We start from the raw sequence: 65595 nt of genomic DNA, 5'->3' as shown, positions 1-65595 counted from the left end.
TTTCATTTTCATGGTCATTAAATTGCCAGAATTGTACCAGTTTGTTCCTCATTTGTGGGTATTTGTGTGTATTTGTGTGGGGTCCTTTTAAAACTCATCCTGAAAAAAATATTTAAAAAACAATTTCCTAAGTAAATGGAAATATGCTTCCAGAAAATGAGTACAATTTATGTTCTGTTCAAAAAATAGCTCATAAAAATTTGACACCCTTTTTTACTAGGTGCAAAACGAAGTGTCATCTTCAATGCCTGGACACATTAAAACTTGACACTTTTACTCTCTTAGAAGAAGCCTTGAAATCAATTCTGTTAGTTTGAAATTTACAAACATGCTAAATTAAACAAGAAATTAATAAATTAAGAGGCACAACACAAATGTTACTGTTTACAACATTCATATTAAAGATGAACTATGTTGAAATGCACTGATAACTATGTGTTAGTGAAAACATTTTGGAAGCATATATTATTTCCTTGTATTAAGAGTAGTTTTGAAAGTGTAAACCATATTTCATCATATTAATTAATGATTTTTGTACATTTTATTCAGTTTTTAAATGTTGAAACTGAGAACAAAAATTAAGCCGGGACACATAAAAACGACGCATAGTTTTTTAGTATCAAGAATATAAAATTTGACACGTAATTTGTGCCCGGGCTTATTTTATTTGACTTAAATTTGCGTAAGATGAATTTACCAGTATATATGCGATATTACTAATCTAATTTTATTTTTTTCAGGGTCTAGAAGCTATTCCAGATGAATAAATTAAATAATATCCATTACAAATTTAATAAATATGTAATTATCGTTATTCACAGGTTTGATATAAATTACAGATTTTACTGGTCAATTTTCAGAAAATAAATATTTCTGAAGTATGTGTGAGTTTTTTCCATAAATTCCATACTTCCATGAACAAAATTAAAAAAAGAAATTTGAGTAGACTTGTAAGATTAAAATAAAATTGCTGTTAAAAATTAAAAATGTTTTGATCAACTTTTTTCTATCACAACCCATTATTTAATTTTGAGTTCAAGCCCAGACCATTAGTTATTTTAATTTATGGTTAATCTTAAGTTCTTTATTCATTCAATTATTTTTTTAAAATTAGAATTTCATTAATTTTGCTTGAAGGAATGAATTTAAATAAGTTTTCTTCATCATTAAAAGAAATAGTTTTAACCGAATTGAATTGGATCCTAGTCTTTGGTAAACAAAGTTCTATGTAAAATTATTCCTCAGTTTTAGAAAAACCAACAAAATACTGTTCAGCTGAAAATGCTGGGGTTCAAGTTCATAAATGGCTGGCAGGGGTTTTCTCAACTTGTTCATGCATATGTATATAGATTGTTTGTCATAAACAGACAATGTTCAAATTTGTTTTTCATAAACAGATCAGGCACAATGATTTTTTTTTATTTTATGTAATCAGTTACACTAATAGTCCAGTTGTAAGTTTTTACAGGTTTAAGTAGAAGACTTAAAACAAAAAGTATAATTGTTTACATAGACTGAAGGTATTTATCATGTGTTGTCATGTTGTTGTAGCATAATGAATAAAGTATTTTCACAGAAAAAAATTCAAGAAAATTAATTGGAATACTTTGGGAAAAGTAATATATATTTTTTCATTTTAGAAACTTTTTTCCTGTTTGATAGCAATCTAATATAATTTCTCTCCATCTCTTTTCTTTTTAACATACAGGTTTCTTGTAAATGGTTTTTCATTTTTTTTTTGTAAGTCTGAGCATATCTTAAAACAGAAAAATGTAAAATGAAATTTTTCATAAAATAGTATACCTGCTAACAAAGCTGCTGATTTATTTTTCAAGTTGGTTTTAATTTTTAAAAACTTATTAAAGCATAGGTAGAATTAAATTGAGGCACAGTATCCTTGAAAATGCTGGTAGTTTTGATTGCTTATTTCATGACTTGGTTGGACAAGGCTGTTCTTTTTAATACGAAAAAACATGATTCTTTCTAAATTTCAGGGTCACCAAAATTTGGTTGTAAGAGATCAAACATTGAAATGCCTAATCCTCTTGAATTCTTGGTTTTTAAAGTTTATTTTTTTAATGTCTCTATGCAGTCAAATATCTGGTCAGAAGATTTACAGAAAGCTTAAAATTGAGACAGTATGTATTTTTGTACATTCCTTAAGCAAGACATCTAAAGCATGACTTGTACATTTACAGATCAGGTCATCATAAATCCTTTTTTAGTGATTAAATTGTGACTGGCATCGATTGCTAGTCAAATATTTAATCATTAGCAATATCATGCTGTGAAACTACACCCAATGTTAACGTTTTGGTCTACAGAAACTAGTTTATTATATGTTAGTCTATTGGCATGCTTTCTTATCTCACACTTTTCCCGTTTCTACCATGCTTCTCCCTAAGACATTACAAATGTTGACCATCTGGTTTTAAGGGGTGCAGTTTACCTTATTCTGATAAGTAAACCACTTGACCAACCCATGGTGAACTTATCACAAATCAGCTTTTCAAAGTATTATATATTTTATATATATATATAAAATTTGCAGTAAAACTGTAGATAGTCACATTTTCCTGACATCCATCAGCAAATTACTCCCCCAGTTTGTTTAACTGCAGAATATGAATGTAATAAATTATATTCAGCTTTCCTGATCTCAATGTTTGCAAAATAGTTTTAAAATTCACTAAAATTTTGACACATTTATCATATATTTAATCATTCCACACACATGAATATAGTTTAGAATAAATCTGCAACATAATCAAATGTTGGTAAACAGCTACACTGAAGAACTCTACACAATGATACATAATTTCAGTTATTAGCTCATAAATAGAAAACATGCTATGCTATATAAAATGCAGAACAAAATCAAAAATATTTAATGACAAAAAATACATTAGTATTACATATGAGCTAATAATAATCATACAGAATTAACATTTATGTAGAAAGAAGGCCAATGGATTAGGGTTATTTTCAAAAGAAATAAAATATGCAAGTACAAATACACCCTGGAAAATCCTAATTGAGTGCCCTGATTGTACTAATTAAGCAATAAATCTGTGCAATCTGATTGCACAGATTTAAGCAATACATACACACTACACAGAGCTGAGTAAAAAAATTTTGTAATCCTTAATAGAAACACAGGTATAAAAGATGTTAACCCCAATATTAATCTTTTTATGTATATTGTAGCCCATAAAAACCAACATTTCAATACACTGAAAAATAAGGAAATTACAACATATCAAAATTTGAAAAAAAATTTTAAAGAAAAAACTAGATCAAATGTTTAATTTGCATGATAAGCATTACTGATAACTTCATTGATAAGTGTTGTGCTGTTAAGATTTTGAAGTTTCTATTGAAGAAAAGGTTATAGTATTTTTGGAAGCGAGTTGTGTAGTGTCTACTAATTTAAAAATAATAATGTAAACACTTTAGTACTATAGTTTAATGAATTTACTTCTCTCAAAAAGATATTGAAGTACACAAAACAGCTAGTAGGAGCTGGAGATTTACCATAACACAGAAATCGATTGGTGCAACTATATGCGTGGGGTTTATGCCCACCGTATTAGAAACATTCCTTAGTAATATGAGGGAGGGTATCTCGACAGTTGAAATCGATGAGAGATTGTTCTCGCGTCGGAAATGTAATGTCGGCTGGGTCCTACCTCAGCAATGAGTTTTTGGTGCATTCTGCTGTGAAACCAGAGTGTTGGTTGCTGTGCAGTACAAGTGGAAAAATGGTACTAGCTGTTTTTATTTCATTAATACCAAACGGAAGCGCACGCTCAAACGATAGAAAGTACGTGGATGTTGGCCAAACAACGAAATAAAATTGACTCTGGCACCAGTAGAATATTCTTTGAATTGTGGTGACAGCATAACCAAGATCGCTATTTGTTTCAACAAATCCTGAGAGACCATTTACAATTATTGGCCTTCACAATGACAAGTGAGAGCAGTTTTTCATTGTTTTAAGTGCATAGTAATTTAAGGTTATAAAATGAATGCAATATCTGAAAAAACATATCTAACACTTAAGGAAAACAATCAACATTATGTTTAGCGAATTCTAGAAATTGTTACTACATACATGCCTAATTTAATATTGGCTGATGAACATTGTAGCAACTCAGATGTGAGCTGGCTTACAAATATGTATGTACGCACTGATACAAGCATCACTACTGCTGTGCAGTTGTCCCACCATAGCGGCACTGCGACTCACACTCTCAGGCCCCAATAAGAGCATGCACAAGAGTGAATTTTCAATTCATCGTCGACCACCACTTGAAAAAGACCAAGAAGAAAAAGTAATTCCCTGGCTGCCTGCGTGAGACCTCCCTGCGAATGCCAACATCCCCGCCGCAGCAGCAGGCCTGACTGGCCTGCTGAGGGAGCCGCTGGATGCGTTTGCTACCTTCCCGCTCCAGCTCGCCGGGCTTCAATTGCCCTGGCCGGCGGACTCAACAGCAGTAGCCGGCCCAGCATAGGATTGCTCGTGGAGAACCGCCTCGGCCGCGCCGGCGGATGACGACTGACGCTAACCCGACACTGCGGGGCTCTGGGGGACCACCACTGCCACGCTGTAGTGGGAACCCAACTGCCGCTGAGGGAAAGCCCGGTCTGACTCTAATGGACGAGCCGAAACTCTCAAACTTCGCCGGAGACCAGCTTCCGGACCCAACAGCTCTTCTCAGAGCTAACGCAAAAAACGGCCCTTTTCACGGCCACCACATTCGATGACAACGGTCCTTCTCAGGGCGACCATAAGGCTGGCAATTACAACGAGATATCGAAGCCAATCTACGACAAAGTTCAATAAAAAATGTGCTAAGAAGAAATGCTAAAAGTCTCTGCTCTATTTATTTCTTATGGGACACACTTCTAGGTAACATTTACAGGGGTACTTGAGTATTTTACATTTTCATAACTGGTAACTGACACCTTTTCTTTTTCCTGTTTAGCCTCCGGTAAGTACTTCAGAGGATGAATGAGAATGATATGTATGAGTGTAAATGAAGTGTACTTGTACAGTCTCAGTTCGACCATTCCTGAGATGTGTGGTTAATTGAAACCCAACCACCAAAGAACACCGTTATCCACGATCTAGTATTCAAATCCGTGTAAAAATAACTGGCTTTACTAGGAATTGAACGCTGGAACTCTCAATTTCCAAATCAGTTGATTTGGGAAGACGCGGTGGGTAACTGGTAATTGACCTAAGATAGTATTGTATGAAAGATCTACTCGTCGGTGACTTAGACTAATTATTTAAGGTTATGTTTCTGGTAATAACCTCCTATGGAGGTTACAGGTTAAATTGTGGGCTACTGTTGTAAATATAAGTTTAAATACATTATTTAAGAATGTCTATGCTTGCTGAAAAGCGTAAACGTGTTAAATATTCTTTAAACCCTAATGGGAACTTGTGGAACAATGGTAAGTAGCACAGATAGTCATTTTGTAAGACACGTGCTGATGTTTAATTAGTTTTATTGCAAGGTAATGTACTATTATGTTTAACGACATTCGACTTAGTGATTCATTTAGTAATGCTTAAAGAATTATGAATTTCTAAAAAAAAAATTCTAATTATCTAGGCGAGTCAGATTTTTTTGTAGTTTTTTAAATTTTAATTTAAATTTCATTATAAGTAGAGGTCAGGATCAAGAACTGCCTGTGGATTTATTGTTTAGTCCATAATTTGGTTTTTGAATTTTCTGCGTAGCTGTATATTTTATAATCTATTTGTTGCTTTCTGGATGTCATGATGGTGTAAAAATTGAGTAACTGTAATAGACTATAACATTATTGTATTTTTAAAAGTATGTAGTTTATGTAATGTCATGTCTGCATTAATTTTTTAGCTCTTTCAATTTTTTGATCAGCTGTTTATTTATTATTGTAATTTGCTGACCTTCATGGTTGGTGGTAGCATTTTAGCCATTTATTTTGAAGGTTATTAAATCAAATTATGATCAAGCTTGACATTTTTGCATACTAAATAAACTAATTTCTCCTCCCTATTAAAAAAAAGAAAAAAGTATTTGCCATATTGTTTCTACACAAAGTAATTGAGTAGTTTAGATTCAATTTGTTACATTATGAGTTTTGTTTAATTCTTTGAAGTGGTAAAATATTATTTATTATAAAAAAAATTTAGTTCAGTCATTAAACTATGGGAAGAGCTCAGTATGTGATGCATACTGAGATCCATAGATCTAAAACAATATATTTATTAAAATATGATCAAATTTTGAGTTTGGCAATTTTACATTAAATTTAGCAAATGTTTTCAGTCATTTGCATGTGTCTGTGTGCAGTTGAATGCGGAAGCATTTTCATTTTAGGCACAACCACTGTTTTGAAAAATTTCAAAGTTGAATTTCCCAAAAATGGTTTGTATAGTTTGATGAAATTTCATTATGTTTATTTTTATGTAAAATATCAACATTTTGCTCATATTTTTACCTTAATAATTTTAAAAAAAAATTTTAAGTTTAAATACAATATTGGATGCATTTAAAAAAATTTGTCACTGGGGCTTCATATAAATGCAGTATATAATATTACTGTATAACATTAAAGAAAAATTTGTCTATCAAAATTTGTTTAAAAGAACTGCATGATTTGATATTTACACTTATTTATTGTATATACTTACATGTATCGCAGAAGAGGTGTTCATAAGTGTTACTTATACTAGTTGAGGAATATTTGAATGAAATTTTTTGTTTAAAATAACAATTCTTAGAAAGTGTCAGTTTTGTTATCTAAATTTTAAGGCCACCCGTACGTAATTTTTACCAATAGTTTAAAAGTTTAAACTATGTAGTTTAATCACTAAAGTATTTGTTTAGAAACATGCTTATGTATTAGTTTAGAGTGTTATTAGGGGTAGTACAACACTTTTCTTTAATCCTTCTGCTTGTTCAGTTTCCCTATTTAAAATCCATCTGTTATTTCAATAGAGTATGTACATTATTCTATTCTTATTTATTACTTAACTTACAATTTTTACATATAGGTATGGTATTTCTAGTTTAATATTGTGAAAATTATTCCAGATGACAATAAATTTGGGCAGAAGTTACTGGAGAAGATGGGTTGGCAAAAAGGTCAAGGATTAGGAGCTAATAACCAGGGAATAACAGAACGTATAAAAGTTCCATATAAATTTGATTCAACTGGTAAGTAGAACAACACAAAAATGTAAGAATTTTCTCTTTGATTGCGAAACAAAGTATAGGATGTAAAAAAAATTGAGTTTTTTAAAGTGAATTAATATTTCTTAACTTTGACTTACAGTAATGCATTACAGTAAAATAAAAGAGTACAGTTTTCTCTACAAGTGTTCAGTGCGAGCACCTGTTGTCGGCAAAACTCATCCAATCAATAGGAGAATAATGTAAGCAATAGCTGTTTCAATTCTGAGCTTCAAATTTGATAGATCAGTAGGTAGTGGAGGTGCATACGCAAGATCCTTAATAAAACCCAAAGGAAAAAATCATATGGGATCAGGGGAGCAGAAAATGTTCAGACCCCTGAAAGTTCCCCCAAACACAATTTTTTTGGTCAGAAATTCCCCCAGACTAACGCGAGGGTTTATTACATTACACAAGATAAGTAAAATTATGTACAAAGTGATTGTGATTCATCAAGTTTTATTTGTTTGTTTAAAGGTTCACTGCCACTTTTTCATCACAGTCATGAAATTTCGTTTTTAAAGATACAAAATACTAGCTTGATCTTGGTTTTTCATTTGGATATTTTTACAAAATGATTTCCAAGTTTATCTCATTTTCTCCGCCAATTACAAAATGCACAGTCTTGATAACATAGTTATGTACATTTTGGGTCTAAGAGTCATCGCTCACCAGGAATGAGATTGCTGTTTACTTTGTAATTTCTATTTTTCTGGTAAATTTTTCTGTGAAATTTCCCTCGAATCATGTTGGCACATTCAGACATATTCTGCTCCCTTGCATTGGATTAGATCGTGAGGATCATGGAGGCCACTGTAAACAGGCTTGTCATCAGATCTATGCCAATTGATCCAGCATTTCACGAAGTCATTCAACATTCCCATACAGAATTGTGCCAGTGAAGAGGTGCACTGTCTTGTTGCCAAATAAAATTCTATGCTTCATTTTGCAGTGAAGAAAAGAGACATGTATGCAGTATATACAAACAAGTAAAACTACTGTTACTCATTTGTTTCTCTGAATAAGAATTGCTCATAAACTAGTCGTTGGTATATTACAAAGAAAACATTTAATTTTAGGAGTCCCTTTTGAAAATGTTAGTATTTATGGAATTTTCTGACTCCTAGATATGGATATTATATATATTCATTTTTCCACTAAGATGAAATGATGATCCTAAACACAAGATGATCAAGAAAGTTGTCATCTTTATGCTGCAATATTTCAATTGCAAAGTTAGCACATACTGTAGTTGGTAGGCTTTATAGCCTGTAACAGCTGTAATGGTATGAATGCATTTGGAAGCATTTTCTTAAAAGTATTCCGCACTGGCATTGCTAACAGATTTTTTAGGACTATGCAGGAAAGATACTCTGACACTTTCAACATTTTCTTCTGACATCCTTGGTTGTCCCATATTCTTCTCTTTACACAGATGTCCGGTTGTTTCAAATTGATCATGGCATTGACAAATGTTATCATCATTTGGAGGATCACAATTAAATTTTGTATGGAGTGCACATTGAACTACAACAACAGATTCACATTTAGGAATCTGTAAAACAGAGAGGGCTTTCTGTTGTTGCTACATACATGCTGAGCTTCATATCAGCAATCGCAATGCTAGCCGCTCAGTTGTCAGCGGGAGTACAGTATACATATGCGCCTGAACAAGTGCCACTCCCACCAAGGTACCTGACTGTGCAACTCTCTCCCACAGTGGCCTCACCACTAGCAAGTCCTTGTAGAAAAGTGAACGGCAGAACGAATTTTCAATTTGTCACCAACTACCGCCTGGAGAAGAAGAAGAAGTTCCCTGGCCAGCCCAACATGGGACCTCTCTGTAGATGCCAATATTCACACAGGAGCAACAGGCCTGGCCAGCCCCTAGAGGGAGCCACTAGGTGTGGATGCTACCTTCCCCAGTTTGCCAGGCCCACCTCAGCGGGCCAATCAACAGGACCAGCAGCAGGAGTGTGGGATCGCAAGGAGAACTGCCATGACTGTTCTGGCAGAAGATGACCGATGCTGACCTGACATATGGAACTCTGGGGCATCACTGCCTTACTGTAGTGGGGACCCAACTGCCACTTAGGGGAAGCTCAGTCTGATTCCATCGAACTAGCCACAACTTTCTGATTACAGCCGAGCCGACATCGCTGGAGACCAGCTTCTGGATTCCACAGCCCTTCTCAGAGCTACCTCACAAAACACACAATTTGCCGTTTTTAGGGCCATCACTCAAAAAACCTCAAGTAGCCATTTTCAGAGCTACCAAAAGTTTTTAAAGTGCCATGTGCCATTGAAGCCATTCAGCAACTCTAGGAGTTGCCAATGGGTTGTCTACAGCCAAGTGTGCAACTAAAACTTCTGTTTTTGCCCTTTTATTATAGCCTTAAATCAATGTGGTACACTTCAACCAAATGATATATCAAATTAATTCAATGATATTCTTTTTTTGTAAACCCAGTAAAATTTTATGATAAACAAACAATACACTGCAAGTTGTAAACAATATTAATAATTGTAAGTATGCTACAAATTGATTTTTTTCTGTTTATAAATAATATGAGGTTAGTATTGTTTAACGTAAGATGATATTTTATAAACTAGGCATTAGTGTGCTTAAAATTGATTCCAGTTGTTATTTTTTAATGTACGTATAGCTTTCCTTATTTCATTATAGTATTATATTTAACATTTGTTATAAATAGATAATAATATAATAGATAAGTTTACCTCTTGTTATGAAATGACACAAAAAAAATTTACTTGCCTGACCTGGTCAATATTAAACCTTCATTGTCCCACTGAGGTCTACAAAAATCCTAAAACCACAAGGGTATGTGACCGCAAGGGTTGAAATTGAATGAAAACATTTTGTCATTTTTAAACCAGAGAGGTATGTGCAAGTGTTATTGGAAAATGGTGAGTGAAATTCTTTATTACTGACACTTGTTAGTAATTTATTTTATATTAATTTTATAGTTTTAAAAGGGAGAGAACATGCAACAGTTTTTTAAACTGTTGCTGTATTCTCTTCCAAAATAACCAACCACCTTATTTATTATAGTATTTATTGATATTAGTACTTTTTGTTGAATCGAGTGTATTGTGAGCAGTCAAGAACTTCATTGTTGAGTACTTTGTTTTTGACATTAGTTTTTTTTGTTATAATTTTCTTTTTTGAAAGTGAAGATAAGTACTAAAAATTTGTTTGATTTTATGTTTATTTATGTTTCTCTAAAAAAAGTATATGATTTTTAAAATTTTTGCCTGTCCTTTAGATTTAAATTATCAACATTTAAGAATCCAATTTACTTTTACTTACAAGAGGTCATTCAGAAAGTTATCAGTGTTACAAAGAAAATATAAGTTTATCAGCAACTTTTTTACTTTTCATATAGTCACCTCGCAGATCAATATTTAGATAAACAACTTTCCAATAACTTTTTGATACCCTCAATAGAGTACAGTTTGCAAATGCAAAGTAAGTGGGTGTTTCAGCTTCTAACTTCATCATTTGAAGTAAATCTTTGTTCAGTGAGCCATTTCTTCAGGTTTGGGAAGAGTAAGTAATCTTGGGAAACAAATATAGCCTTTGTGGAAGCACTTTGAGGCATAGGTTGTGAAGTTTTGCAGCAACAGTCTGAGGCGTGTGAGGAGGTATATTAACATGGTGTTTTGGCACGATGTAGACATTTGACCTGAAAAGCACCATTCAATTGATCTAGTAATGATTTTGGTCGATTGTTAACAAATGCGGCACCCATTTTAATCATTGTTTAAAATGTAGTGGACATGGTCTGTTGAGATGTTTGCAATGTCAGCAACCTTGCATACTTAAGTTTGTGATCATTTATTATGACAATGTGGATTTTTGTGACAATTTTCTCTGTCATAGCAGTTTTGTGCATCCCAAGCATTCAAGTCAAGTTTACATTAAGCTGACTACTTTTTTACATTAGAAATGAAGGAAAAGAATCCTTTAAATTGGAATTAACTCTTTTTTTTAATTTTTGTAAAGGTTAAACCTTTTAAAACAAAGTACTTTATAACAGTTGGAACTTGAATTTTATACATTTTAATAAAAATATTTTTTTTTTATTGCCACAAGCAGCCAAGCGTATGTCTGAAATATCGCAACACACCAGCTAAAGATCAACTTGACAAATATCATAATCATTTGGTCTATGTGTGCCATTTCTGTATCAGGCTGATAACTTTCCTAATAACCCTAGTAATGTACCAAATACAGTATGACTTTCTGTTACACATGTTTGCATGGAAAGGATAAAGAATCATACTTGACAAATAAATGAATCATTTGGTCACTTGTTCTATCTCTCTGACTTTCTGATTGACTCAAGTAACTAAGCCACTAATTGTGACTTTCTGGGATGGAATGTAGTTCCAGTAACTTTACACAATTCATTGTTAATATTAATAATTTCTTGAGGGACACTTTTGAAGTCAAATATATGTTTCTTTCATATAACATCACTTTTATTCAAAATGACTGCTTGAGAAATGACAATTATATCAATTTTGTAATATATTTTTTGGACATTTATTACAATGACCAAGTTACTCTATTATTTTTTTGATCTTAAAAATGCTCTGTGAGAGTTATAGAATTCTTTTTTTAATCTTAGACAGTTTTCTGTTTCTGTAATTGTTATCTACACAATTTTCATTGTAACATGCTCAGGTAAATTTTATTGTTTGCTCAATATTTTTTCTTAGTCCTTTAACTTATTGACAAGTCTGTGATGAATTGTAAGGTATCCTTTTCTTGCATTTGGTGATGTGCATAACCTAGAAGGAAGTACTTCAATTTTTAATTTGATCCTTTTATAATTTTTAACTGAAGTATTTTAAGTTTTTATTAAATATTTTTATAAATTAAATAGCTGTATTTTAATGATCTACAGTGAATAATGATTTTAATTATAGAATTGGCATAAGACGATTTTTCCATCATAGTTTTGCAATCCCTCGATAGAAGGTGTCACAGTTTCCTTATTTAACCATTCCATATTTTGACATTTGAGTACAGCAGCATGTGATATCCATCAATCATCCATGACTTTCAACACGTGATTAATATAGATTTAAGACTTTGAGGATATATGTCTTAAGACTTTGGGGATTGGCATCCCCTACGGCCCTAGCCTCTGCAGCTTTTCTTCTACTACACCCAGATCTGCAGAACATTTTACACTATACACATACACTGCACCAGGAACACTACAAAAATTACAAAATATACCCACACAACAACATTCTACACTATTTATTTGCTCTTTCACTTACACTCAGTGACATTGACACCTTACAAAACGCACCCATAACCCAAGGTGGAAACTATCATGCTGATGGGTGGGTGGAAACTATCATGCTGATGGGTGAATGGCTCTATGTAGTGAGTCTCGAACAATGTCCTCTGGGCACCTGGGTAAATCCAGTTTTATTTAGCTCTAGCTTGAGTACGCATGTGCTTTGCTGGAGTGGTCAATTATATCGCCGGTACTTGTGGGACCAAAATTTCAAGACCACAAATTAATTCATGATGGTTGGTGGTCGACCTGAAAAACACCAATTTTTTTCTAGTGAAAAGGGCTCAGTCAGCTTTGTCTGATGAAGATAAAAGTCCTGCAGAAGAGAATTGTAAAGAATCAGAACTAAAATAAATAAAAAAAATTCATTTTGTTGTTGTTTGGAATAATCAGGAAGGTGGCCTTCATAAGGCCACCTTATGAAGACCTTACGGGTCACCGTATAAGGTGACCCTTCATAAGGTCTCACCTTTCCTGATCAATAAGGTAAGTAACTGGTTCAAGTGGTTCCCCCAAGAGAGAGATGGATCAATACTAATAGAGACTTTCAGTGATGAGCGAAGTGATCACTCATTTAACCAATATGGGCGGTATAAGTATAAGTGTGGTATGTCATAAAACCTTGAGTACTAGCCAATGAGTAATTTTTTGCCAGGATCTTCTTGAGATGCATGTTAACGAAATTGCTGAAGAGCTTCATTCCCAAGGTGTTATAGAGATGAAGAGAATAATGAAACATCAGAGTGGGATGGAGGAACCTACTCCCTCTCTTATTTTAACCTTACACCTTTCTACACCATTGGAGAAAATTAAAGTAGTATACCTGTTGGTTAGAGTATGACCATTCATCCCTAATCCATGGCGGTGTTTACCGTAAATTTCCCATCACAGGGTATGGTATTACAATAAAGCCCTCCTATCACAGTGTGACGATGGTGCATATGTACTTGATGAACTTACCTCTTTTACGTCTCTGACACTTGAGAATGCTAATAGATATATCCCACAAACATCAGGAAATGCAATTTGTCTTTCTGTTCCTTGGTGGAATGATGATAAACGCTATTAGCAATCCAAAACACTATTAGCAATTGATGACAGGCACTGTGCAAATTTAACAGCAGGCCTACAAATGAACATCTAGGAAGTCATGGAGGAAATATATGGACACAATTTCATGCACTACATTTGCATCTGCTGTGTGGAGAAAGATCTATACAGTCTGCATATCACCAAAACAATCCATTCTCGGGTTCATTCATGAAGCAAAAGTCCTTACATCACCTTCTGCAGTGGCAAGTAACTTGGCAGATTGATTCCATTCGGTGTCCCTCACCTCATCATAGTAATGAATTTCAGAGGTACAAATTACAGATGGAAGTACTATCATTAAATGTTGGTGATTCGGTCGGTGAATTAAATGCTCCATTTTCATTCAACGATTTGTCACATGCACTTAAAAACTCATGTGACACTTCCCCTGGACCTGACAACATTTGTCACAGTATGTGCTCACACCTTCCTAATTCAGTGCTACTATTTATTATGTATTTATAATAGTCTATTCTCCTCACAAGTTTTCCCTTTGGTCTGGTCAGAACTTACAACTGGTAAAGACAAAGCAAGCCTCTCAAGCTACTGCCCTATCTCCTTGACAAGCGTCTTATGCAAAATAATGGAGAGAATGGTGAACTGCAGGCTTACATAGTACTTGGCCTTTTATTTTCAGAACAGTGTGGTTTCCAATAAGGACAATCTTCCATTGACCATTTAGTGTCATTGGTAATAGCTATTGAAAATGCTTTTCTACTATGCCAGCTCCTCATCACTATCTTCTTTGATATCAGAAAGGCATTTGACATGGCCTACTGATGTGGTATTCTAAACACCCTCAAAGAATGGGGAGTCAAAGGCAACATGCTTGCTTTTATTAGAGGTTTCTTAAATGACCGGTTGGAGATTCTCTTTCGGGTAGCATCATCTTGGAGAATGGAGTACCTCAAGGTAGTGAATTAAGTGTGCCACCTTATTTTCCACAGCCATCAACAGCATTACTAAATGTGTGCAGCCACCTGTTTCATGTTCTTTATTTGCTAATGATTTTGCTATATAATGTCCTGTTCAACAGCCACAGCAGAGAGACTACTACAGAACACTACTTCTCGCCTTGAAGTTTGGTCCAAGGTTACTGGTTTCACCTTTTCACTGGAGAAAACAAAATGTGTAGTTTTTTTCTCATCTGTAGGATCCCTTTATTCTGGAAGTCTTTCTCAGCAGAGAGCTAATTGCTGTCTCTTCTGATGTCAGATTTTTAGGTTTATTTTTTTATAGCCGCCTTACATGGGTCACACATCAAAGAATTAAAAATAAAATGTTCCAATCTTTTAGATATGCTGCCAGTTTTTAGCATTACCAATTGGAGAGCTGATTGGTCATGTATGTCGCATTTTTACTACTCCTTAGTTCATTCCCATTTAAATTATGGTTGTGTTGCTTACTCTTCAGCACATATTATCTTGCTTAAAATTCTGAGTGCTGTACATCATGCTTTCCTTTGGTTTGCTACAGGTGCCTTTAGCCCTGTTATAAACATCCTTGTTGACTGCGGTGAGCCATCACTTTGGGATTGATGGGACCAGGTATTAGCATCTTATTTTACCCATCTTAAAGGACAGCCAAATCACCCAGCTTTTGATGCAATCTTTGGAAATCCTTATTTTCAAAGGTATGAAAACCATCTGGCACCTGTTGGTATTCATACCCGATATTTACTGTGCCTGATAAATGTTGATACACCTATTTTTTCAATTTATCCATGTTCATATCCTCCATGGCAAACCAACCTTATAAATTTTATGTTTGATCTCACAATAAACAATAAAGAATCACCACCACCTATTTTCTTTCTACAAATATTTCACCATATTCTCTCCAAGACTAACTTAGATGCAGTAGTATACACAGACTGATTGAAACAGAATGAACCTGTATGTTTGGTCTATCTGGTATTAAGAGTGTCTTTACTGCCGAACTATATACTATAAATAAGGCTATGTCATTAGCCCTAAATACCGTCATATATGTATTTATAGTGACTTATTATTGCTCTCCAAGCCTTATAAAATTTTTATTCCAGACATCCTATTGTCACTGAAATCTGCAATGCATTTGCCTAGTTGAACCATCGCAGCATACAAGTGAGTTTCTGCTGGATGCCTTGCCACGTGGGGATTCTGGGTAGTGAACGTGCAGATTCTGCTGCTGAAGATGCATGTAGTCAACCATCCTTCACTACCGGTGTTACTACATTTGTTTTTTATATTTAAAATTTTTTTTTTGGATGATAACGTGAAAATGTTTTTCGCCCACCCAAAAAAAAATAAAATAAATTTCTATAAATGCTAAATCAAACTGTTGCTAAGATATACTTGAAAAAGATGTATATTAGCTCTCACAGATGAACTGAAATTAACCAGATTTAAACTTTCCAAAGATGTAACTCTGCTAAATGAAATAAAGTCTTTATTTTTGTCAAACATGCTGGTGCTGGTAACTGCTTTCCTCAGATTTGTGGATTGTATTACATAATTTAAACAAATTGAAAATTGATTCATTTCAACAGATGCCTTGTCAATAACTTGAAAATTAACTTTTGTTCTCTTAATAGAATGTTCAGTACCAGCTAATGACAATTTGTATGCACACACTTGCAGTAATGCCAATATAATTTTTGTCATGAGTGTTCCTGGAAACTGATTTAATGACTATTGCAGTCATTAACAACCACTGACAGCCACTGTCACTGTTGCAGTGGTATTAAGAAGGCCTATGTGACATTTCCTATGTACCTTCAGAGTGTGTGTAATCATTATCATCAGTTATTACAGTTTTTTCTATTTTTTGTCTGCATGAACAATCTAAAATATCCTTAGCAACAAGCCTCATCATTTATTAGAGTGGAATTTGTTCTAACATTTCCATATTCAAAGTGTCACAAATTTTTCAAGTAGGAAATAAGTAAACAGTTTCTGTTGGTAAACTGATGATCAGATTGCATATTTCTTGCAGTTTGCTATTGCATAATTTGCCCAGCAAAGTGACAGTAAAACTTTTGTATTGCTGTGGATCATTACACCTATACAGATTCATGAAAGCATATCTAGGTATAATTTATTTTCTTGTCATGTATTTATAATTAATTCATCATAAAGGATAATTTTCATAAATAAAATGGCTTCCATATACGAGGGCTATTCAGAAAGTATGGAACGTTTCCACCTGACGCCGCCAGGCGCGTATATATTGGTGTGCTCGTGCACGGCACCTCTGTCAGCGTCCAGCCGTGACAACGGGAACAAATCCGCCCGCCCTGCCCATTTTTTTATATACAAACTAGCGGACCCGACAGACGTTGTCCTGACGTGGCATTGTTCTGTAATAAATGCACAACACATAAGTATAAGTAACTTATTTAAGTTAAAATTAGCAGGAATGTGGACGAAATTTCATTAATATGACTATTATCAGTTTGTGATTGTTGTATTATTGTAATGGGTTTATTGATTAATTATGTTTAGTATGGTTAATATTTATTTTCACTAAATGAGATATCTGACGAAAATCGAAACTTCGTAAAATTAATAATTAGTATAATTAATAAATTTTGGTACTTATGTATTAACGCCACCGCAGCTACAGGTTTATTTAAAAATAAAGTAGTCAATCGGATTTCTGTGGAAAATGGGCCGATATAGAGTTTAACATAGATTCAAAACAGTCTCTTTATTAATTTTAATAATGGTTATTTATTTTATAAATATAATTTAACCAAACTTAACCTTCGCTCGCTAACCTTGATTAATTAACAGGAGTGTTTTGATTATTTAAATAATAAATAATTGTAATAATTACTGAATTTATTAAATACTCAAAAAATTACGGTATTAATTAGTCAAGGTTAGCTAGCGTAGGTTAAGTTTGGTTAAATTATATTTATAAAATAACCATTATTAAAATTAATAAAGAGACTGTTTTGAATCTATGTTAAACTCTATATCGGCCCATTTTCCACCGAAATTCGACGTTACTTCTAATTTTCACTTAACCTCCTGCATTTTTTTATTTTTAATTTAATCATTTTGAAGTTTCATAACCATGTGATAGCTTAATTAATGAATTAATAGATGTCCTATTATTTTATATATGTATTCTAAAGCCATTGTTTCTGGAATGATACAAGTATTATTCTGTATGTAACATCTGAGGAAAGTACTATGTAACAAAACAGCTATCATTTTTTTAAATTAATTTTGTGAAAATCGAAAAAATTTTTTTAGTTTCTGTTTTGTTAAGTAGTATTTTTACTTTCCTGTCTAGGTAGCGCTACAGCAGAGTTACAGCTCTAGAAGGGAAAGTATTGTAATTGGTTCAATTTGGGCGTATGTGGTTTTCACCAAATCTTGATGTTTTGACACCTAAGGAATCTAAAAAAACCAGATGTAAATTATCTGGTTGTTAATGTTCATACGTATTGTGTTTGGCCTCTGAATCACCTTATATCTCCACAATTACTGGGCTGATTTTGACTAGACTTGGTCAGATTACTTTTATATATGGGGCATTAATAATATTAAATTTTCAGTCTAGGTGAGGCTGTAGAGCAAGGTCACCATCAGTATCTCAAGATTTTGCGTAATTAAGGTTATATTTTTCTTAGGCACAATTTGTTATCAGTTAAAAATTAACAATATTTACAAAAGTGCACCCCCCACAAAAAATGCTGTTGTAGTCATCTGCTGTATTGTGACATCACTGCTCAGCAGTAGAATTAAATTAATGAATAATATTTAAAGTGTAAAAAGTAACTCATTCTGGCTGGGTCTGGAACTTGATCGCGTGGTTGACTTGGTACCTGGTACGTTAAGCCTTGTGGCTACACCAGTCTGCCGACCATTCAAGTAAACTTTGTTCTATGTAAATTGTGAAATTATAAAATAGTTATTTTAGTTAGTGCTGACCTTCGCTGCTAGTATCTCCACACCTGTGTGAATTAAATATGGTATGCACGCGTGCTTTAGTTAAAATCATTGAATTAAACGAAAAAAAGTATTATATTTAAATAAAATTATAAATATTTTTAATTAAGTTGTGTATGTATCATTGTCATTATGACTTATCATTACAAATAGTTGGTATTTCTATGAATAACATTTTATTGAAAATTTTATAACTGGTTATTTGTTTATTGATTTGTAAATATTGATTCTTAATAATAATATTAATTTGTTTTCCAAGGATACTGATTCAAAAAGTATTGATTATTTTATTATCATAAATAATTGACACCATAAGTTGAATCAGATATAACATTGTAATCAAGTCAGTTGTAATCAGACATAAAGATTATCAGTTAATAAATTATGAAAAAGTCTATCAAATAAAAGGTTTTGGAGTCGGTAAAAATGTAAAGTATCTGTAATTATTTTATAACCTGCATCAAAACTTCTTTATCAGAAAAATGCTTTTAGGTAATATGAACCAGTATAGATAGTTTTGTATGTCTCATTGTGTAGCATTGTTCTTTTGCATTAGAAAAACACATATTCAAATAGTACACAGCAATTATGCTGCTTTTTACTGCATAAGTTGATGAGTAAGTTTTTTTTTGTTGAATATACAATAGTAGAATATGTAGGTGGGATCCATCAGGTGTGAGAAACTTTCACAAAGTATGCCTCATATTCTTTAATTAATTTTATTCAGTAAGCCTGCAAAAATCAAACCCTCCATATTAATTTTTTTTTTTAATTCTACTTTTGGATGCAGTTAGAATAAGTAGTTTGTGCCAAGACTGTCAGAAATTAAATTAATTTAATATTTTAAACTTATTTACTGTATTTTTAATGTTGCTAATTCCTTACTGGCTGTAATCAATTAGATTTTATCATTGTTCGAAAAGAGTTTAAAGAAATATAAAAACAAAATATAGAATATTCAAAAAGTGACGCAACCTTATGGGACAATGAGTAGGTTACAGTAGTTGTTGTAAGTGGCTTCCAGCATGTGGTTTACATAATTGAATATGATGTTGCATGCTCGACACATGTTGTAATGTTTGTTGAGAAATTGCAGTAACACATCGTTCGATTTCATTCTGCAAGTCAGGAATGGTGTAAGGATGAGTAGTTTTGTAAGCAGCATCTTAAGGTATCCTTAAGTTGGATAAATGAGGAAACCAAGGGGGCCAAAACCCCTCTTGACATCATTTGTCCATGAAAACACTGATCCAAGAAAGTCATAGTGTTGTCGTTCTGAAACCATTTGTACTCTAACTGGTCCACAGGTATAGTGTTTACAAATTGTTACATCATCTGCATGTAGCACATCATCTGCATGTCACATAGGTGAATCTTCAAGAAAAAATTCACCTATGTGACATTGCACACCAAATACCCACTTTTTGTCTGTGCATCGGAGACTTGTGCAGATGATGTGGATTTTTTGTACACCAAATGTGTAAATTCTACACATTCATGTAACAGAAAGCTACACGTTTTCCAGTATCTGCAGATAACAATTCATGAGCAACATGAATTCTATATGGATGCATCTTTAAACACTTACGCAATGCTGTGTGGTCACTACCAACAGAGAGGTCAGACTGGCTAAGTAGGCGTTGCACAGACTTCTTGTGACTATCAGAATATGCCGCTTGCACTTCAATCAACTTTTCTGGTGTTAGCACTTTCGGTCAATCCTCTTTTGGCTGCGTCAGCCACATTCCCTGTCTCTTAGAACTTGTCTTACAGCCACTTGATGAAGGACTTGTTTGGTGCATCCACACCATACTTATCTGTGAAGGCATTCTGGGTCTATCATATCTGGCACATCTATGTATTGGGAGACAATGAATATTCTTTGCTTCATTGTGTAACCCATTTTTCCTCAATTAAACCTGCAACAGAAGAAGGAAACATTCTTTCATATGGTTGCATTACATTTTTAACACTATATTGTGAGTATAAGTAGTACTTCAACTTAAAAAAAAAAGTTGTAATGGTTTATCCATATTTAAAAGATAGTTACAATCCATTCAATGAATGGTTTACTTTTTTCTACTGCTAATGCAGAATTTTGTAAGCCTACTGTTAGTTAAATAATTATATTCTAATAGAAATGTGTCTTCAAAGAGAGCTTTTTTATGAGTATAGTTATTTATAAATGTTAAGAAGAGAATATTTTGTTGTATTCTTTCTAGACCGAGGCCACTTTCTGGTGCATCTGTTTTTATACATTTTGAAGCAAGAACCTTCACTTTTTATTGGTTCCCCTTATTGAAAGATGAAATTTCAAATAACCACCTGTTTCAGCAGCTATGTTAAATATTATTAAAGTAATATTACTATTGTGCTTATTTTGTAATTTGTTTTGCCCTGTACTTGGTTTTTTTTTTGGAGGGGAGTTTAAAAAATTAAAATTAGTAGATTTCTTATAGTTGTTTGACTAACAGGTGACAAGAACTGCTTTATGGTAGTAGCTCTTGACATAATGTAGTTGCATTTATTTACCATCATAGCTAATGTGTTTTAAATGTTTGGTTCATATTGTCATGATTTTCAGTTTATGTTTGTTATAGGTCTGGGTTTTAAAGAAAAGGATGAGTTATCAAAACAGCAGAGTGATTTCCAAAGTTTATTGTCTCACCTTAATAGTAATGAAATGAAGGTCACTAGTGATGAGCCTTCAATGTCTTCCTTAGAAGAAAAATCAAAAAAATTAAAATCAAGAGTTCAGTAAGTATTAAAAAAAAAACTTTTAATTATGGCAACAGTTAATATTATTGGTAAAACTGATACTTTTAAACAACTAATGTTTGAAATAACAAAAATCATGTATAAAGTAATATTAAAATTAGAATGACAATGATAATGACAGTTTGGTGGTAATTGTTTAATTATCACTGTAAAAAAAAAATGTAAAAAGGCTATATGTATATATATATATATATATATATATATATATATATATAGTATAAAGTATTCTGAACACAGGGAATTTTTTGTTTATTTCTATGTTGTGGCTACACTGTTTGATTCACACATTTTTTAAGTTGTCTGTATAATGTGAGGTTATTGTTCTTTGGTTATTTAGTAATTTTCATGTTATAAATAGTGTTTTTTGAAAGTTTATTTTATTTTTTTTTATTACAAAATTGTATTTTTATATTTTTTGTTCTGTATGTCTTAAAAATATAATAACTCCCAGAAAGCGTTTGAGGATTGTTTCTCTTTCTGTGTGATACCAGTATGACACCATGAAAAATAGCTTCTGAGTGGGGAGATGTTGGAAACAACATCCAGTGTTGGTTTAAAACAATTTAAAGAACTGGTTCCTTTTCTTCTAAAAGGAAAGGCAAATATGGGTCTGAAATAAAAACCTACTCCAACACCGGGTTGGTTATTAGGGAGGAAAAGTAAATTTGATCCAAAATTATCTGATGTGAACTTAAATCAAGAATTAGCAACCAATGGCACAGTTTTATGTGTGACAACTGAGGTACCGACTTATTGCAGCTGTATGAAAAGCTCGTTCACCAGCTAAAAAGCAACTGAACACAAACAATGTGCAAAAAGGCTCTTGTGGGCCAAAGCACATGCTAACATGTTATGTTTCTATGAGTCACGAAAAGCATCAGATGAAAATACTACACTCACTCATATCAGTAATCACTCATATCATGTCACTCGCACATCTCACATCACTCACACTCAGATATCAGTTCATTTCATATCACACACACTCACTCATATCAGTAATCAGTTAAACATCTGCTGAAAAAAAATATTTGGGGTTGTTTCGCATTTGAAGGTCCTTGTTCATTACTTCCAGTAGATGGTATGTTGAAAAGTGTTGTTTATATCGAGATTCTAAAGGAAAGGGTTGTGACACAATTTTCTACAGGGCAACAGTGTTCCAACAAAATTTGGTCACTTGAATTGTACCACAAAAATTATTGACCTCATTAAAGCATTAATACCTCATTAAGCATTGAGTTGACCTCATTATATCAGTATGGTTTCATGATGAAGAAATAAAAAAAAATATGTAGTACACTTGTTGAATCGATACCAAATAATTGAAGTAAATAAAGGAAATATTAATTACTAGATATTCTCTAATTGTACAGATATGATTGTTTTTCTAAATAAAGTTACTGTTACAGTAGTAAATATATAAGACTGATACTTTTAAACAAAACAGCTAATGTTTGAAATAACAAATACTTAGAAAAATCTTGGATAAAGCAATATTAAAATTGAATGGAAATGACAGTTTGGTGTTAATTGTTTAACTATCATTAAAAAAATGTAAAAAGGATATATATAAATTTAAAATATATGTGTTAAAATGATATATATGTCAAAATTCTATTATAAAAACTGTTATTTTTTTAACTATTTAAAATATAAACATGCAACATATGTTTTATAAAGGTAAAAGTAAGTCATTGTTTTACAATGAACAAGATTCAAAGCTAAAATATTAATAATGTATTATATCAAATGAGTGATTAAATTAGTCCAATGGGCTAGATAAAGAAGCCAATGAAATGAGTATCACAAAATTCACAAAAGCTTATGGAATGACCATGATTGTAACAAGAAATGAATCTCAAGAATGGGGGAAACTTAGGTGTAAAATAACAATGGTAAGACCTGTAGTTCCAGATGTGGCTCAATGCACAACCTCAGACCATGGTGAAATAAACTAACTTGAAACATTGAAAGGGAAATACTAGCACCCAGAAAATAGTTGTAAATTACAAAAAAAAACCATGAACTTTACTGTAAGGTAATAAATCAGTTGCAGTTATGAAATGTCATCTACGGTACACTTGGATGATAACAGACTAACCAATGAAATCTTTGACGAAGGATATAGCAGAAAGAACAAGCGGTTCAAATAGGTCCAAGATTTAAAAGAAAGAGAGGAACACAGAAAGGGACACATTAAAGAACTCAAAACATTAAAGAACCAAATAACCAGTAAAGAACTCAAAACATGTGAAGGATTCCAGAAGAAAAGTGTAAGAATAGAATGGGCTCTACAGAGGCAAGAACATTCATGGAAAATGGAAAAGTACAGGGAACGAAAAAAAGAGGAATCCAATCAGTGAAACTAATTATTGTTGTCCTTCAAAAATTGTTGTAAATTAAACAAAAAAAATTATTTCATCTGTTTGCAATATCACAAAAAATCTAGGTACATAAGTTATTTGAAGAATTTCAATTTAGTGAAGATTGGTTGAGTCGTTCTTCAGTTATGATTAATTTTAAGTTGACAACAGATGTGTATTGGTGTATATTTCATATGCGCTTATGCAGTGAGTCATAGTGGCAAGTTGAGTTTAAACTTGATGCATGTGTGGTCTAATAAATACAATCTTAAATTATGTTATTTTTAACAAAAAATATATTTAACATTAAATAAATTATACTTTAGTTTTCTCATTTAATTTATGTTTTGCATATTTCTTGCACAAAAAATTATGCAAAATAGAATAGTAAGTTGGTCTTCTTGTGCAGAGCTACACAAGAATTTTTATTTTTTCAAGGAAACAGTGCTTTTTTATATTTTTTTACATATCAACAATGTGATTCAAAGTTTTTTCATAATATTATTATTCCAAATTACACATTCAATATTTTTTTATGATTTATTCATGTACAATATGATTTATGTGTCTGTTAACAAAAAGATAATTGTACTGTTACTGTGATGCACTGATAACTTGCAAAATTATAGCATTAAAAAAACGCAGATCATACTTTTATCAATATCAGAGATGAATATTACTTTGCTGATCAAGATATCTGTTATTTTAATTGACTTGTCTTTTTTTTCTGATATTGATATCTAAGAAACTAAATTAACTGGTGGAAAACCATTTGCTAGAAGTTGAGGGTTATTGTTAAAAATTAAGAAAATTTTCCACTCATTGTGAAAAATTTACATTATTACTAAAGATAAAAGTAAATGAAAACAGTAATTTTATTTTGAATAAGAGTAATAAGTAATATACCCTAACTAAGATGACTTAATTTATTGAGCCAAGTATATTATAGTATTTTTGTTATGTAATTTCCGTAATACAAACATTATATTTTCTGGTTAAGCCTCTTTCATCTTCATTAATCACATTCAAAAATAACTTTTATTAAAATGTCATTTGCTGGTAAACATAAATTATCTATCCGTGTACCCTTAATTCTTAAGATACCTTAATTTGTAGAGGTGTTCTGCATAAGCATTTTTTCTTGACAGAAATGGGGTCTTAGATTACATGTCCCAGTCTTTCTTATAACTGGCACATATACATAATATGTGTTGCAAGAGGCATTAGTCAAAGTTATTCTTTCTGAGGATTTTGATCATTATAAACCAGTCTCTGTGAAAAATGAGATTATTTGAAGGGCTGAGTAACAAATGTATTCAGTGTGTTTCACATGTTATGTATATTCTACTAGGTGTTAACGGAAGTGAGAAGCTGAATTAATCCTTACTTTTCCAAATAAAAGCTTGTGACTACATCCTTTTATTTTTGAGAATTACTATGTCATTTATGACAATGATTTGTCATAAATCATAAATTATTATTTTTAAATTATTATTATTTTTGTCATAAATCATAAATTATTATTGTAAGCAATCTGACAAGATTGTCAGATTGCTTACAATAATAATTAATGTTACCTAACTTTTATTTGTTTCTAAACATTTTAACCTTCTATTAAAACCAATAAAACTTTTAAATTTTTATTAGGCTATCAAAATATTTTCCTTTTATTTCTTGAATATGCTTTCTAACAGTTATTTTCTTTTGTGCTCATTTTATTTATTCTACCTTTGGAATATGTATTACATTTTAATAAAGAAACACAATCTGTAATCAAGTTATAATTAATAAGCAATAAAAGCCTTAATAACGTGTTTTTTAAGATCAATAAATTAAGTTAATTACCATATTTATTATAATGAAGTTGCAGCCAACAAGAAGAATGTATATTTTCATGATCATGATTTACATAAAATTATTTATTTCATTTGTTACAGTTACCAGAAATTTACTAGAGGGAAAGATATAAGTCGATATTCCAGTAAGGATCTGAGCAGTATTTTAGGTACAGTAGTTACAGTTAAGACTTCAGAAACAAATGGATCCAAAAATGAAAATAATAGTGGAAATCTTATTTGTGGGGGATTGATGACCAAGTATTTTAAAAAGAAACAGATAACTACTGAAACACAAAGCCGGCTGGATAAACAGTATAAAATCACTGATGTAGAAGGAATCTATGAAAATCATTTTGCTCGAGATTTTAATGGTAATAATCTAAATTCTATTAAAAAAAAAGGTAAAAGTGTTAAAAATAAAGAAACTTTAATTACTGAAACACATGATGTAAAAATTAATATTGATGTTAGTGAGATTGATATGTCTTTGGAAAATGTAAATGAAACCAATGAGTCGAACAGTTATGTAACGAATGATTTAGCTTTTTATAATTTATTAAGCAATTCTGCAAATTACAAAAAACAAAGAAAGAAGTTGAATAAACTAAAAGAAAATTCAGATGCGATAGAGAAATATCAGGTAATGTCCAATGATACAGTTATTAACGTAGGAAAATCATTTGAATCTGAAAGTGAAATGCAGAGTCTCTCAAAAAAAGATAACGGTTTAGGATATGATTCAAATTTAAATTTACAAGGTGAAAAATGTGATAGTATAATAATGGAAGAGGATAAATGTTATAGAATCCCGATTGAAATCATTAATTGCAAAAGTAAAAAACACAAGTCTAAAAAGAAAAAAAATAATGAACATAATATTGAAAGTGAAATTAATGAAAGTAACCAAAATTCTGAAGATTTTGTTGATCTTAAGGTGGATAATAGTTTTTTAGAGAAGAATACAAATTTAGAATCTTGTGAAAATGATTCTTATTCCAGAAAGAAAAAGAAATTGAAATACCTAGAAGAAGAAAGTTTTTCTGATCAACATTCAGTAGAATGTAAAAAGAAAAATGGTGAGAATATTAAATCAGAAATGTTGAATTCTGATCAAGAGAATACTTCTGAAAGCTTTGTGAAATTGTCAAGTAAGAAATCTAAAAAAAAGAAAAAATCTAAATTTCACAATATTGAAAACGAAGTTGAACATTCAATTAATTCTGAAAGTGAAAAAATAGAAAGCCTAACTACATTTGAAAAAGAAGAAAATAAATCATCGCAAAATAAAAAATCAAAGGTGAAGAAATGTGAAAGATTGTTAAAGAATATTTCTGTAGATGATGAACAGCATCATGGTAATGAAGAAAATAATAGTTATTGTTTGAATGAGGGAAGTGAAAATTATGATCACATGAATAAATTTTATTCTGGGAAAAGTAAAGAAAAATATCAGCAAATTGAAGGAAAGTTTCATAATAGATTACTTAAAAAAGAAAATGGTGAACATAGCGTTGAAAATCATTTTGGAAACAACAGCATTAAAAGTAATTGTAGTGATAAATCTAAAAAAAGAAAACATTCATTAATTGAAGATGTAATTGTTGGTGAAAATCAAGCAGTAGAGAGAAATGTAATTGGGTTACAATGCAAGCATGAAAAGAAAAAAAAAAAGAAGGATGTTAGTGATATAAATGAAAATTTAGGCTGTGGGAATGCATCTGATTATATACATTCTGAAAAAGAACAACGTGTAACTCTTAATGAAGAAAATTTTACAAACATAACAACACAAGAGGATTTGCAAAATAAACATGTCACAGAAGTTCAAGAAAAGAAAAATAATGCTTTAAAAGGTGATTGTTTTAATAGTAATGATGTATTTGAAAGAAAACTGATAAATAAGGAATTTAAAAAGAAAGCTGTGCCAGAATTTGATGCGTTTGTTGGTAGTAACTGGAAGTCTGTGGATGGTTATGGAATTGTAAACAATAAAGAAAATTCCTCACTTTGAACCTGAATTTTTTTAAATTTTAAACATACTTGTAAATATCATATCTACAAATAACTTATTTATATTTTTTTTCAGCATGTTTAGCATTTAAAACAAAATTGAAATTTGTTTTTTTTCTATGAAAGTTGCTTGTGTTTGAGAAATTTTCATTTTTGCTATATTCTTTCAAAGTTATTCAGAAACAAATTGGGAGGAGAAGTAGGTCAAATGTTTTTTACAAAAGAATTAAAGCACGTATGGGCAAAATTAAAACATATTCTTCACCAATTGTTTGTACATAAATACACCCATTTACACACATCCCTTTTGAGATGTTGAAAAATGTTGTTAGTTTAAATTTGTAATAATCTTATCATTTTAAAGAATGTAATTTTTTTAAAATTTGTGATTCATCAACTAAATTAAATTTCTAGAACTTATTGGAAGTGCTTCTTTTTAAATACTTTGAATGGAATTTTAATATGAACTACATAGTATTAGATAATTGACTAAGGTTTAGTTACAGTATATTTTCATCTAAAATTTTCAAGTTTTTGGTGGAGTCAACTTAGAATTTGATTACAGGCTATTTCATGATAGTAAGATTTTTGTATCAGTTTCTAAGTCTACTATTTAAAACAAATAAAAATTATATGTAATGTAAACTTTTTTTATAGGCACAATGTGCTTTTATTAATGCTGTGGTAGTGTGGTGGTACTCTCCTTTGCCAGCAAACCCTATAGTATGTTTTTGGGTTGGCTTAATTTTTTTTGTTTTACAAAAATTACAAATTACAAGAAGTATAGAAAATTTTACAAACATAACAACACAAGAGGATCTGCAAAATAAACATGTCACAGAAGTTTGAGAAAAGAAATATAATGCTTTAAAAGGTGATTGGTTTGTAATGATGATGTATTTTCAAAAATTATTATTATTATAATATTATATTATTATTATATATATATATACCCATATTTATATGGGTGTCCCATATAAAACGCAACCCAACCTTATATTGGTAGGTATTGAAATAATAAAAAGGCATATGTAAATGTAATTTTTATTATTACCATCCATTACCTTACATTTAGAGTAAATGTTGGAAGTGGCCGCCATCTTCTTGAATACAAGTTTCAATTCTTTTTACAGCGTTTCTTGCAACTTTTTTCAAAGTTTGTGGCTGGATATTTAATACAGCTTGTTCAATATTGACTTTAAATTGTTCAAGTGTTCGTGGTTTGTCGCTGTAGGCTAACCCCATAGAAAAAAATCCGCCACAGTCAAATCTGAAGATCTTGGTGGCCACAAGCCTCGACCGATAACACGATTACCAAAGAATTCCTCAACGAAATCAGAAGTTGAACCTGCGTAGTGCGATGTCACACCGACATGTTGTAGCCAGCAGTGTCTATCTTCTTCTTCCAAGAGTGCAATGAACTGAAATAAAATATCCTGATATCGTTCTGCATTAATAGTGTACTCTAAAAAAATAGGACCGATTATTTTCTTCCACGATATCACGCACCACACGCCCAACTTCTGCGGGTGTAATTGTTTTTCGTGATAAACGTGGGGATTTTCAGCACTCCAAATTCTACTGTTTTGGCTGTTTACGTAGCCATCCAAATGAAACCATGCTTCATTTGTGAAAAATAACGCATCCATAACATTAATTCCCTCACTCAGAAATCGACGGAACCATTGACAATATTATAGCTGTTTTTCTTTGTCGGGCTCAAGAAGTCGATGAACCGTTTGAATGCGATAAGGTCGTAATTGTAATTGTTTGGTCGCCCGATGAACAGTTGATTTAGACAAATTAATTTCAGCAGACACATCTGATCGATTTATTTGGCGAGGCGAGTAATCAGTCTTTGATTTCAGTGACTGTATCTGTATTCAACACTGACGCAGATCTTTTGTGTTCCTTGTTATTAACAGAACCAGTCTCTCTAAATTTTGCAACTAACCTTAATACTGATGTTTTGTTAGGATCTGGTTTATCTGGGTACTTATGGCGAAACAAATCTTGCACTGCAACCACTGATTTCGTACTGAAGTACGACTCAACAATGAAAACACGTTCATCTAGTGAAAACACCATCTTGTCTCTAGCAATACACTGAACGTTATGATTGCATTGTTGTTACTATCAGTAGTGTTCTACTGCATCGCCGCGATGTTCAGATGTTGGACGAGTCCATTTCAGTAATGAGTAGGGGACTAAGCTTGACTTTTGAAATTTCATGGATGAGTGATTGATGGGTTGCGTTTTATATGGGACACCTGTATATATATATATATATACAGGTGCTACCCAAATGTTCAGGGAATTTTACCATAAAAATAAAATAGCATACCATAACTCGTAATTTCCACTGTCTCCTTCAAAGTAATCCCCTTGGGCATTGATACAGTGATCCCAGTGTTTTTCCCATGATTCCATGCATCCCTGGAAGTCTGCAGGTGTAATTGTTTGAAGCACATTCTGGGTTTCTTCCTGAATCTCCTCAATTGTGTTAAGACGACGGCCTTTCAATTGAAATTTTATTTTCGGAAAGAGAAAAAAGTCACACGGGGCAAGGTCAGGCAAATAGGTAAGTAGGCAAATAGGGTGGGGAATCAAATGCAGGCGCGTTGTCATGGTGCAGAACCCAGCTGTTGTTACCCCACAGATCTGAACGTTTGCGCCTAATGCTTTCACGTAACTGCTTCAAAACTTCACAATAGAACATCCCATTGACAGTTTGACCAAAAGGAACAAATTCCTTATGGATAATGCCTTTGATGTCGAAAAAACAATCATTATGGACTTCATGTTGCTGCGAACTTGGCGTGCTTTTTTTGGTGAACTTAGCAACTTCCACTGCGACAACTGCTGCTTAGTTTCAGGGTCATACCGTACACCCATGTCTCATCACCGGTTATGATGTTGGAGTTGAAGTTAGGGTCATCTCTTGCTGAATTTTTCAATTTACTACAGACAGCTATGCGATGTTTCTGGTCACTGTTCAACAGTCTCGGTACGAATTTTGCAGCATTGCGTCTCATTTTCAAATTCTCCGACAAGATGCGTTGCACGGACCCATATGATATTTGCACGATTGCACAAACATCATGGATTGTTTGTCTACGATCTGCAACAATAGCCTCTCACACTTTTGCGATGTTTTCCGGTGTTGCGCTTGTTGATGGTCTTCCTGAACGCTCATCATCATCGACTGTCATTCGTCCATCTTTGAATCGTTTGTATCACAAAAAAGTTTTACTTTTACTTGTAGCATTGTTACCAAATGCTTCCACAAGCATGCGATGGGTTTCTGCACCAGTTTTTTTTAAGCATGAAGCAAAATTTAATGCAGGTTCTTTGCTCTTTAAAATCTGCCATTTAGAACTTCGCAGAAGGAGTAAAACACAACTGCACGAAAGTCAACAATGCAGTCTCTCACCGTCACAGCTGTTGGAACACTGATTCACAAAGAGTACTGTTAGCCACATCTAGCGGCAGCAGGTCGTACCAGCAATGGTTTGCGCGCGAAATTCAAATTCCCTGAAATTTTGGGTAGCACCTCGTATTTTATTATTATTAAAATAATAATAATTTTTTTTTGTTCATTGATATGTCCAATACCGTTAATGCCATGTATTTTGTGCTATCTCCTCCCTGTAATTATCGCATTCTGCAGTGGGTCTCAGGGTATGCATTCACTAGTATACCTTAAAACACTTGAGACCAGTCAGGAACTGGGATAACTTGTACTTCAGTTCTCCATGTCTGCAGCACAGCCATCTCTAAAAATCCAGGATCAATCTGCAGGTCCATTTGCCTTTCATCGACTGATCCCATCTCTCCTGCCACCTGTGAAGCAATGCCTTTGCACCCACCTTACTACTTAAAATATAATGTAAATTGATTTTGTTCAGTTGCCAAGGAAAGGTTTCTTTTAATATTACAATTCAAGACATGCTTCTTAACTATATTTTAACAGGGAAGTTTTTAAAAATCCTAACTTGACTTAAATTTATACATTTTTCATCTCCACCATATCCTGAAACGGTTTTCACAAAATAGTGCTATCATGTGTAAATTAAAAAAGTATAAAAATGTGATTAATTATACTTTATAAAACTTACTTTATAAGAGGTCTCAATCTTGACAAAAGGATATTAAAACAAATCTCTTGAAAGTACATCAATGAAAAATTGTTATATTAACATTCTCCAAATTAAAAATACTCTTGCATTTCCAATTTTGAGTTCAAATAATGTTCTTTATGAAACCAAAATAGCCTACATTTTTCCAAATGGATGTTCTGCCAGGTGGATCTTGGAGATAATGGATGGTGTGATCCATTAATATTGTTATTAGCATATCTATTGTTTCATTAAATACTTTATATATCAATTAATCAGAAAAGGATGCTGAGTGAATTCAGTGTTGCACTAGGCTTATTAAGTTTGGATAGTGGTGGTTAGATTATATGGTGCAAAGTCAGTATTTAAATTTTGATTAATGTTCTTGATTAACAATCAGTCACCTGTAGCTTGTGCCCAGAGCTGTTTGGGTATCGAACAGAAAGGGAATAACTACGTTGGATTTATCACATTCAGAAGCTGGTTCATGTGAAGAAATTAATTCATGAAGTAAATTATGTATACTTTTTCATATAAATGTGCATTTGCCTATAACAAATGCATATTTATTTTGTTTGGAATAAGAATATACTGTTGATGTAGGCATTCTATTTGGCACATGAAGTGGGGCTATAGGAATACACTTCCTATGTTCTGACTTGTCACATGGAAAATGAAATGCCTATACCAGTATGTGTCAATTATATTAACAATAAAATGTAATTCATATTTTGAAAAACAGATTACAGTCACGTGAAGTTAAAAGTTAAAAATACATCCTGATTTATTTATGTTACACTGCTGACAGATTTTATAAGAAGTAAATAGTAATGAAAACATTTCACAAATCAAAATCAATAAAATATGAGTATGTAAGATATGTTTACCTATAAAGTGAAGACCTGGACATGAAATGGTCCAATGGACTATGGAATGGACATTTTAGACTACATAATCATTATTTTCAGTTTAGTTACTTCGTTTAGGAGAATGAAAATACAACTTACAATAGCAATTACATATCATGTTATAGGTCCTGCGATAAATCTTGAAGTTTGGACTACAACGGCTAGTATGGTGCCTGTTATCCAAGCTGAAAACATTCGGTTTAATTTTCATGTGCAGAAACAAATTGCTTTCATGTAAATACAACTTATTATTTTATGTTATTGGATGATATTATGAGTATTGTGGATTACTTTTAAATAGTTTCTAATTCTGCTATTTATGCTTTATAAATGATTAAGTTTTTGCTATAAAAAGAAATTTTATAGTATATTTTTAAATGCTATACAAATGTAGGCCAGATATTCTCAGCAAATATTATAATTACGTCACTAGGCAAACACTAAATGATAAATTAATTAACATTGTAATAATCTGACATGTGTAAACATAGTTTATAATGTATTGTGATTTTATGTATCGTAAAAATATACACAAGCCAAATATTATAAGTTGGGAAATTAGCAACTTTCTTAGAATCATATCAAGGATTAATATTGCTACATAATTTTGCTGTTTTCAAATACAGCCATAGCTGTAATTAGAGCGTACAGAAGTGTCTGGCATTGAGTTTGTCGAGGATATCGGACTGTCTCCAAAGATGCCATATTAGTGATATCGGCTATCCCACCGATTGACCTTCTCGCTCGACAGCGGAAAGAGAGAGGTGGGGGAATGGAGAAGAAGCAAGCACAGGAACTGCTGATGAACAGATGGGAGGAAAATAGGAGCGGTGGTTGCTCCAAGCAACCACCAGAGCAAAGGTTTTTTAACCTTTGGGGAGCAACCAACGAGTGGAGAGAAACTGTGGGGTGCGAGCTAACCCAGTCCCTTACGGGACATGGGTGTTTCCGCCCGTGTCTTAAGAGGTTCAGACGGATGGTTTCAGACCTGTGTGTGTCTACTGTGGACAGGTTGACTCCGTTGAACGCACAGTCTTCAATTGCTACCACTGGGAGCAATCGCAGAATGTTATCAGACTCTGGAACATCTAGATCCTGATAACGTTATGGACTGCATGCTCAAGTCTAGGAGGAATTCGGGTGTGGTAGAGTCACAGACATCATCAAGGGTAAGCTGGCGGATGGATAATGGGTGACGGCCAGTCTCCGGGAGTAGGCAGCGGGGGTTCACTCAGACGTAGCCTGCCGATGACGCCCGGTGAACGTCAGATCCTGCTGCTCAGAAGCCGGCAGTACGTGTATCCCTCACCCGTCACATAGGAACCGTGTTCATGCCTCACGGCCAGGTCCAGTTCCTTTGGTAAGAGGGGGGAGGTTTTTTAGCGGGTGTACCCCGCATTGCCGTCAGAAAAAAATCTACGGAAAAAAATGAGGTGTAGTTTTGTAGAGACTCACGCCGATCATTCATCAGATTTGTGGTTAATTGAATCCCAATCACCAAAGAATACAGTTAACCATTAACATCCGTTAACATCTAGTATTAAAATTAGCTTATCTTATTAGGATTTAAACCTCAGAACCTTCGATTTCAAAAATCAGTTCAACTATGTGAAACACGGTCACCCAATCTGGTTATAGGAAAAATAAACAAAGGTCATTTCTAGAGACATGAATTGAAAGAATACTGACTAAATTCGGTTTAGATTGAATTTATATCATTCGTATTAAAACAACATGAGTTAATCATTTCCGTACATCAACGCTTAAACAAAGTATGTACATAATATAAAACTTGTCAAAATAGAAAAGAAATCATATTTTAGTCAGCTAGATACCCATAATGTTACGGTAAAATATTAACAGAGAAATTCCTTGTTTGTGTAACAAGAAAATAAACTAAGAATAATTAAAACGTCTAAATGGTAATTTAAAGCATATTTTCTCAATAATTTCGTTAAACTTTATTCATTTCCGTACATCAACGCTTAAACAAAGTATGTACATAATATAAAACTTGTCAAAATAGAAAAGAAATCATATTTTAGTCAGCTAGATACCCATAATGTTACGGTAAAATATTAACAGAGAAATTCCTTGTTTGTGTAACAAGAAAATAAACTAAGAATAATTAAAACGTCTAAATGGTAATTTAAAGCATATTTTCTCAATAATTTCGTTAAACTTTATTTCAATTAAATATTTGGTAATGGAATTACGAATGAAAAGTTCAATCAAAGTTTACTGTAAAAGAAAAATTCACTTGCATTCTACATGAAATGACATTTTTGTTAAATTACGAAAAGTAAACTAACCTAAAAATTGCAACAGAAATTGTTTTAACACTATAACACTTAAGATATGGACATTTTAATCATAAACTAAGTTTAAAACACTTCTGCTTTCTCAAGTTATTACAAAATGAAGGCTTTTTGGATAGCCTGCCTAGAAGTTTTTTTTGGAAATCTTAATAGGTCTTGAACACCAATTTTTATTCAAAAAAATAAACGCATGTTCCATGATATTGATGATGTTGTGGGATGTACAATTGAGAACCAGATTATGAAAGCCACAATACTCGTAATTTCCCCCAAAAAATGTTCATAGAATACAATAGAATAAGTAAATTTCAAAAACTTTTAATAAAAGTGAGGAACGGACCTCTGCTTAAAATTAAAAAAAAATAGTAAAAAAAATGTATATATATGTACACCTCGTACATACATAACAAATTGTTGAAAAATATGTGTTCAACACTCATATATTTTGTGTTCCCCTGAATCAATATAGAATAAGCTAAAAATAAATGACGTAGTACGAAAAAGAATGCGGAATTTCTTGCCAAATAGACGGAAACTTAACCCGGAATTTCATAAAATTGAACAAAATAAACATTTATTTTAAAATGAACGGACTTTTTTATTTTGATCCAATTTACAGTAACTGTCTTTAAACAGAATATGAAAATTCTCAAAAATTCGATGAAATGACAGTTACTTCAGTTTTATTAATACCGAGGTGTCATGTAAACATCCGCGTTATTATCATAATAGTAATTCGGGTAGCTTAGCCCAAGCTTAAAAAAAAAACAACTTGTTTATCTGTTATTACAACATAAAAAGGTTGGGCAAACAGTAACGTGAAATAGCAAAGAAACAAATAAAAGTCCATTACTTCAATAAAAATTTAGAAATAATCTTTGTATATTTTAAAAAGAAAAAATTACAGAGAAACTTTCTTTTTTAAAATTATTTCCTACAACTAGTCAGCGTTTGAAATATTCTGTTTGTACCAAAAGATTGTCAAAACCATTCCTAAGCTAGTTCCAACAATTCGTATTACTAATACTTTATCACATAAGTAAGGGGTTAACCGTTAACCACACATAAAAGTTTAAGTTTTAGGTTACTTTTTATTGGATTTATTATTAATTTTTCTGTTGTATTTACACCACTTTGTACAATTAAAATAAAAAATAAAATTGGGATCTATCATTTTTATCTGTTTTCTAAACTTTTCAATTTACAATAATACAAAATTATTTAAAAAAATAGTTTTTCACATACATTACAGATAAAAATATACAAATTACATTCATAACTTCATAACGGTCCTCAATTACAGAAAATTACAATGACGAAACAACCGTAAAAAATTTGAAAGGCAACAATTTATAAGTCAGTCGATCAGATTTTTCTCCAACCATCACTACAATTTATAAGGTAAAGAAATAACAATGAATTAATAAATAACTACAGTGCTGTTTAGCTTAAATTATGCCATGTTGGTGAGTACACGATTTTTTTGTCATTTAAAAAAAAATAAATAATTTACTTAATTAAACAAGCCTTATGTTGCGTATGCAAATGAGATCATATCCTATCTTAAAGTATTGCTGCGAAACCTTAAATAACGCATATGCTGTACTAAGAGTGGGTGCACAAGACCGCAGCTGGGCCGATGCCGGATGGGTCATTGCCCGACAAGGCGAGGGACCACCGCTTAACCCAACGCTCAGTAATTGCAGCAAATGACGCGCCGCAGTAGAACCGACGTTCAGTTCAGGCCTTCATGAATAATGCACTCCTTGGGCCCCCTCTCGCTCTTTTGTCGAGTCAGCCCCTCTCTCTCTCGCTTGACATCATACACTCATACACTTACAACTCACACCACTGTCGAAAATGAGGCAGCATACAGAATGAGAGACTAACTCCAAAAGGGGGGGAATATGTGTCGACCGACAACACCACACCGTCAATTGTACAAGAGAAATTTTCTGCTTCGTCAATGCTCGCGGCTTTTCGCAGCCTACACGTACTTCATTCTAAATCTTAAAACGCTTATAAAAGAATTGTTTTTTAGCGTATCCATCTTTAGTATTAGGACGAGCAAAACTAAACTTCTTTAACATTTAATATTTTATAAAAATACCAAATTTTTTTTACATTTCAAGTAAGTTACAGTCGGAAAATTTTATCTTTATAATTTGTTTAAATAAAAAAATGATTTTTCTGAATAATAAGAATAATAATTTAATGATGTCTACCGTCATTGAAGAAAACGATACAATAAAAGGAAACATAAATTATTTACTAGCAAAACTATTGTGAATGAATTACTGAAACAATACAAAAAATATGTCATCCCAAGAAATATCTTGTGCATTCAGAAAAAAATATCTTATACAAGACTTATACTGAAAAAGGAGAAAAGTTCTACTTCTATATTACAGTGAATTCATTTCACACAATTAAGAGCAGGGTCTATATTATTTTAACTCCTAACGCGAAAAATAAGAAGTAGAGCTATTAACCGATTAATATTAATTAACTAATTCCTTAAAGTTTTTAATATATAATTCTATGAGATGTTCAATCCCTGAATGGCGTTACTTAATTATTCAAGAGGGTTATTTTACTTCATTTTGATAGGGGTTCTAAACCCCCACCAATATATCATTTTAACAAATTCGATCCCTACATTTAGTAATCTATACCTACATAAATAAAAATGTAAATGTTCGTTTATTCAAAATCTTAAAATTTCCGAAAGTTCTTCACCGATTGCTTTGAAATTTTGACACGTTGCATTTGAATATGCGCGTGTTTTTATATACCTACTATTTATATACCTAAGAAGTCACATCTGTGACAGGTGAAAACATGTTTTTTTTTTAAAACAGCGTAATCTGTTGGACGAAAAACCAACATACGCTATATTAAATATTTTACGATTCTATTTGAATGTTTTCGATATGCGTGTCCGCTATAGACTAAAAAACTACTGGACCAATTTACGCGCGGGAAAAAAGGAAGCAAGGGAAAAATCGAAAAATGTAAAAAGGGTAGAAGGGGAAAATGGAATGAGAAAGGAACAAAAAAAGGGGAATGAAAGGGAAAGGGGTGGAAAAAGGAATATGGGAAAAAGGAAAGGGGGAAAGTGGAAAGGTTAAATCTTGTGAAGTTCCGTAATGTTCATTTTGTTAATGTTTTATCAAACTTTCGGTTGTGTTCATTTAATCTATATGTATACTCAAATCTAGCAGTAGCGAAGCATTGCCGGGTCTGGTAGTATGTAATAAATTGTAAATGCTATCAGTAATGATCGTTAATAACTGTTTGGAAAAAGGTTTTTCGACATTTTTCTCTTTCGTGATAAAAACTAAAATTAAATAAATGGAAGTCACATAATTAGCAAAAACGTCGATCAATCGCTGTATTTCTAAGTGTAGCAACAATCTTCTTTTCAGTTTTCCCCCTCAAATATGGATTCACTATTATATGTATACATGTAATCTAAAATGATGCATTCTACTTAAACACTAATATAAACCAAAGGTAAAGTGTATAAAAACCCGTTGCACAGCTCGATTAACGTGCTGTTACATGAATATAAACTACTTCATAAATATGTAAGCTGCATGAAAATTTCACACAGAACTGAATATGAATAAAAACCCACATTTATCAGGATCACGTATTTTCTCAATATTATCACTTACTGAAGGATCAGCTTAACGGTGAGTCGAATAATTTGAACGAAATTGATTCGATAATTTAGCAGTCAAAGCTCGATTAGACATACAGACCAAAACAGCAAAAATAAATGTACGGCGTAAATACGAATAGAGAATTAAAATAAACTTCCACAACTAACTAATTAAAGATTTTACAAATCAAATAGCAGACTATAAATGCCATTTATATAAAGGGAATCTATCTCTAGATGGAACAGAGTTGAAATGCTTATTTCGATAACTACTATCGAATTTCAGTAGCACTGATACATCTTGATACTTTTACTGCAGCAGAATCATTTCTTGAAACCATACTTAGGACCACTACTAACAGTTTTTTTTACCTTGTAATTTGTTTATTTAAAATCGGTTCTGAGTAAGAAACCACAAGTAAATCGTACGTTTAATTGATGGTATTGATATAATAAAAGATATAAATAAATTAAATACATACATATAAAACATCATATATATACGTACACAATAGCACTAAATAAGACCGCATAGGTTACAAACAGTTACAAATATATTTTCTGGAAAAATATTTCTTTAGTAAATATGTTTGAAATGGAACGGTTCAAAGCTACGAAGTTCACATTTACGCTGCTGTTAAAAAATTTGAAGGTAGTACAAAATAATTAATAAACGATACTCAATACGAACCCTATATAGAATGATAAAAATATTTACGTAATCTGCAGAAAATAATATTGCGATTGATATAGCATTTTTACGGGATGTTTATTGCCACTTGCTTTGTTCTTATTGTTTACCAATGATCTTATGGATTGCATCGGGGAGAGCGCTTGAATCGATGATTTTAATATTTAAGGATTGCCGGCCTCCGTGGCGCGACTGGTAGGGTCTCCGCCTTTCATCCAAAGGTCCCGGGTTCGAATCCCGGTCAGGCATGGCATTTTCACACACTCTACAAATCATTCATCTCATCCTCTGAAGCAATACCTAACGATCGACCCGGAGGTTGAAAAAAAAAAGTTAAAGGATTGTTTGTTATATCCTGATGATCTGACGCTAGTGGCGTCCCGCCAAGAGCGCTTCAGATAATGATTAACGATCTAAAAGAATACTGTAAACAATGGGGATTAATAATTAATTTGGAGAAAACAAAGATTATGGTTTTCAGGGGGGGGGGGTCGGTTAGCGAGACGGGAAAGATGGTTTTGGGGAAATGTGCAAATTCGAGGTGGTCAATAGATACAAATATTTGGGTGTTACTTTCAATTCTTTGCTGTCTTTTGGAAAGCACATAAGGGAACGGGTATCAGTAGCCAATTCTGGTTTGAATAATATGTGGATTAGTTTTCTGGCTAACAATGAAATACCTGTGAAAAGTAAATGGAATGTTTTTCAAACGGTAATGAGGGCGGTGGTAACATACAGGTGACAGGTTTAGGGGTTATTATATGCTCGATGAATTAGAGGTTTTGTTAAGGTTTTTTTACTAAAATTATTCTGTTTGCCGCAGTCCACTCCTAATATAGTATACTTGGAAACGAATAAGATTAATTTATTTCATTTTTATTTTTAGTATGAAGTTTTATATATAATATTTTTAGTATTATGTATTAGGGTGTGGAAGTCAATGATGGAAAGATAAGGCTGTGAGTTTAGAGAGGGGGTGTGAATAGCACGTGTGATACGTGTGTACAGTTGAATGGTGTGAATGAATGCATGAAGAAGGACTTAAAGGAGAAATGGATGATGCGTGCGGAAAAGTCGTTATTTAACAATATTTACCATCATCTGGATTATGTACTCGAAGATCGGAATTATCTTAGTTGTACATTTAACAGGAGCGAAATGTCGGTAATATTTAGAACGCGGGGTGTACTATGGAGATTAAATAAAAGTCTGGGTAGGGAGGGCAGGTAGTGTTATGCACATTATGCAATAGGATTTAAGAAGGAGACATATCACATTTTATCAGAAGTTTCCTGGTACTAGTGTATATAAGAAATTCTAAACTGGGCAACATTGTCTTAACAGGGGAACAAACAATTAATCTACTTAATGGAAGGGATTGAAAAAGACTGATAGGATTTATTAGGTGTGCTTGGTCTTACAGATCTAGTTTAGTTGGTGAATTTAATACTTAAGAGTCAAATAAGGAGGCATGTGTATGTGTGAGTATGCTATCCAGGAGCTTCGAATTTAGGATGAAGTATATCGCTGAGTCTCGCTGCACTGAAACATATAATTTAAAGGTGAAGTCATAATCAAACTACATTAATAAAATTTATGTTCATTAGACTGAGTGCAGATTGATAATTATCTCATACGTGTTGTTTTGTACTAATTATTATTTTTGATCATTTAGGCAATACATATCCATAGTTTACAAGAACTTAGTCAGCAATTTGCCCTGTTAGTGTAAGAACTTCCTAAACTAACCGCTTTACAATTCAAATCAGCGACCAGTATAACTCTCCTATCAGCCCTATATATTAAAGCCTGCAACCTAGACACAAAATCTTCATATTGTTCTAAACTACAATTAGGGGTGATATATGCAATTATTATTATTGCATTTCCAACCTCTACCGAAACCAAACCCTGGCTTCTATCAAACAATCGGCATCTTAGTCTACCGGTGGCATCCTGTATGGCTATATCTGCATTGGTGTCTTTGCACCACACATTTTTTGCAGCTAGTAGTTTGTTCAGCTCCATTATTACCAAAAACTCTGTCTGATAATTCTTGACTATCTCATCAACCATGTCGTGTGACAATGTACTTCTGTTAGAATTGGCTAAAATCAATCTAAGCATCACACGTGGTCTGACACCATAGGCCTCCTGTGCTGTGTCCAGTCCTTCATGCATATTCAGGACAATTCACCTTAAAGTGACCATCTTTGCTGAAAATAAAACAGCATCTTCTTCTGTCTGGGCCGACAAAATTGATTGCCTTGTGACTTACTGCCCAACATCTGTAACATTTGTCTGATTCAACACCTGGAATCACATGACACAAGACCCAGCCAATTTTGATTCAACCTATTTGCAAATTGCATCAGCTACCCTGCCTGGCAGAAGTACCGTTGCTGTCTTAGTAACCCCAACCCCCTCAGCAGTTGATCTCTATCCAATTCTGTTAATGGTAACAATACCTCGATCACTTACTCCGTGGTAGACATCATGTCTATGTCCTTTATAAGTACACATTTGTACCTAATTCTCCTGGAACAAAAGACTTTTACACCTTCTACATATTCAGTGAACTTTTTTTATTTTTTTTGTTGTTTTTATCAACCTGCCCAGAGGAGCATACCAGAGCAAACACTACCAAAAAATTAATTACCCTTCATGGACACCTGACACCTCAATTGTTCACCGTTAGCAACAAGTTCTGCTTTAAACCTCGTTGCAACAAACAGTAATACAACCTGTTTAGAAAAATCATTACATAAGGACATAATAAGTATCAAATAAAATTCTGATGTTTATTAGCTGAATTATAGGAAATTGAATTTGATTACAAGTACATATATGTACTTGTAATCAGAATCAGCAGCATATTATAATATGAACTTAATAAACTACTGCATTCTTATTTATAATAATGTATAGGTAAATGAATACTGAATAGATACTTGAATATATGATGAACTAATGGCTGTATCTTAGCCAACAGATGCCACTGCAAACCCATGACTGACTTTATTCTCTATTCACATATAACACATATTTTCCCCGAAGGGGAGTCTTATTCTTTAAGACTTTGGGGGTTGGCGTCCACGGGCCTAGCCTCTGCAGCTTTTCTTCCCACTACACACTTAGCTGCAGAATACTTTTCACTATACACGTATACTACACCAGGTACACTACATGAATTACAACATATACATTTACTCGACTACACAACAACATCCAACACAGTTTTCTCTTTCACTTACACTTGATGGTGTTGTGACATTGTACGAAATGCAACCGTAACCCAAGGTGGGAACTATCGTGCCGATGGGTGAATGGCTCTACGTAGTGAGTCTCGAACGATGTCCTCTAGGCACCAGAGCAAACCCAGTTGTATTTAGCTCTAGCTCCAGTACACGTGCGCTCTGCTGGAGTGGTCTATTGTATCGCCGGTTCTCGTGAACCAAAATTTCAGTTCCTACACCCAATTCTATGATGGTTGGTGGTTCATCTAAAAAAACCACCACTTTAAGTCTGGTGAAAAGGCCTCGGTCAGCTTCGTCTGGCGAGGATAATTTTGTTACAGCCAATGAAGATGGTGTTCGGTGCAAGAATGTCCGATTTGTTGTTGTTAAGAATAATCAGGAGGGTGGCTCCCTTCAAAAGGTCTCACCTTTCTTGATTAGTAAATGCATCACAGGATGTATTGGTTCTCCGAAGAACATTAAACAAATTATGTGATGGGACAATTCTGGTGGAGACGTATAACGACGAGCAGAGTCGGTCTTTGTTGCGTCTGACCAATATGGGCTGCATAATCTTAAGTACGGCATGCCACAGGACCCGAAATACCAGCCGAGGAGTGATTTTTTGTCGTGACCTTCTAGAAATGAATTTGATGGAAATTGCAGATGAACTTAGTACTCAGGGTGTTGTACAGGTGAAACGTATGATGAGACGGCAGAACGGAACAGAGGAATCGACGCCGTCCATTATACTGACGTTCGGTCTTCCTGTTCCTCCAGAGAGGATTAGAGTGGGTTACCTCTCCGTTCGGGTACGCAAGTTCATTCCCAACCCACGGCGGTATTTCAGGTGCCAAAGGTACGGTCACATTACAACATCTTGCTCGAGGTCGGAGATCTGTGCTCGATGTGCTACCGAAGGCCACAGTGACGCTAACTGCGAGGAAAGAGAAAGATGTGTGAACTGCAATGGTTCGCATACGGCTCGCTCCCGGGATTGCCCAACCTTTAAGGAAGAGAAGGCGATTCTTAAGATCTGTACTGAGCAGAAACTATCTTTCCCAGCTGCACGCAGGGAGTATAGGAAGATAGTTAACTCACGTAATCTCGTTCAACCTGATGTGTCCTTCGCCACTGCTGCGTCAAAACAGACTGCTACACCTGTTCATGCTCCACAGTGCGGATCCTGCACAGAACTTAAGAAGCTCGTTCAGATGCTTTCCGATCAGGTTAGTTCGCTTACGGCCACTATTTCCGGGCTGACGAGGATGAGTGAAAAGTCCTGCGTCTCAATAATGGAATCAAACAGTGTGGTCCGTACAAACGTTCCTACTCCCAAAGTGCTGCCGACAGCCACTATTTCCGGGCTGACAAGGGTGAGTGAAAAGTCCTGTGTCGCAGTAACTGAATCCAACGGTGTGGTTCATAAAAAAGTTCCTGCTCCTAACGTGCTGCCGGTACGGGAAGAGGCTACCACAGACGGCGGTAAGCCGACTAACAAGGTCCCCACGAAAGTGACCCGCATGGCCACCCCCTCTGGGATGTCAGTAGCGACATCCCATTCTCATAAATCTCCTCCACCGTCACCCCATATACGGGAGGATATGGTTGAGGAACCTCCCGACCCAAAGGCGTCGGAGTTATCTAAGGTGAAGAACACAAAAAAGAAAAATAGAATCATTTACAACTGAATTCTATATGGTTTCCTGAATATATTTATTATTTATTATTATTATATTTACATTTTTTACTTTATTTTAATTTTATGAACATTATTCAGTGGAATGTTCGGGGTGTATGGTCCCGCATTGCAAGATATTGGAGTACTGGCGCAGCTGCATGATCCGATTGTCATGTGTTTCCAGGAGACTCATCTTCTGCGACATGACCCAATCGCACTCAGGGGATACTTTTGTGAGAGATTCGACTGTGTAGTGGACGGTAGAGAGAGTGGTGGAGTGGCTATTTTCATGAGGGATGAGGTATCAGCTACAAGGATTCGACTGACCACTCTCGTTCCTGCTGTTGCAGTGAAGAACTCTGTCCCCTTCAAGTTGCATATCTGCAATCTATATCTCTCGCCGAACACTGAGTTCAGTGCTCTGGATATCTCAGACCTCCTCGCACAAATACCATCTCCAACATTAATAGTGGGAGACTTCAATGCCCACCATGTTTCTTGGGGCTCGACTTTCTGCTCCACTCGGGGAAATATAGTACACGATGTGAGACAGGACTTGGACCTTTGTTTGCTGAATGATGGGTCTCATACATTCATGTCTTTATCATCTGGTACTGTGTCTAATGTCGATCTCTCCATGTGCTCGCCGGCTTTACTCCCTCGTTTTGATTGGTCTGTTTGTGATGATTTTCATGGCAGCGACCATAAACCAATTGTTCTTCGTTTCGGTGTGGACCACGAGGTTCGGAGAAGGCCACGGAGGTGGATTGTCGAAAAGGCAAATTGGGATGGATATCGTATGGTCTTCTAATCGCAGTATGACGTCGGTGCGGACATCCTTGAGCAACTTTCCTCTTTTACGTCCAAAATACTTGAAACAGCCAGCAGATATGTCCCACAAACATCGGGTAATCCTAAACGTCCTTCCGTTCCGTGGTGGAATGATGATTGCAAGTGTGCTAATCGGAATCGACGGCGAGCACTACGCAAATTCAATAATAGGCTACAACTGAACATCTAGAAATGTACCGCAGGGCTAGGGCAGTGTGCCGTCAGGTCTTCTTGACTGCTAAGAGGAATTCATGGACGAAGTATGTGAACTCCATCTCACGTACTACTCCCACATCTACTGTGTGGAGAAAAATCCATGCAATTTTCAGGTCACCAGGGCAATCTATTCTTGGTCTCGTCGATGAGGGGGAACTCCTTACGTCATCTTCGGCTGTAGCAAATACTTTAGTGAAATCTTTCCGTTCGGTGTCTCTCACCTCGTCATATAGTAACGACTTTCAGAGGTACAAAGCACGGATGAAAGTATTGGGGTTGAATATTGGTGTTTCGGATGGTGAATTGAACACTCCATTCTTACTTAAAGAATTGTTGCACGCACTTAGGAACTCTCGTGACACTTCCCCTTGAACGGACAACGTTCGCCTTTGTATGCTTTCGCACCTTCCTGACTCAGCACTACAACATCTTTTGAGTATTTACAATGGTTTATTCTCCGGACAAGTCTTTCCGCCCGACTGGTCGGAGGAATTTATTATACCAGTTCTAAAGCCTGGCAAAGAGAAAACCGATCCCTTAAGCTACCGCCCTATTTCTTTGACAAGCGTGTTGTGTAAAGTAATGGAGAGGATGGTGAACCGCAGGCTTGCGTGGTACTTAGATAAACATGGCTTTCTTTCTTCGGAACAGTGTGGTTTCTGACATGGGAGATCTTCCATTGACTATTTGGTGTCGATGGAGACAGCCATACAAAACGCCTTCCTGAACCGCCAACACCTCGTTGCTATCTTTTACGATATAAAGAAGGCGTACGACACGGCCTGGCGACGTGGCATTCTTAACACCTTTAGGAGGTGGGTGATCACTGGCAACATGCTTGCTTTTATACGGGGATTCTTTAATCATCACTGGACGTTTCGTGTTCGTGTAGACGATTCACTTTCAGACAGTGTCGTCTCAGAAAATGGGGTACCGCAAGGTAGTGTATTAAGTGGCACCTTGTTTTCTGTGGCCATAAACAGCATTACCAATTGTGTACAGGCTCCTGTCTCTTGTTGTCTTTTCGTTGATGATTTTGTTATTTACGTTGCGAGCCGCTCTACAACCACTGCGGAGCGACTGATGCAGAACACTATATTTCGCCTTGAGGCTTGGTCAGGGACTACTGGTTTCACATTTTCACCCGACAAGACGAAATGTGTAGTCTTTTCCCGGCTACGGAACCCTTCTAATCCGCGGGTTTTTCTGAACAGGGAGTTTATTGCTGTCTACTTACGTCAGGTTTCTGGGTTTGCTTTTTGATAGCCGTCTTACTTGGGTTACACATATGAGAGATTTGAGGACAAAGTGTTCCAAACTTTTGGATATGGTGCGGGTCCTAAGTAACACCAACTGGGGGGCCGATCGGTCGTGTATGTTACGTTTTTAATACTCCCTTGTTCGTTCCCGTTTGGATTATGGTTGTGTCGCCTATTTCTCAGCTCGTCAAAGCTAATTTAAGATGCTGAACGGTGTGCATCATTCTTTTCTTCGGCTTGCCACGGGTGCGTTTAGATCGAGCCCTATCGCAAGCTTACTTGTAGACAGTGGCGAGCCATCACTTTGGAATAGACGAGACCAGCTTTTGTTATCTTATTTTGCCCGTCTCAGCGGACAGCCGAATCACCCAGCTTTTGACCCAGTTCTTAAGAATCCTAATTTGAGGAAGTATGAGGACCGTCCACGTTGTACTGCGCCTGTGGGTGTCCGTACACGACGTCTGCTGCAGCGTATGAATGTTGGCACTCCCTCGTTCTTTCCATCATGTCCGTGCTCGAATCCCCCGTGGAGAATAAACCATGTAAATTTTACGTTTGATCTTACAACGTATGATAAACAATCAACGCCACCTATTGTTTACCAGCAGGTGTTCCAGTTTCTCCTCACCAAGTCGAACCCAGACGTGGTGGTATATACTGATGGGTCGAAGCATGACGGTAACGTTGGTTGTGCTTTTGTTTTCAGTGAACGGACTTATATGTTTGGCCTACCCGGTGTTACGAGTGTGTTCACCGCGGAACTACTCGCTGTGGATAGGGCTCTAAGTATCGTTGGTCCTAAATATAGGAACATTCTTATTTGCAGTGACTCGTACAGTGCTCTCCAGGCGTTGGAAAACCTTTATTCCGGACATCCTGTCGTCGTTGGCATTTATGATAAAATCGCTGAGTTAGAAAAACGAAACAAGGGGGTAGGTTTTTGCTGGATCCCTAGCCACGTTGGGATTCTTGGTAATGAGGCAGATTCTGCTGCGAAAGATGCGTGTATTCAGCCTCCTTTCACCGCCCGAGTTACTACCTTTGATTTTATTAATCATATAAAACAATCACTGCGAGCAAGGTGGCAAAGTGGCTGGACGGCTGCCGTCGATAGTAAACTTCGACGGATTAAGGACTCAGTGTTGCCGTGGGGCTCCTCCTGCAGGAACTCTCGTCGTGAGGAAGTGGTCCTCTGCCGGTTAGGGTTGAGGCATACGAGGATCACATACGAATATCTAATGTCGGGAGGAGACCCACTCCTGTGCACACGATGCAACTGCCGCATGACTGTGCACCACATTCTCATGGACTGCGTATGTTATGCGGCATTGCGTCGTCAATTTAATATACCCAGCAGCATTCGTGATGTCTTGGGCAATGATGGCAGGGTTTTGGAACGAATGTTTCTCTTTTTGCATAGTACTGGGTTACTGCAAAGGATTTAATATACTTATATATGTTTTTCTGTAAGGAGAGTTTTTTAATAATTTTAATCTTTCTTTTCGATTTGATTTTTTAATTCTATAATTTTAACCTTTCTTTTCGATTTGATTTTTTAATTCTGTGTTTAGTTTTACTATCCGGGGTAGGTTTTGCACAACCCATCACAGTTAGGTAAGTTTTTATACTTTCTTTATTCTATTGTTTTTATCTTTAATATTTTATCAACTTTGTCTGTGATATTAGTTTTGAGTTTTATTTTGCCTTTTCGCTTGTTTTAGTAAATTTTTATTATATGATTAATATTATGTTTACACCTTGTATAGCTAATTATTTTGGAGTTATATTACCCTTTTAATAATAACTACCGGGCGATGATAACGCCCAAGCGTTTTTCGCCCACAAACAACCAAAAAAAAAAAAAAAAAAACACAGAAGACCAAGTGAGTTAGCATGTCAAATAAAGAGCATGTAATACAAAATTAATACTAGTAGTACATAGCAGATACAAACATAAAATATGTATAGAAATTAAAAAAAAATTGAATTAGATGTAATTAATTGATTACCCATTTGTTTTTATCAGAAATACAAATAATTTTTTTTGTTTTTTGCAAAAAAAAATTAATTTTGTGTTAAGTTATATGTATATTTTACATGTGTATTTGAATGCCTTTCAAGAAAGCTACCTTAAAGTTTCTAGATAACTGAAAAGTTTACTTTTTCTCTAAATGATAATTAAACCTAAAACATTGCTGAATTAAATATATGGATTTAAATAATGTTAAGCCCAAAAAAGACTCAGCATTTAAATAACAACACTCTTACTCAATACAATTACAAAAATATAGCAAGAGGCAGCACATTCATAAAACCATTGGTTTAAAATATTTAATAGGATAAAACTGGATCAAAGAGGTTTTAATTTCAGTTTTTGGTACAAATTTGCTAAAAAATATTTAAAAGCCCTTTACTTGTTGGTTTTTACTGATCCCCAGTCAAATTTATGCCCAATCATGTCTTAATATACTTGTATGATGAATTAATGCATGCATCTGAGCCAATAGCTGCTACTGCCAACCATATGTCCAACTGTATTCTCTGTTCACCTACAGCACTATCTCATCTAATTTCCTAAGCTCATGAAGATGAATCAGGGCTCAAGATTCACTACCATACAGGGACCTCCCTGCAGATGCAAAGCTCATCATCAGCTGCCAGGCAAACCGAAACAGATATTAGTTTAAATTAACATGGTTGGTGAGCAACCAGGCACCCATTGCCCTTAAAAACAAGCTCGAGGCATACAATCCCCCAGATCCTGTATAAAATTATACAAGGATCTTCCCTTAGTCATGATGTCCCATTCCAGCTGCAATGCTTCTGTCGCGAGCCTCTGTAGTCTCTTTCGCAGGTGGAAGATGGGCAACTGAATGAAATTTAAATCCTGTGCATTGTGATCACCTTTCCGCTCCGGTACTGGCCCGGCCCGAAACCAGATACCAAATATCTCGACCTCCCGGTCTCTTCGCAATCTTCACATGGCCGTCCAAACTTTCAACACTCTAAATTGATTGGGAGAGCCTTTCCCAATACAGTGTAGCTTCATAGGAGGTTGTTTTAAAAATACCAGTGCATACAATTAAGGCTCTTTGCTGGAAACTTCTTAAATTTTGAACAAGTGCTCGATTGATATTCAACCTGAGCGCCCAAACGGGCGCCGCGTATGAGGTCATGCTTTCGAAGACACCTCGGTACGCCATGTACATTTGACGGCCCGACAGCCCCATAGTCTTTCTGAGCAATCCTCCTACTAAGTTTGTGAATCACTGTGACGGCGCCCGCCGCTATTTGCTTAATGTGGTTTACTTTTCATCAAACAAAACACCTAGGTATTTATGAACTCTAACTCGGCTGATTACACAGCCTTTATATGTCATATGAGGGGTTACGACTGAACGGTAATTTGTCTGCACCCTTGAGAAGCATAAACTTCGTCTTGGGCACAGAAATAATTAAATTTTGAATGTCTATTCAGCCATCTACGGTTGACAAGGCCACCTGCGCCCGGTCTTCTAGATGTGGTCGAGAACTAAAAGGAGACAGTCATCGGCGAAAGCCCGGGCCTTGACCGCTTCTGAAAATGTCCATCCCAAAAATCCGTCGAATTCCACAGCACGTGACCGAGAACGGAACCCTGCGGGCTTCCTCTGGTAACGGATTTTTTTTCACTAGGTGCGCATCCTTAAACAGAGACGTACGGTTAGACAAATAGTCACGTACTACGGCCTGTAGGGCTACGGAACATTGCAGCGTCCAACCTCACAGAGAGGACAGAACTCCAAGGAAGGAAATGCTGCCTCTATGTCTATAAACCTTGCCAAAACATATTTGCAGTCGGCGCTTTCCACCTCGGCAAGAGCATTTAAGATGCAATCCTCGGTGCCAAGCCCTTTCATGAAGCCATACTGGCCTCAATTTAGAAAACAGTTCACCTCAATTCTTTCCCAGAGCCGTTCCGCAACCAGCCTTTCAGGCAACTTGCCGATTACCGGCAAGAGGCTGATGGGTCGATAACTGCCGACCTCATTAGGATCCTTTCCTGGTTTTAAGAACACCCTCACCAAAGCCACCTTCCAAGTCGGGAAGCAGCCCCAGCTTAGGCATCCTAAGAACAGCCTGCCAAGCGGCTCTTTTATGACAGGCAGCAATTGTAGAATATATCCGGGTCAAGTTGTTCAATCTCCGGTGCCTTTTTCAGTGCCATTCGAGAAACCACTCGGTTTTTATCAACGGAATCCCGTACGCCATGGAAGGGCATAGCTCCCGCCGCAATGCCAACCTCGCTTCACCCTCCAGAGTATCGAGGAATTCCCGGTAAGTCGCCACAGATGTTAGTGTGATCACGACCACTAAACCGCATCGAACATTGGACAGCACGTGCCATGGCTTTGTCCGGTAACATGATTTTGCGAGCTGCCAGGGTTGCGCTCCAATTCGCGCATGGTGTCTTGCCGTAACTGGAGTCTGGCTTTCTTGATTGCATGAACATACTCATTACGAGCGCGCTGGTAGATTCGCAGACCCTCAGCGCGCACGTCAACAACGAGAATCCCCGTTACGGGGCTGGGATATCATGACTAGAGGAGAGTCTCTTGAAGAAGCTATGAAGATACAAAATTAATTACGCCATATATTTAAAAATGATGCTATACACTGAGAAAATGGCACTCAATTATCAACTATTACAGAATCTCTGCAGTGAAGAAATATAAACAGTAAAGGTTTACGATGGCAATCAGGATGACACAGTAAAAACTTAAACTACATTGTAAAAACGTTAGGAGTACATTGGAACCCACAGTATGATACATTTCATTTTGTCATGCACATTGAGGACAGAAGCTGTCAATACATCTCAAAAAGGTTAATACTTTCATTAGTCTCCAGGATTTTCGATACACTTGGATTAATTGGCCCTGTAGTTTTAACTGTAAAAATGCTCTTACAAGATCAAGTAAAATGGCAGATCAAGTAAAATTGGGAAGAATACAAGTACTGTATATGAAATACCACTTCATATACAGAACAAGTGGCTAACTATAAGGAATTCATTTATAACACTCAACAATTTAACAATACCTAGATATATTCATGGTGGAGCAGATAACAATTTACAATTACATACATTCTCAGATGCATCAAAAAAGGGTATGGTGCATGAGTATATCTCAGGAGTGAAGATAGTCAATGTAATGTCAAAACAATGTTGGTATGTTCAAAGTCTAGAGTCGCCCCTTTAAAAAGGTTAACCTTACCATGGTTAGAATTATGTGGAGCCACTTTGGCTGCTAAATTATCATACACAACAACTATATCTTTAAAACTAAACTTAAACAATCGATACTATTGGTCAGTTTCAAAAATCGTTCTAGCATGGATAAAGTCATCTTCCACTAACTGGAATGTATTTGTAGCAAACCGCGTTGGAAAGTTCCTAGAAATTTCAGACGCTGATGAATGGAATCATGTGAGAGGTGATGACAATCTTGCTGATAGGGCTTCACAAGGAGTTTCAACGGAATAATTGTTAAAGTCAATGTTATGGTGGCATGAGTCAACGTGGTTGTCAGATTCTTCCACATGGCAGCAACCATTGGATTTGGAGTTCTATGAAGACAACATACCTGAACGAAAAAGTCTACGTGATCACTTTAGATGATGATTTGCCTGCAGATATTTGTCTCTTGTTAGGCTTTAGCGCGTATCAGCATACATTCTTCATTTCATAAATAATGCAAAACTGAAAGATCACAGTTTAAGAACACATATGGATTATTACAAATGAATGAATTAGATCAACCAATGATCACTCTTGTCAAGACAGTTCAAAAAAGGGCATTAAGTGATGACTACAATCAGCTAAAAAATGGCAAGGAATTGAGCACACATAAATCCCTGTGCCCATTTATTAACAAAGATGATATTATCAGAGTTGGTGGTTGAATACATAATTCAGATTCAAGCAACTATCAATAACATCCTGCTGTTCTTCCATATAATCATCACTTCACAAAACTGGTTGCAAAACATGAGCACATTAAACAGTTACAATCGAGATCACAAGCATTACTTGCTTCACTTTGACAACAGTTTTGGCCTGTTAACGGATGAAAACTTGTAAAACAAATAGTTCATGAATGCGTTATATGCTTCAGAGTAAAACCAAGGTACATTCAACAACAAATGGGAGATTTGCCTCCCGAAGCAGAGCAACCGTCTAGATCATTTCTTAATGTCGGAGTGAACTACTGTGGACCAATTGAAATTCTGATATCACACAAACAAGGATCTAAAACAATCAAGGGATACATTTCATTATTTGTTTGTATGGTCACGAAAGCTATTGACTTATTCAAGAATTAACCACCAAATCCTTCTTGGCAGCATTACAATGCTTTACATCATGGAGAGGAAAATGCTTTAAAATATTCAGTGACAACGCAAAGAATTTCTTTGGAGCCTTAAACAAATTAAACCAACTTTTATCATCAAGAGCACATCATGAAACAATACATGATACCGTCGCTGAAGACAATATTACCTGGTGATCCTACCAGATCTCCTCATTTTGGAGGACTATGGGAAGCCAGAGTAAAATCTGTAAAACATCTCTTGCTCGGAACAATTAGTAAGGCATCATTGACATACAAAGAATTATACACGATTTTAAGTAGAATAGAAAGTTGGGTTTAAATTCCTGTCCATTAACTTATCTTTCTTCTGATCCCTCAGATCTTTCCCCTTTAACCTCTGTGCATTTTCTAATAGGTCAGTCACTCACCACGATTCCAGAGGTCAGCATTAACCGCCTCAGTAGGTGGCAACGTATCAATCAACTAACTATGCAATTCTGGGAATGACGGCGTAAAGATTACATCAGTGAACTTCAGCAACAGGTTAAATGGAAGACTACATCAAAAAATCTTCAAGTTGGTACTGTAGTTATCATTCAAGAGGATAACGCTTCTCCTCAACATTGAAGATTAGGTTGTGTAATAGAAACAAGTGAAAGGTTCAAACATTAGTCGTTGTGGTAAAGACTCAAACAAAAACATTAAAAAGAAGTATTATGAAGATGTGCCCACTTCCAAACATGGATTAGACAGAATTCAGCTAGTGTGGCTGATTTGTTTATACATTTTGTTCAATTTTGTTTTTTAGTTTTAATTTTCTTTTATTCATTTTTTTTTGAGGTTGAAAACGGATTGTTTTCAAGGTGGGCGGAATGAGTAGTGCGGGTCAGTCGGCTTCAAGGAGATGTGTACGTGCAGTGTTCAATTAAGACATTACAATTCATACAGTATGACTACCGCGTTTATTCATGTGTAATTTTTATACAATAAAAATAAAGCATTATTTAATAAATTCAATTGAACTTTATTTGGGAGTAGTTCATTCCCTAACACGATCAATTTTACCAATTATGAACGACCTTGAACATGACCGACAAATTTTACATATTACGGACGACCTTGAACATGTTTGAGCAAGTTTATCAATTCTAAGAAACCCTTATCAACAAAAAACCACACATCCCGTTGCACGAAAGAAAACCAATTTTGTTTACAAACTTAATTTTAATCCTCAGTGATACCATCGTCTTTTAAACTGTAATAAATTAGCTTCATCGGATAGCATCTTGCAATGTTCAGTTCGTCTTCGGTAAATTTGTTTATATCTGTTTGATAAATTTATAGCTGAAAGCAATATGATTAATAGTCCGAATATATTGTCCTAAAAATCACAGTCGTATAATTTTACACAAATACGAACCTCACCATTTTCTGTAAATACCTTTCTCATATTCAATAATACGTAGTCTATACCGATACTAAGATCGGTCAACGTTCTCAACGATAGCTTCTTTCGAATTCGAAAACAATCGTCGACGTTGAAAACGTTACCAAACGATATAGCGTCCACTGTCATCATTACAGTTGTAGGAATTCCACATGAATTGACCAACGTCGTCGGTACCGTGTAAATATTTGCGTCATCTACCTTTCTCTCACTCCTTTCGGCAAGTTTACAAAATAACTGGTAAAGTTCGTTTTCATCTATAACTCTACCGGCGAACGGCGAAGGACTATTCCATACTAATTAGAATTTTTTTCGCGCAATAACGCTTTAAGTTTCTTCACGTTTCCAATAACCAATTCACACGAACATAAGTATTTGGGTAACCCATGACCTTTTTATTTATTTTCTTGTATGTTTTTCTTACACGTCTTTTCTTTTTAAATGTTTGTATTCGATCCAAGGCAAGCAAAAATAATATTCCAGGCATTAGATCAGATCTCTAACAAAAGATGTGGATTCATCAGCACCTCGTAGCAGACTGAGCTCTACAGCGGTAGTCTTCAAGGCACATTAGACTCGAATGAAAGCGGAATGTTTACTTTGATGCACTTCTTACAATGTGGGAAATTGTGTGAGTTAACCGGTTTGTTGCACAAACAACATTTTATGCACAACTCGTTGAAAGAATGATAAAAACCGTTCTTGGCCAATTACGCTTTTGTTTTCTGCGTTTGGGTGTTCAAACGATCCCGTTTCTCTGACCAGATCCAACGGTTTTCTACATAACCTTAACCATTCCATGTAGAAACAACCGGTTTGTAAAGCGCATTTTCCGTTCGCATTTAGGTTATGGTAGGGAAAATTTACAACGTAATTCGAACTCAGCTTCGGTGCATCCTCCGCTATCGTCATGAAATCAACGGAGGAATTCGGTTCTCTCCAGTCCCTTAGTGTATACTGTATCGAATTGCGATAACAACGCTTTTATAATATCATCACTGTTTACAGCATCACATAATCCCAATCTACTTTGTGAAAGTTTCTCTCTAACAAAGCGGCAACCAGCCTGTATTTTGATTTCAACTCAATCTTCGGGTACGGCGAATGAAAATGAAGAATCATATAACATCATACATCAACGACAGCGAGTATTTTTTAACTATAAACTCACTGTGGTTACCGAGGAAGCCTCGATACTTGATAACTCCTTCCATCACTACTGCTAAATCGTGAATAAGGTCTAATGCAATTTTCTTATACAACTGTAGACGCAGTGGTAATGGGGATGTTATCCCTCACCACTTATCAGATTTACACTGTACGGAAATATAAAGCTTTGTATACATCGTCAAATGAACAAAAAATACCCTTTAATTTCTTCTTATCCAACCGTAGTTTACGCGATTTTTTTCCTTTTTTGTATTCAACTTATTTTTAATACTCTTCTTCTTCTCTACACGCGATTTTTCGTTCTTTGATCTTCAACTTTCTTATATTATTATTATTCGCTACTAAGCCTAGTCGCCATCGTTGTTACACGAACTTCCACGATCAGCAATGACTGGTCGGTGTTGTCGTTCTGTGAAGATCTTTCCACGAAAGCCAGTCAACTATGAATGAGGTCTGACAATTTTCATATTGCTTTATGATATAACTGCAGATGTGTTTAAGTTTACACCCACTACTTTTATGAACTTTCTTCGTCTTCTGTATCGCCAACGGTCTATCTCGTTCTACTATCGTTAACAATTGCAATCGCATTTCTATCGGTGACGTGAACACGAGCATACGCAGAGGCACATAGAAGCAAAACCTTCCCGTTGTTTCAAAAATATTCTCCTCGCTTTTACGCAACGACAGAATATTTTTTATTGTAGTTGTAATTCCCAAATTTTGTACACGACACAATTCCGTTCCGTTTATTTCATATCCTATCTCCTCAAACAGAAACAGAAGGTTGTTGGTGAATGCTGATTCCACTGCCTTCATAACTCCATTCTTGGTAGCTTCGACCATCAAAAAAAGTTTATGCGATAACGTGTACAGGTTCTACTGGTGAATCGGTATACGGATTTCATCATTGTAGTTATGCTGACGAAGCGTACGGCAATTTTTTTTTGGGGGGGGGGGCGAAAAACAGTTTTGCGTTATCATCGCTTGGAAAACAGAAATATAAAAAGAAAAGAAAAAATCTAATACGGCAACATTAAAATAAAAAATAAACATGTAAATTGGAAATTTAAAAACAAACTCAAACACTAAAAACAAAGACAAAAAAATATAAAAGACTAACTAAAAAGTTAAATAAAAAATACATAAATACCGTACAAAAGAGAAAATGTCAAGAACCCCGTTAGAAAATATGTAAAACATTAATACATTGGAGAAATAGAAACATTCGGTCCAAAACGTCTTCATTATTGCCCAGGATGTGACGAAATTCCTGGACAATTAAAATTTACGAGGCAAGGCTGCATCATACGGAGGATGTGGACTGTAACAAGGATTACAGTCCACAAGGATGTGGCGCACAGTCAGGCGGCAATTGCATCATACGCATACCGGTGCATTTCCTGCTGGCATTAGGTACCCGTGTGTAGAATTTCCTATCCGCAATCGAAAGAGGACCACTTCCTATGGGAAAATTTTCTTGTGGGAGGAATCCCATGGCAACACACAGTATCTTTGATATAGCGAAGTTTGTTGCCAACTGTGGTAATCCAGTCGTCTTGCCACCTCTTGCGAAGTGCGCGTTTGACATGGTTAATAAAGTCGAATGTACTAACATGGGTAGTGAAGGATGGTTGACTACATGCGGCTTTAGCAGCGGAATCTGCACATTCATTAGCCGAAATCCCCACATGGCTAGGAATCCAGCAGAAACTCGTTTGTGTGTTGCGATGGTTAAACTTGGCGATTGCATTGTAGATGTCGGTGACAATAGGATGTCTAGAATAAAAATTTTCTAAGGCTTGGAGAGCACTACACGAGTCGCTTCAAATAAGGATATGTCGATATTTAGGGTTAACGATATTAAAACCTTATGTATAGCGTACAGTTCAGCAGTAAACACACTCGTAAGACCAAACATGTAAGTTCGGTCATTAACAATAAACGCGTATCCAACGGAATCGTGCTTTCTCGACCGTCTGTGTTCGTCTCGGAGATAATATGGTGAAACATTTGCCGAAAGAAAACTGTGAAGTTGATTCTTTATTATACATAATGGGGTCAAAAATAAAATTAACAAGGTTGATTCTCCACGGATAAATGGAAGGTGCGTCAACATTTATAAGGGGTAGGAAACGCTGTATACAAATACCCACAGGTGCAGTATAACATGGATGGTTTTAATATCTTTGAAGATAAGGATTTCCAAGGACTGCGTCAAAAGCCGGGTGATTTAGCATCCCCTTAAGGCGGTTAAAATAAGATGCTAATACCTGGTCACGTCTATCCCAAAGTGATGGCTCACCGCAGTCAACGAATATACTTACGACAGGGCTTGATCTAAAGCACCTCTAGCAAGCCGAAAGAAAGCATGATGTACAGAATCCAGCATTTTAAGCACTATATTGCGTGCCGAAGCAACCATAATCTAAAAGGGAACGAAGTAATAGTAAAAACGCATCATACAAGACCGATCGGCACCCTAATTGGTATTGTTAAGGACTCACAGCATATCTAAAAGTCTGGAACACCTCGTTTTCAATTCTCTGATGTGTTTAATCCATGTAAGGTGGCTATCACAAAATAAGCCTAAAAATCTGACAGAAGAGATATAGCAATTAATTCTCCAACGAAAAAGACTCGCAGAATAAAACGGTTCCGAAGACAAAAATAAGGCTACACATTTTGTTTTCTCAGATGAAAATGTGAAGCCGGGTCACCTTGGACCAAACTTCAAGTTGAGATATAATGTTCTGTAGTAGTCTCTTAGCTGTGGCTGTACATTTTGCACTTAGAACTATAACATATCGAACCGCTTCTGCTCCATACTTAGCTCTAGAAGCCTAGTTCAAATATCAAATGAATACCAAAGAGATTTCCCATTGGCATGCACAACGATTAGAAATGATTTTTATGTTGATGATTTTATTTCAGGCTCTGACCATCTAGATGAAGCTATCCAACTAAAGGTTGATGTTTCTAATTTACTGCAATTTTATGATTTTCCATTTCATCAATGGTTCTCTAATAATCATAATATTGCTACTCCTGAGCATAATTGTTCTATTTCTTTAGCCCGGGAACATGTGTTACGTACCTTAGGCATTTTGTGGAACAATTCTAGACACATTATCATTTCAAATTACTCAATCTTTTGATACTAAAAGAATTATTCTATCTATTATTGCAGGAGTATTTGACTCATTAGATCTTATTGGTGCTATTCTTTTCTATCATAAATATTTTATGCAATTTTTATGGTAACTTAAAATTAATTGAGGTGATAGATTACCCACAACGATGTTACCTCAATCATATAAATTGTACAATCAGTTGCACTTACCTGAATTAATTAAGATAAGTCGTCCAATTAAATTCAACAATGGCGCTGACATTAATTCAATCCAAATCCACTTGGATTGCCTGGTTGTTTACTACTCACATTTATTAGCGAAGGTAATAAATACTCTGAATGTACATACTGATGAAACATATTTATATTTAGATTTAACAATAGCACTGTCCTGGATTTATGGACATTCGTCTGCTTGGAAGGTATTTATAAGTTATAGAATTACTGAAATTCAAAGAGATTTCTCAAATGCTAAATGGCTTTGGAAAATCCAGCTGACGTGTTGTTTAGGGATTGTAGTCCAAGTAAATTAATTGATCTGTCTCTTTATTAACATGGTCCTCCTTGGCTCTTACAATTCTCATCTCAATGGCCAAGTACTCATATTAACTTTAATAATTATAGTAAGGATTCGGAATGTCTTATAGAAAAATGTAAAAATATATCAACATCTTTAGTACATACTGTTTTATTTGATCTTTATGTAAGCTAATTTGTACACTTAGCTTTTGTTTCCGATTTATGTACAATCTTAAATTAAATCGGTCTGAACAAATCACCATTTAGCTACAAGGAAATTAAATCAGACCCTTACATTTTTCATAAAAGTCTCAACATGTACATTTTAGTAATGAAATAAATGAACTTAAAAATAATCAAATTAATTCTAATCAAAGTAAAATCATTTCACTTGATCCATTTCTGGATGACTTAGGACTATAACAAGTGGGAAGTAGATTACAATACGTTTATTATATTATCAAGATAAACATCCTATTATCTTACACTCAAAGGCATATATAACTAAATTAATTATTACTGCTGAGCATTTATGTCTTTTACATTCTGGTATACAACTGACGCATCATTCATTATGCCAGAAATACTGGATCTTAAATGCTATAACAAGCATTTCATCAGTAATTAATAAATGTTTGAATTGTATTTGTTTTAACGCAAAAACTCAAATGCAACAGTTATATCAGTTACCACCTTTCAGAGTAGTACCTTCTTGTCCATTCTCTGTCTGTGCAATAGAATATGGAGGTCCATTTATGATTCATCATGTCAGGCAGCGGTCCAAAACCTTAAGTAAATCTTATATCGCACTTTTTATATGCCTCAGTACTAAGGCTATTCATTTAGAATTAGTGTCCGACTTGACTATACAGTCATTCAAAGCAACATTCAAGAGATTTACTTCATGAAGAGGCATTCCTACCCAAATCTTTTCCAATAATGGTTCCAACTTCTGTTCTGCCAAGAATATTTTGTAAATTCTTAAATTCGGAAAATTTAAAATCGAACATTGAAGCCTTTCCATTCAAACAAAACCTATCATGGTTACTTATTCCACCTTCTTCGCCCCATTTTGGTGGCTTATGGAAGAGCGCAATTAAAAGTGTAAAATATCACCCATGTCATGTATTAGGACAAACATTCTTGAACTTTGAAGAACTGTATACAGTTTTAACACAGGTTGAAGCCTGTCTTAATTCTCGTCCCATTTTTACTGTCTCTATAGATCACAGGGACCCAGAACCACTATTGCCTGGACATTTTCTTATCAGTTGTCTACTTAAGTCTTTACCTGAACCAGATTATAAAGAAATTGAAATTAACCACTGGCATTTACACCAGAAATTCGTCCAATCCACCTGGAAATGATAGTCTAAGAACTATCTTCATTATCTCCAGCAGAGAAATAAATGGCGTTACCCTTCGTGTAATCTGTCTATTGGAGACTTGTATTAATTTAAGGAGAACTGTTCACCAATGCAATGGAAATTTGCAATTATCATTAAAGTTTATCCAGGTCCTGACCAATCAGTTAGAGACATCAATTTAAAGACTGCTAATGGTCAGCTCCACAGACCTGTGCATAAGTTGTGTTTGCTGTTAGTAGCTGACAATTAATTGAATATTGTTTTTTTTTAAAAAAAAACCTTTCACATGTTACTAATTGAGAATATTTCTAAAATAATAATTTTATTGATTGATATTACACTTTATTATTGTAATTCATTTATTGTATTTTATTAATGTAATTTCAAATGCGATTTATATTATGGTCATAAATGTTAAATATTGTTATTATAATGTAATATTCTGTATTTATATCATCAATATATTTATATCTTACTCAAATGCTCTTAAGCTGTTAACATTCTGCTCTACAGACTAATTAATATACTACATTTACATGTACATATTATACTACACATAGGCACATATGCAGACAACGCATACAATATAAACACACACGCAACGCAAATATTATATATTAAGACACAGTATGTCACTAAATGTGCATTAAGTCATCATTATTTATACTTCCTAGCCAATGACACCATAGTAATTCGGGTCACTGCACATTTTCTTGCAACTAGTGCGTTATGAATAACATATTTAATGAAATCCTAGTCGCTATAAGATAATTGGTACAAGATAGATGCGATAAGTCACTAAATGTGCAATTAGGTATCATTATTACACTTTCTAGCCAATGGTACCATGGTAATTCAGGCAACTGGACATATCTTCTCATAATAGGTGTGTCAAAAACAACATATTTAAAGAAATCCTAGTTGCTATAAGATTATAGGTGCAAGTTTCCAAGCATATATATTTACATATATTATTATAAAGTTATTAATATTATGAGCAATATGGTTATTATTCTTATTGTATAAATATTTTTAAACAATATCATTTTTTTGTTATCACTATTATATATCATATTGATAAAAAAAATAAAAATAAATATACTTGGTTTATCCTGAACTACTGAATCAAATTAATGATATAATTTATATTTGTATTAGTAATAATAACATTTATGTACCTAATATTATAACTTAATTTTACTGATATTCTCATGTAATCATAAGAAAAAAGAACTTCTTTTTTGACAGGCAGTATGTTCAGATTCATTTGTTGAGAACAAATGAATTTGTCCTCTTGCTTACTGTTATCATCTCTTATCTTCTTTCTTCATATTTGTTAATGAACCAGCTAATCTTAATATTTAGAATTAATTATATTAACTTACTTTCCTTTAAGATGTATTAGCAACAACATCACTAAATTTTTGTTGTTCTAGCTAGACATATTTAATATATATTTAAAATGTGAATAAATGTGAACTTAACTAAAAACATAAATTATTATAACTCACTGCAATGTTTAATTAATGAAATGTAAATTTTAAAAGCAAATGAAGGAAGTGATTATTAATAATTGGTTATCCGGCATTACTTAATGTAAACAGATTACACAACCAACAAATTGATCCGTGGCTGAAATTGTTGTACTACAACCCTTTCCAAAACAAACAGCTTGTGAATATACTAAACCCAGTATGTAACTAAAAAAATATATTATACGTAATATAAGTTTAAAAAAATTAAATAACTTTATTTTTTATTAAAAAAATTAATCTCTGAGTGTATGTTTATGTTTAATAAAAGAAGATAAATGACAAAAATAAGCCAAGCCAAATTAGGAATTATATCACCAGGATGAATATAAGAGAGAAAGTCAAATGCAGCCAAATCAGATTATGTAGAGTAAAACTTCTTAAACTAAATGTTAGATAACAACTTTATTAATGAGAATACACTATCAGTATTATTCAATATTATCATACACTTTTATAACATCAGGTAATGTATAAATTTTATCTATAGCGTTACTTAAATCTTGCATAACAACTTCATCTAAGGATACAGTACTGTTAGGTAGAAAATGATCATCGGCATCTTCAATTTCATAACCAATTTCTTTTAATTTATCACTAACTTGTTTTAAATAAATAGGTTCACAGATAAACTGAAACAAAGGATGAGATTAGTAAATAAATAATCAACACAAAATAATATAAGATAAAATAAAATAGGATTCTTTTAATCCCTTTAGCACAAATAATAATTACATATTATGACAACAAATTATAACAATTTAACATAAATTAAATTTTATAGCCTAAATTATACTAACTTAGCTTTTTTGTAGCTTAAAATATACTAACTTAGCTTATCTTATGTATACTTTTTTTAACTTCCTGTAGCTTATATGCATAGCTTAGTAAAATATTCAGAATTTACAAAGTATGGCCAACCCAACCTTTCAACATTTAAACACAGAAAAATTAAATTTAATAATGCTCCTTCCTCAAAGCAATTTTTTAGTGCAAGACCACCATATTTCAAGCACCAAATAGGGGGCAATTAAAAGATTCTAAATGGAAAGCATAGGAGCATGACAACATTATAAAAGGTCATTGAAAAACAAAAAAAATTTTGACATAAAAAACATTGGTTTACAATCATTAAAAAATTTCCAATCATTTAATGTTTTTCATAGCTAGTTTCAAAAGAGATTTACAGTACTTAAATAACTACTCAACAGTGAAATACTAAAAAAAAAGTTAACAAATACAACTATTCTCAAAATGGCTATTTTTTGATATGAGACCACTTTTATACTTAATAATATTTAACTATATTCATATCATATAGAATAATTAAACATAAGAAAATTACAATTTTTATATTTAACTGTTGAAAAGTTATTTAAGGATCACCATACTTTGTTTACATCCTATATAATCCTTGCATGCAAGATAATTAGGACAATTTTATATTTTTGATGCCTTTCTTTCAGGTAAAGTGTGAATGCTTCTAAACCTAGTTTGATAAGCTCTAATACTAACCAATAAATAAAATTGACCAGACTAGATTAGTTTCTTAAGAATGTATAATACACAAAAAACTAAATGAAATGGGACTTACTTCCACTATTGTAAAGGGATTACTTCCAATATCAAAACATTTTGATATTTATTCTATAATCAAATGAGCCTTTTAGGCATAAATTAAATTCTGTTATAAAAAATTAAATTAAATCCTGTTATATGCCCTATATTAATTGTCTGATAACTATGACATGTTTTTTACATCTGTAAACTATGTTCTTTTCAAGTAACTATGATTAATCAAAAAAGAATATTTCTGTTAATTTACAGCACACTCAATAATAGATGTTAAATTATAGGATTGGCTAGGTATGTACTGTTCATTTGGTTTATGTGAAATACGTTTAACATGTTCTCTGTGCCAGAGTAATGTATTTCTAGTCTATGGCAAAAATATATTTCAAGGGCGTGAATTCAGTATATACTGAGATTTCCCTGTGTGATACCATGATAATTTTATTATCAACTTGTTCTACTTTTTTTAGTTTACTGAACAAAATATTAACTTGAACTAATTTTTTAAGGAATTAAATTGTGACTCCCTAGTGACTCGCAATGCACAAAATACCTAAATTTTTACTTAAATGCTGGATAACACAATGCTGATTCGTGGTTTACTACATTTTGTGTTCTTTCATAATATAATTTGATGACTTACATAACACAGGTTTTATTTTCCCAGCTGGAATCAAATCCAAGATCAATAATGCATTAGCCACTATTTTTATAAACTGCACCACACTGTGGTGGATAAAAAGGACTAATCATTAAAAAATACATTAAAAACACATTACACATTAAAAAATAGAATGTAACAGAAACACACCATGGCAGACAAAAAGGAGCAATTATAATAAAAAAAATAAAATAAAATAAAGATAGTTTATAAAATATAAAGAAATAGAAATACAATCAATTTTTTAAAAATATTTCATACCTTGGAGAATTAAAAGACTGTTGCTGCTATTCACAATGTAAAGTTTTCACAATGTATGTAGCAACTCCTTTCATGATAATAAATTGATATCCACACAAACAAAAGAGTACTGCATGATTTATTGGCCACTCACATAGCATATTGGAGGAGACTAAAATTTCACCATAGTAGTGAATGTATTAAAGAGAATTAGATTAAAATTGTGTTAGTTGATTAGACTCTTTAATATGTACTTTTGTTTGATAATAAATTCTATTCAAGGAATAATATCAAAAGACCAGAAGATATATTTACAGAAGTTTTTCTGGGAATTTCATAACCTATTCTACTCGTGAAAATAATGGAAAAAGTTCATACAAGAATATGTCCTAAAATGCTTAGTTTGCAAGTTACAGCTAATGAAAGATTTCTCTCGGATTTCAGCTACTCTGGTGAAATGAGGTCGTACTAAAATTTTTAGGATGTTAATTAAGGGGCAGAATTTGTGATTTCTCATGGTTTTTGACCTAAAAAACTGAATAAGTCCCACAAGCAACTGTATTAATGTACTGTTTCTAAATGAAATTCAAATATTTCTAACTTTTTTTGTTTTATTCAACTTATATCAGTCCATTTTGTTCAGAATTAAATTCTCTATAAGTTTTGTTTTAAAATCTTTGTGTTTATTACCCATTTTACAAAGTTATTGTATGTCAAACATAAAAAACAGGGTTTTTACTCAAATTTATTGGTTTTCACACACAATTCTCAAAAACTACTGCAGACATGGTTCTGGGACCTATTTTATTACTTTTTCAAGTCAAAGACCATAAGAATTGCTAATTCTGCCCCTTAATTAATATCCTAAAAATGTTAGTATAACGTCATTCCAACAGCGTTGCTGAATTCCTGCTGGGCATTTGATTGCAGATTTTCCCTCCTTCCACGCAAAGAGTAGCTGAATCAGAATGAAATCTTACTAGCCATAATTTGCAAGTGAAACATTTTAGAACATATGTTTCATATGTTGCTCATATGTTTCATATGTTATAAACTTGTTATAAACAAGTTCATATGTTTC

General features: G+C 34.2%; 4 protein-coding genes across 6 annotated transcripts in view; 3 read left to right on the top strand and 1 right to left on the bottom strand.

The window, feature by feature from the left end:
- The window catches only part of ND-MWFE (NADH dehydrogenase (ubiquinone) MWFE subunit), a 20112-nt gene extending 19125 nt beyond the window's left edge, over window positions 1–987 (top strand). The window contains exon 3 of the mRNA XM_075354659.1: window positions 741–987. Within this exon, the coding sequence (XP_075210774.1) occupies window positions 741–767 (27 nt within the window). The 3' untranslated portion in view covers window positions 768–987. The remainder of the gene's footprint in view (window positions 1–740) is intronic.
- A 4125-nt stretch (window positions 988–5112) lies between these two features.
- Window positions 5113–27594, top strand: LOC142318950 (uncharacterized). Of its 3 annotated transcripts, none has more exons than XM_075355649.1 (4): window positions 5113–5223; window positions 7092–7214; window positions 21204–21360; window positions 25682–27594. In XM_075355649.1, the coding sequence occupies exons 2-4, from the start codon at window positions 7127–7129 to the stop codon at window positions 27591–27593; spliced, it is 2157 nt and encodes a 718-aa protein (XP_075211764.1). In that variant the 5' UTR covers window positions 5113–5223; window positions 7092–7126; the 3' UTR covers window position 27594. The 3 variants fall into 3 exon arrangements, with proteins under 3 accessions (XP_075211764.1, XP_075211756.1, XP_075211774.1); XM_075355641.1 differs by lacking the exon at window positions 5113–5223 and adding an exon at window positions 5280–5463; XM_075355659.1 differs by lacking the exon at window positions 5113–5223 and adding an exon at window positions 5529–5624.
- Window positions 27595–51723: 24129 nt separating this feature from the next.
- On the top strand, window positions 51724–52044 carry LOC142317523 (uncharacterized). Its single transcript, XM_075354084.1, has one exon. It carries the CDS (start codon window positions 51724–51726, stop codon window positions 52042–52044), a length of 321 nt encoding a protein of 106 aa, XP_075210199.1.
- A 10383-nt stretch (window positions 52045–62427) lies between these two features.
- LOC142318935 (translational activator of cytochrome c oxidase 1) overlaps window positions 62428–65595 on the bottom strand; it is a 49362-nt gene continuing 46194 nt past the window's right edge. The window contains exon 5 of the mRNA XM_075355617.1: window positions 62428–62673. Coding sequence (XP_075211732.1) covers window positions 62473–62673 — 201 coding nt within the window. The 3' untranslated portion in view covers window positions 62428–62472. The remainder of the gene's footprint in view (window positions 62674–65595) is intronic.

This window comes from Lycorma delicatula, chromosome 1 (genome assembly GCF_047948215.1).
Source record: "Lycorma delicatula isolate Av1 chromosome 1, ASM4794821v1, whole genome shotgun sequence".
In the NCBI taxonomy this organism is placed as follows: Eukaryota; Metazoa; Arthropoda; class Insecta; order Hemiptera; family Fulgoridae; genus Lycorma; species Lycorma delicatula.
This window is presented reverse-complemented; position numbering and strand designations above follow the sequence as displayed.

Excerpts from the sequence above, each read along its gene's own strand:
- LOC142317523 (XM_075354084.1), top strand. The coding sequence starts at position 51,724 with ATGTTGGTATGTTCAAAGTCTAGAGTCGCCCCTTTAAAAAGGTTAACC.
- LOC142318950 (XM_075355641.1), top strand. The coding sequence starts at position 5,391 with ATGTCTATGCTTGCTGAAAAGCGTAAACGTGTTAAATATTCTTTAAAC. Across the intron at positions 5,464-7,091 it reads TGGGAACTTGTGGAACAATG|ATGACAATAAATTTGGGCAG; the intron begins GTAAGTAGCACA and ends AAATTATTCCAG. Across the intron at positions 21,361-25,681 it reads AAATTAAAATCAAGAGTTCA|TTACCAGAAATTTACTAGAG; the intron begins GTAAGTATTAAA and ends CATTTGTTACAG.